General features: G+C 42.2%; 1 protein-coding gene across 2 annotated transcripts; it reads left to right on the plus strand.

Annotated features, from left to right (window-relative positions):
- Positions 1–7,988: 7,988 nt before the first annotated feature.
- On the plus strand, positions 7,989–31,108 carry GALR1 (galanin receptor 1). Of its 2 annotated transcripts, XM_043540001.1 has the most exons (4): positions 8,127–9,466; positions 18,783–18,848; positions 24,680–24,752; positions 25,547–25,776. In XM_043540001.1, the coding sequence occupies exons 1-4, from the start codon at positions 8,771–8,773 to the stop codon at positions 25,624–25,626; spliced, it is 915 nt and encodes a 304-aa protein (XP_043395936.1). In that variant the 5' UTR covers positions 8,127–8,770; the 3' UTR covers positions 25,627–25,776. The 2 variants fall into 2 exon arrangements, with proteins under 2 accessions (XP_007054645.1, XP_043395936.1); XM_007054583.3 differs by lacking the exon at positions 24,680–24,752 and having other exon boundaries at positions 7,989–9,466; positions 25,547–31,108.
- Positions 31,109–72,089: the final 40,981 nt, after the last annotated feature.

Genomic DNA, 72,089 nt, shown 5'->3' on the forward strand with positions numbered 1-72,089 from the left:
TGTGTGTGTGTGTGTCGGGGTGTGTGTGTGTGTTGTGGTACTGCTACCCTTCTGCGCTGCTGCTGGCAGCAGTGCTGCCTTCAGAGCTGGGCAGCTGGAGAGCGGTGGGTGCTGGCCTGGGTCCCTGCTCTGAAGACAGAGCTGCAGCCAGCAGCATGCAGAAGCATGGCATGGTGTGGTATTGGCACCCTTAGTTCTGCGCTGCTGCCTGCAGAGCTGGGCCCTCAGTCAGCAGTCGCCACTCTCTGGACGCCCAGCTCTGAAGGCAGCAGCGCAGAAGTAAGGGTGGCCTGGTATGGCATTGCCACTCTTACTTCTGTGCTGCCGCTGGTGGGGCGCCCAGCCAAAAGCCGCCGCTCTCTGGCCACCCAGCTCTTAAGGCAGCACAGAAGTAAAGGTGACAATACTATGACCCCCCCTAAAATAACCTTGCGACCCCCCCTGCAGCTCCCTTTTGGGTCAGGATGCCCAATTTGAGAAACGCTGGTCTCTCCTGTGAAATCTGTATAGGATAAGGTAAAAGCACACAAAAGACCAGATTTCACAGGGGGAGACCAGATTTCACAGTCCGTGACATGTTTTTCATGGCTGTGAATTTGGTAGGCCCTACCTATCCATCTTAGGGTTTTATACTGCTGCCCGACCACTGTAGTATCCAAGTGTCTGCCATGTAAAATTAATAGTAATAGCAGAATCTCTATCAGACTTCGTGGAGTTTTGGGCTTTCTTCATTTTCATGGTAAAAACTAACCTCTGCTTTTTTTTTTTTTGGTTGATTTTTTTTTATTCACTACATGTTTTTTATTTATTTTATCTTAGTCGACAGGGGGCGTTAGGGTAGACTGAGGTCAGTATTCCAGGAGCAATCATAACAGCAGCCATATGAAAAGAGATAATTATCCCACACTTTGGGTTGTGATGTCTCATCATGTGGAGGCCAAAATGGCTTTTGTTGTTGTTGAAGGTGGTAGTGGTGGTTTTTGCTACCATATCACCCTTCCAATTTATGTCTAGTTTGCTATCTGGTGTCGGTCTCTTTCAGCTACATTTCTGCTTTCCAGGTTTTTCCTTTCCACTGAATATCCATATTCCAGATTATTTTACTCCCAAATATAATAGCTGGGATTTTTCCAAATTTCCTCATGTATTATTTCTTGCTCATGTTTCTGTTCTCCCTTAGAAGCATAAAAAGGGGATAGAAGATAGGGAGCTCACTTCACATGAGCTTTCCTTTCTCTCTGCCTTCTCCAGCACCCCTCACTCCCTGGCATGTAGCTTTTATTATGCTCAAATAAATTGGTTAGTCTCTAAGGTGTCACAAGTTCTCCTTTGCTTTTTATTAGGATTCTAGGAGGTGGATTAGTCCTCTGGCTCTATAGCTGGATCATTCAGTGTCCATGGCCTCTGCAGTTTGCACACCTCCGAGGGTTTAAGTTGCGCTGTCCTGGTTTCTGTAGAGTGTGCTATATTATGCCCTTGCTCTATTGCTAGCATTCATTAAAAAAACCCCTCTTAATTCTGCCAATTTAAGGAATTTTTTTGCTTTCTTTTTTCTCTCTCTCGTTTTTGGGGGGAATGAAGTTGGGATGGGGAATGAAACACAGTTAGGTTTCTTCACCCAGGGAAAACTCTGTTGGATTCAACTCTGAAAAGCATACTGTAGTTTAATAGTGTCAAATATTTAAAAAAACTAATATTTTTAAACAACTACCAAACATTAGAATATATTACTAGAAAAGGTAATTTATTCACACAACTTTTATAATGAATAAATGCTGTGTGCTATATAACATCTGTGTAAATGTTCAGGTAATGAACATTCAATTTTGCATATTAAAATATTCTTTTGAAATACAACACAGATTATTTTCATATACTTCACTGGGAGGTACTTAGCCCAGAGTGCCTGGAACAAGAGAAACTACAGCACTGTAAACCATAACTTAAAAAAAGCAACAACCCTGCAGAGAGGAGCAAGCCAATGACTTCAGCTGGTACAAGCAGAAGCAGAGAAAGCAGGGGAGGGGGCAAAATAAGGCCCAGGCAAGGACACCTCCCCCCAGCACCCAGACTTATGCAGGAGAGACCACGCACATGCTTTGGGGACAGTAGGACCCAGGTGTCAAGTACCAGAAGGGTAGCCATGTTAGTCTGGATCTGTAAAAGCGGCAAAGAGTCTTGTGGCACCTTATAGACTAACAGACTTATTGGAGCATAAGCTTTTGTGGGTGAATATCCACTTCGTTGGATGCATGTGGTACCTCATCTCTCTCCTGCTATGTGCCTTGAGGGGAAAAATGCAGAGAGGAGTCAGACAGAGATTCCAGCTGGTAGGGGAAGAGGAAGCCAAAGCAGAGACCTCTGGACATTCAGAGAACTTTCTACAGTTTTGACTGGACTTTCTCTGACCTGTACTGGTATTACCCTTTTCTCCCCTGCCCTGTCCCTCTCATCACCTCTTCCCTTCCCTTTCTATTTAGCTTATCCCCTCTTAAGTTACTCCCCTTCGCTCCCCCACAAACTGTGGCACTATCATGCTATTTGCTACCATCCATTGTTCACTCTGGTTGTGTGTTCTACCCCTCCCCCCATCTCACGTCTGTCTTGTCTATTTAGACTGTAAGCTCCTTGGGGCAGGGACTGTCTATGACTCTGTCTGTACAGTGGCTAACACAATAAGGCTCCATTCTTGCCAGGTCCTTATGCACAACCATACTGAACATGTTTAACAATAAAGTCAGTCCTCTGCATTCAAGCTACGTTCAGCTTCTATTCCACAGTTGATATCTAGAAATCAGACTAAAGAGTTAGGCATTTAATCTGCAGCAAAATGGTAGTCTCTCTCAAGGGAATAGGGATGGATGTTTATTTCTTTTCTAAATGTTAGTAAAACTAGCAATAAACTCAGACAGTTTATTAGCAATATCTCTCAATCATGGAGTTAAAATGAAACTTTATTGCACTGACATCTATGACCACAGTGTTATAGTCTTCCTAAGAATACCAGCGGTAGGGTCGTTCACATCTCCAAATATGTGGATTTTCCCATGCTAATAATCTTCCAGCATGTGAGTTAAAAGTGGATTATACATTTTTGATTTAGCTTCTGAATGATAAATAGGGATTTCTACTTCAGGAAGTTAACGAAGTAAAAACAATTAACCATAGATTCTTTAATTGTTATCTACTATCTTGTATCACAGAATTAAAAGAAACAAGGTTAATCTTGAAAGTCAATCTATTTTCAACCTCCGTACACAAAATTCAACAACCTAGGGAATGCTTTTGTAATAATAAAAACCGTCATTTACTAAGACAAGCATAATGAACAAAGGGTTCATCCCTCAACGGTATGGGAAACCAATTGGACTACTCACATGCTTACAGTTAAACATGTTCTTAAGTTGTTGCTGGACTGGCGCAAGAGTTCACTTTACAGGACTGAGCCCTAAATCTGGTTTCATCCTTTCTATAGTAATGAAGTTATACATGAGGGGCAGGTTTTGCTGAAATGCCATCTTTGAGGGACTCTTCCATCCACCCTTTACCCATTTTATTCTTCATTCAATATAATGGTAAAAACTATACTTACCTACCTCATGTTTATTGCCATGTTTAATAAATTTGTCTCTAAAAAAACTCTGAGATGCTTGGATAAAAATCCTATAGAAGGAAAAAAGTATCTGAGGTGTGTATAAACACACACATATGTATAGTTATGGTTGCCTTGTTCTAAGTAGAAGAATTATTGCTAATTATAAATGTATTGCAATGGGGAAAAGTATTTTAGATTATACAATATTATACTTTTATTATATAATACTAAATCACCTCTAAAAAGTAACAGATGGGTATTTAAAAATTAATTTGTTGGGTAATTAACTTTAAACCATAATTGAATTCAGCCTCTTTCATAAGCTAGATTTTGACTGAAGTATCTGAAGTGTTTTATTACAGGCCTTGTATAAAAGAGTAATGGTGCACCCATCAGAGCCTCTTATGAGAAAACCTGAGTGAGTGTATGGAAGGGAAGAAAATCTCATTGAAGTTTTCATCTCAGATTTCTTCCTGATCATTCTGTCGTGGGGTGCACATTTATTTCATTTCACAGAACAGAATATGCTGTGGAGCGTGGCCACAAATTCTGCCGACTGAATTTCATTGTCATGATCTTGTACATGCACCTAGCTTTGTTCTCTCTGAATTTCTTCACAGACAGATAGTTTTGGCTCATCTGAAACGTTTGGAATCTTCTTTAAAATCCTGATTCAGAAAAGCATCCCTATTCAAGAAAGTTCCTACGTATGTGCTTAAGAGATATCCTCAAGTCCTTAAGGGATGAACTTTAGTATGTGCTTTAAGTGTTTTTTTTAAATCAGAGCCTGAATTTTGCCACCTCATTGTTCCCCTGCTTTTCCAGATCATTAATAAAATATATTAAATAACATAATTATTTGTATGGAATTCTTGGAATCTTTATTTAGGGGCTAAATTTTGCCATGCTTTTTCTGTGCACAAAAGTGAATCTTTCTGGAGTCTTTGAAGGAAGTAAACTAAACAGCTTACTGTGCATGTGAAAAAATGTTTTCCATTGTTTGAAATTGTTCAGTTTATTTATTGCACTTGGGCAACTATAATACAAAATTGTGAACTAAAATGCCAAACTTGGTGTGTAATCCTTCACAAGGATCACGAGCTTTATCAAATTTGGGGGAACAAAATGGTTCTAACCATCTGAAAATTACAAGTTGGTAATATCTGCTTTTCCTTCCTGATTTAAGAACCTAATCCTGTAAGTGAGTATTTTGGCAGCATTGGGTTTTTAAATGGAAAGAGTATGCACTTCTAGTCTACTAATGCACTACTAATCAAGATAGCAAAATTACAACATAATTATATTATCTGGTAGACATTTTGGGTACTGTTTTGCAGGCTGACAAATACTATGCATGTGCACATGAAAAGCAGTGTCTGAGTTGCAAATCTGGCTATACATCACCTAGGAAACTGTATTAGTGCCAACACTTCTATCCAATACCACAAATGAAATGTCCAGGTTGTCGTCACATAAAACCGATTTTGTTCCTGGATTTATTCTTCCTGGTTATTTCCGTCTGTTAAACAATATTGCATTATTTGGTCTGTGTCTATAATCCAGGCTATATTACTCAAAATATAACACCTATTAAGAGTAACGAGCCAAAAAGGAAAGAACAGTACAAATGAATTACATTTTCAGAAATATAGGGTGAAATCAACAGGAATGTTGCCATTGACTTCAATGGAGCCAGTATTTAATTAATAATATTTTAGAGAATGGTAACAGGCTGCAAGATATGATTTAAGTGCAAAATGTTAGTGCTAATCAAAAATACTTCTTGCATCACAGCATATGAAGGGATTCAGACTGATAAATATAGACATCAACAATGTTAAGAAAATCTATATTGGGCCCTATAACATTAATTTTGGATCCCACAATTTCTAATATTTCCAAAGTAATTGATATATAATGGACACTTTTCAAAATGTCTGCTCTGGAGTCTGTTACAGATGCACAAATGTATTCTACTGTGTTTTGATGGTCATTTAAAAACATGTCAATATGATGATAAATTATATACAAAAAATCAAACAAGTACACTATTGGAAGCTTTAAGTTAAAAAATTACTAACAAACAAATAATTTGTTTCTGTCATTTTTAACTAAGTTACAATAGCTACAGAAAAACAAACAGTTTTAATATAATTAAAACATTCTCTTAAATTTCTACTAGCTAGATCTAGCTCTTTCAGTGTTTATTTTGTTTTTGTACATAGACCAGATACTCAGCAGGTTTCTGTCAGTCTAGTTCTACTGAAGTCAATGAAGCTAGGCTGAGCTACACTAGCTGATGAACTGTATCAATATAAGCAGAGAAGGCAAACAGAAAAAAACCTTTCAAATTCTGGGTTGCAAAGCAAGCAAGAGCTCATTGCATTCAAAAATCACACCAGAATAGTTCAATTTATCCCTGCGGTTCAGGCACTAAAATTGCTGTGAAGTAGCTTTGAGCTCTTGGGAAATAATAATATGTAAATGAGGCTATGTAAAAAAGAAAAAATGTCAACCATATATCTAAAAAAATGTCAACCATATATCTACAAAAATTAAGAATGAACATTCAAGGATACAGATCTTATTCTTTCTTCTAAGAACATCGAATTTTCCCTTTAATCTTATTTTCTCCTACCTTTATCTCCACCTATCTCCTCAGCATTCATTCTCTATTCTAGACCAAAAGTGTTTTAAAAAGAGAAACAGGAGATAAAATAACAATACAGTCAGGCATGGCACCTACATTTATAATCTGAAAACAAGAGATGTTTAAGAACTATCAAGAAACCATGTTAAAACTCACATTTGAAGAATGGGGTGTGTGTGTGTGTGTGTAATTTATATGAACTTCTTACACGAAGTTTTCAGTTCCATCCAATTGTTTAGAAAATATGTTTATGTAACTTCTGTTTTGATAACCTCTTCTCTGAACAGTTCACTTCAATTTTCTGAGTCTCACTTTCTCATCTATAAAATGGGATAATATTATTTTCCTGCCAGGGATGCTGTGAAGTTTGTAAGATTATTTAAATAGTAAAAGTGCTACATTGTATTATTAACAACAAAGTATCCCTGTTTTATTTTTGTGAACTTATCTGTGTTACAAAACTTTAATAAAACTGTGAACAGATAAATGAAATTAATGCCATTTAAAATATATTTAGCCCAGACTTAGGATTGCAGCAAACTAAAGCCCCAATTCAGGAAAACAGTTATCATGGGGTTAAATCCATCCCGGTTCAAGAAAGCACTTAAACATGCATTTAGTTTTAACTAACACATTGACTTCACTGGAATGTAAGGATATGCTTCTGTATCCTTCCTGAAGAAAGATGTTGTCAGGAAATGGGGGCCAAGGCTGCAATCCTGCAAACACCTACACCTAGTGGCACAAATGAGTAGTGCTTTTAATGTCATTGGGACAATTTATATGCAGATTTCAGAGTAGCAGCGGTGTTAGTCTGTATTCGCAAAAAGAAAAGGAGTACTTGTGGCCCCTTAGAGACTAACAAATTTATTTGAGCATAAGTTGCGTGAGCTACAGCTCACTTCATCGGATGCTCAAATAACTTGTTAGTCTCTAAGGTGCCACAAGTACTCCTTTTCTTATATGCAGAGTTATTTGCATGCATGAGTTTTCAGGATCAGAGGGAAAGTTTTGATCCTGCATCTGATTTCAGTGGGACTACTCACACAGGTCCTTATTTCAGAAAGTATCTATCTTGAGCATGCGCTTCTTTGCTGTCATGAACAGGTATGGATTTAAACTTTGGTAAAGTGCTTTCCTGAAGAGGGTCCATAATTAGCATTACAAGATTGGGCTTTATGAACCCAGTCCTCGTGAGGGGCTGAGCATCCTCCAGGAAAGAAGGATGCTGGGGCACCTCAGAGGATGGAGCCCTCAGGCAGCATCAGTCACACATCTTCACACACCTGTTTAACTTTTGAAATTGTGCCTTGACTGATAAGGGCAAAACCTACACCAGGACAGGGCTCATGGCGTGTTTTTGTGAATCACTGTCTAGATGTACAGTGCTATTTATTGACTACAATCCCCTGTGTGTGGCAGCAAGAGCAGGAGCTGGCCCGATGTTTGGAGAAGTTGGCTGTGGTTCCAGTTAAACCACGCACACGCAACCCAGCGACAGGTCAGTCCCCGACCAGCCTTCCAGAGATGGGAAGGGATGCGAGCTGCGTGCGATGCAGCAGCGTTGACTCTGCTGACGGGGAAAGACGAGCCCCGGGGGCTGGGGCTCAGCAGCGCACGGGCTGGCACAGGCGGCGTGGGAGGGCTGAGGGGAGGTGTGAGGGTGGAGGAGGGTGAGTTGTCCTGGCTCTGGATTGGCAGGGGGGTTGCTGATAGGCAGCGGAGGGGTTGCTAGTGTATTGCCTGCGCATTAGCGGCGCGATTAGCTCGGCGGCCGTGGCGAGCTGGGGGCTGCGCCCAGGTGCAGCCCGGCGGGGCGGCACGTTCCCTTCGCGGAGGCAGCGCGCTAGAGCCGGGCGGCGGGAGAGCGCGCGGGAGGCCAGCCGGGGAGGAGCTGGCTGGAGAGGAGGTGGAGGAGCGGGGAGGGCCGAGGGAGGCTGCTGCGCTCCCAGGGACAGCTGAGGTCCCCGCACACTCGCCCAGCGCCGCTCTCCGGCTCTGCCCTTTGGTGGCACCGCGCTGGGGGGGGGGGGGAGCCCAAACCCCGCAGCCGTGGCGGAACTGCGAAGGGGACGGAGCTGGGCAGCGCCGCTGCGGGCGCATTTGACCACGAGGCTCCCCCAGGAGCTCCCCTGTCCACCCCGCTCCGCAAATCCCCGAGGCGGGTGCCTGCGGGGGTGAGCCAGCCCCGGCCGGCCGCAGCGCGGGAGCCCCCACCGCGCACGAGGCGCTGACCCGGGGAGCAGCAGAGGCGAGATGCCATCCAGCCTCCGGGCACCGGAAAGTTTCGCAGCTCCGTGAGCGCGGCGGCAAACTGCCCCCACCTCCGCCCCCTTCTTCTGGCTGGGCGCCTGGGGCCCGCAGCGCAGCGCAGCTCCCGCGGGGCCTCCGCAGCTGCACGGCCTGGGGGGGTCTCTGGGGGCGAGGTGCGGGACCCGTGTGCAGGACAAGGGCGCTGTTTGTTCTCCTCCACCCTCCCCGGCTGTCGCTGGGGGGAGTGTGGGGGGTGGGAAGCCGCAGCAGCCATGGAGCCCGAGGCGATTGCGATCCTCTTCCTGAACCAGAGCGAACCCCCCTGGGGGGAATTCAACCTCTCGGGGCTCTCGGAGGAGGAGCAGGACACCAAGCCCCTCTTCGGCATCGGCATCGAGAACTTCCTCACCCTGATCGTCTTCGGCGTGATCTTCGCCTTGGGGGTGCTGGGCAACTCGCTGGTGATCACGGTGCTGGCCAGGAGCAAGCCGGGCAAGCCCCGCAGCACCACCAACATCTTCATCCTCAACCTGAGCATCGCCGACCTGGCCTACCTGCTCTTCTGCATCCCCTTCCAGTCCACGGTCTACGTGCTGCCCACCTGGGTGCTGGGCGCCTTCATCTGCAAGTTCATCCACTACTTCTTCACCGTCTCCATGCTGGTCAGCATCTTCACCCTCTCCGCCATGTCGGTGGACCGCTATGTGGCCATCGTGCACTCCCGCCGCGCCTCCGTCCTGCGGGTCTCCCGCAACGCGCTGCTGGGCGTGGGGCTCATCTGGGCGCTCTCCATCGCCATGGCCTCGCCCGTCGCGCACCACCAGCGCCTCTTCCACCGGGACGCCAGCAACCAGACCTTCTGCTGGGAGCAGTGGCCCAACCCCCGGCACAAGAAGGTCTACGTGGTCTGCACCTTCGTCTTCGGCTACCTGCTGCCGCTGCTGCTCATCTCCTTCTGCTACGCCAAGGTGGGTGCGAGGGGGAGGGTGTCGAGGGTGCAGGGGATGGGTGTACGGGGTGCAGCTACAAGGGGTATAGCTATAGGGGGTGTGTATGTGGTAGTTACAGGGGCGTAGGTATAGGGCGGGTGAGTGTTTGGGGTACAGAGGTGGGGTGTAGCCAGGGGAGGGGCTGGGAGTTTGCGGTACAGTTACAGAGGTGGAGTGCAGCCTTAGGGGGTGTGTGAGAGTTTGGGGTACAGTTGCAGAAGTGGGGTGTAGCCTTAGGGGGTGTGTGAGAGTTTGGGGTACAGTTAGAGGGGTGGGGTTTAGCTATAGGATGTAGCTATAGGGGGTGTGTGTGTATGGGGGTATAGTACAGGGATGGGATGCTGGTATAAAGTGTGTAGGTGTATACGGGGTATAGTTACAGGGTGGGTTTAGGTATAGGGTTTGTGTGCATAGACGAAAAGGTACAACGATGATTGAATAGAGGAAGGGGTAGACGCATAGCTATAGGACAGGGTGGGGTATAGGGTGTTAGCATCTGCAAAAGTTAGATGGGTGGGCTACCTGGTCTGTGTGTGGGTGCAGTAGCAGGGGGCTAGGCTATGAGGGGTAGTTTTGGGCTGCGTGCATGGGAAGAGAGTACAGAGGTAAGAACATGGGAGGGGTTGAAGTTTCGGTGTGTGTAAGGGAGTGGGGGTACACTCAAAGCGAGTTAAGTGTGGCTGGAGTTGTACTGTGGATTTATAGGCTAGGAATGTCCAGTTGTAAGGTGTTTTGGGGAACCTCACACCTGTGTGGGTCCGAGGGTTCAGCAGTAAATGTGGGGAGGAGGTATAGTGTAGCCGATAGTGGGTGTATTGTCTGCTAGTTTTCATTTTTTTTAGAAAAAAACTTCTTTTTAAAATCTCCATTTCAGCTGCGATAAACACTTTCTGTGTTTTCCCGTACTGCTGGGTGATGAGCTCCGAACTGAGCAAAATGCAACAGTGTGCAAAGTTGTTAACATATTAAAAAAAATTGCAATAAGTTAAAACATGCTGCACTTCAATAAAACCCAGCCACACAGGGCCGGTGTAACCACTAGGCGAACTAGACTGCAGCCTGGGGCGCCAAGATTTGGGGGCGCCAAAAAGCAATGCCCCCCAATTTTTTTTTACACTATTGCTCAGGGGCAGGTACCTGTAAGTCTCTAGCATTCGGGCCGCGCCAGGGCCAGCAGCCTCTTCACCTCGGAGTCTTCCTCGCTTGCCCGGGGGCCACTCCTCCTCTTAGGCTCCCTGGCTGCTGCCATTGCGGCCGCCCGGGAGGACACGGGCTGGGGGCGCCACCGCGGAGGAGGCGCAAGGGGCCAAGCTCAGCTGGGGCCTTGCACCTGCCGGCCGAGAGCAGCAGGAACCAGGTGCCGCTTGGGGGGAGCCGGGTGGCCCGAGCCCAGGGTGGCGGCAGCCTCCGCAGCAGCAGGGGCAGGCGGGGAGCGTAGGAGGGGTGGCCCCCGGACAAGCGGAGGAGACTCCGAGGTGAAAAGGCTGCTGGCCCTGGCGCGGCTCAAGCGCTGGAGACTGACAGCTACCTGCCCCTGCCCCATCCTGGCACTGCCTGCCCCTCAGCCCAGTGACTGTTACCTGCTCCACCAGCCTCAGTGCCCTGCCCCATACTGTCAGCCATCCCAAGCTCACTGTGACACAAGCATCCCTTGGCAAAGGGCCCCCTGATCTTCACAAACAGCTGTCACCGCAGGCCTGACAAACTCACTGCACCCCACACGTGTCTTACAGGGCACTTACCCACAAAGAGGAACATGGAAGGGATCTACACAAGGCTGGTAACTTGTCAAGAGTGAGAATCTTTGTGAGGTGTGTGCATGGGTAATATTGAAGGAATAATGTATTTACCTTAAAAGTCTGCTTTATGGACTTGGAGTAGAAATGAGTCACCAGGGGATAATGGCCCTGTGGGGCAAGGGGGATTTGTCACCCTGCCTAACCTGGCTGGTGATGCAATGCCAGGCTCAATCGTTTAGCTTTGCACAATGGTAAGACTTTGAGTGGGACACCATCAGAGGCGATGGCAAACAATCGAAACGCCTTAAAGGTAAAAAAGAAACATTACAACAGCCGTTACCCGTTCGGACAGGCTGTTTATAATGCTAAGTTTACTAGTTTTCGGAGGTTGTCGGGGAGGTGGGGGCGCAAGGTGGAAGTTTCGCTTAGGGTGCAAAAATATCCTTGCACTGTCCCTGCAGCCACATTATTACTGGGGTCCTGATCCGTACGATGCCCGTTCTACCACTTACTTCTTAACGTCCAGTTAAAAGACACTAAGAGCAACAGGCACGCTACCCGCTTGTTAGGGAGCCTCATCCTGCATCAGCTGAAGTTAATGGGAGCTTTGCCTCTGACTTCAGGGGGCTCAGGATCATGCCTTTTGCTGCCAGAAAGCAATCACTTGATGATGAGCAAGTTTCTGATGAAAAGGGCTGAACTGTGACACACTCACTCTCCCCACTTCTTCGCTCAGGCAATGATCCTTTTCTGTACCATTGTTTTCTGCAGCTTTGAAGGAAGCACCAATTCAGACTGCTGTTCTCCAGAATCTAGAACAGGTTGAATTCTGTCAGACTAGACAGTTCTTTTACTGAGATCTTGCAAACCTTTACTTGCTTCCTTAGTTCTTACTCACTACAGTAAATTGCATTGAAGTTAATAGGTCTGCTCATGTGAGTAAAGTCTGCTCTCTTGCTGAGGGATCAGTTCCTCCAAAGCAAACATGTTTCCAAGGGGGTTGTAGTGTATAATTTATATAGTTTGTGTATAAATTCATTAATTGTGATGTGGAAAAAGGACCGATAGAGTGCAAACGTGCATTTTAAAACACTTTGAAATATGGTTATATTCAAAGGACAAAGTTTCTAAATTACAGAGGAAAAACAACATTTAAAGTGACAGAGGTGTCAAACTGGCAAAAAGGCAAAACATTAAAATTAGTATCAGCCCTTAAAGGTTTAGTTCTCTTTTCTCTGTGTGGTGGGTAGATTTCTCATTGTCTGTAATAGGAGTTACTGTGTGCACTGAGGGGAAGAAACCAATACTGTAGATTTGATCATCACCATATTTAAATAAAGATATTAACAGATATGGGGAAAATGTTAATGGACATGCTCAGAAGATGCCTTTTTTAAACATTAATTTTTAATGAATAAGTATTAATAATTTTTATAGCCAAAAGAGCATCATTCACAATATTGACTTATGGCCTCTAAACCCTTGTTTTTTACATGAAAGAAGTTTTGTAAGTTAAACAAGTGTGAATGTTTTTTAAAATTATAAATTTTTACTTGTAGAATTTAAAAACAAAATTAAAAGGGATTGTTTTTTAACAGACTTTATTGAAATATTAAAGTTAATATAAACACACCATTTTGATTACAAAAATAACTATTTATTATAAATATTAATATAAAGAATATGATTTTAAAAAAATCTTCAAATCTGAGTCCCAGAATGTCAAGTTTATGCCCAGAGAAAATCTTTTATGGTCAAGTTAAAATAGCCTGAAACAGGGGTTAACTAAACTAATTAAATGTATGTTAATTAACAGTAAAATGTTGTCACAGCCAGGAAATCAAGGCAATTCAAAGTTGCAGCTGAAACCTCATTTTTAACTTGCTACCAGGCTGTCCTTACTTCACCCTTGTTTTGGTTAGGAATTGAAGGGGTCTGAGATGACAGGCCTAATCCTGCTCCCGCTGAAGTCAGGATCCAGCCCTGAGGGACCAGTTCTGTGAGATGCTCACCACCCTCAATTCGTAGCAGTGAGAACTGAATAAACTCAGCTCTTTGCAGGAGGCACTTGGCATCTGTCTGCAACATAAGGGCTCACTCCTACTGTGACTGTAAAGTCATTAACTAAACTCCACCTGCAGTATTTTGGCACATCCGGATGAGCAGGGGGTGGGGTAGGTTAAGATTGGAATGGCAATAAATCAATGACAGAGTTTCAGTCTTAAATTTGTGAAGGCCAGAGCTGTGATAGTATATGTCCAGCAAAGGAGTCATCATGAAGCTCCATTTAGCAAATTACCATAGAATGCTATTGAAATAAACACAACCATGACATCTTGGCTTCCCAGTACACATAGTGTGAAAGGAAAGTTGCTGTGTAATATAACAGGTACATCAATGGCAACATTTAGTTATAAAGTAGAGCATATTACTAGGTCAGATCCTCAGCTGGTATAAATTGATGTAGCTTCATTGATTTCTATGGAGCTACATTTAATTACGCCAGCTGTGGATCTGTGAAATAGTAATAATAAGGAAGCTTCAGTCTACTCATAATGTAGTCTAAGACAAAGGGAATGCAGTTCTCTATTTGAATATATGGCATTTTCAGGACTGTTGTAAGGCAAGTTCTTGTTTTTTTATGTAAATTGTAATTTCCTTCATTTTTTATGCATTTAAATGGCAAGCTAGCTGCATTCCCTCTGTCTTAAATTACATTATCAGAGAATTCACATCCTACTGGGAAGTACTAGCAGAAGGAGAGCTCTTTCTGAGAGACAACAGCACCATTACAAATTACAGAAATACTGAAACAGTGATGGGTATTTCTAAAATCTGTCCTCCTGCAAACCCAGAGAAAACCAGAGCTGGCATTCACATGTAATGAGATTTATAAGCAGTGATTAACTATTTAATAGTTCAGTAGTGAGTATTAAGTTAAGTGCATATTATTTGATGGATAGCTTGAAATGGCTCTTTTCAGTAAGTGTGATTTGTCATGAGATTACGTATTTCTTTTATTATTTACATATCAATTTATTGTATATACTATTATGAGGTTACTATAGGATTGCACATTAAAAAGTGCCACTTAAGGACCAATGGCTCAAGCCTGCAAAGTGCCAAAGCTTGTTTTGGGAGGTCCTGAGCATCTTCAGTTCCCATTTACCAAGGAAGTCAAAAGTGACTAGTGATTTTGGGTGATTCAGTTTTTGGGTCCCAAGTTGAGAAAGCTTAAAGCTATCCTCTGAAAACCAGGGCTCATTCATGTTGGGACCCAAAAATCATGGCACCCAGAAACAAAGGTAACTACAATATTAGTCACTTTTAAAAATCTTGGTCATTGGCTTTGATGGGAGTACTCATGTGGCAGGATATACCCCAAAATGATTATTGTCCACTTATCCATTTCAAATATTAATAACTGCCCTATTTTTTACTTTTGCCTTTAGAAATACTAAGAGAAACCCGTCTCCATTATGTACTAATATCCTGAACATTCTGAACTGCGGAAATTCATTTTGATTTATAGACTCAGTTAAAAATATAAATCACACAGCGTAGGAGTCCTAACATAAAAATGAGCTTAAAAATGTTCCTGGACTGAAATCTTGTATCCCAAGTTTTAGCAGGAGGATGTTAATGGAAGAGGTATAACCCAGGCCCACCAAGAAAAATAAAAATAAATAAAATCTATAATAGTTATAGTGACACAGTACTAAGTAGAATGGAATGAAGGGCTCTGCTGTAGTAATTGAATTGGTCCCAGTACCATAACTATGGCACTGCTGACAATGACATTTGAATGTAAATAAGATTTATATGACAAATTGTGGTTCAGAATGCAATGTTTACATATATCAAGATACAGTCATTATTATTAGATAATTACCTTGTGTAATCTACTTGGGGGCATTATTTTAAATGGATCTTTCCAGGAGCTACTAATAATGAAAGTGTAACCAATGAAATGGCTGTAAGTAGCAAGAAATCAAATATGCTTTAAAACTGTACAGTGTTTATGCTTGTATGTTGTTTGGTGGAAATATATATGCCAAAAGCAGCAGGGTCTTTTAAACCATGTTCTCTCTCTCTCTCTCTCTTCCCCCTGCTCCATGCCCTCCCCCCCCCGTCCTCCAGTATGATTTTAGGAGGAGAGAGAGAGAGAAAGGGAGGAGTCTGTTGCAGCATAAAGGAGACATACACATGGGTTACATTCCAGCAATTTATATTATGCGCTTTTTTTGTAACGCATTCAGTGATGGCTTTAAGACTCTTCTACCGCCATGGTCATAAAAGACCCTGCAAAACCTCAGGTTAATCAGGAGAATTTATTCCCTTTTATCCTTTCCTGAGAGCAAAATATGATCTGTAAACAATAGGTACATGAAAGCTGGGAGCTTGAAAAGTTTTATGTAAGGAATTATTTTTCCAGATTTTAAGTCTTTTGACATATAAATTCTTGTTAGAAAAGAGTATGGAGTACATTTTCAGCTAAGTGAGTGGGGATTTAGTTGTATGAATCAGCTATGTTCTCCAGGCTGCTTAAAAAAATAAGAAGTGATCCTTCACTTCAGCTAGCTTTCTGAGCACAGATGGAGTACTAAATCTTGGTACCAAACTCACTTGGATGCATTTCTGCATGTTACAGGTTTTTTTTCCTACAAATCCTGCAGTGTTACCAGCTGCTACAAATGCAGAAGTAGATGTCTTCAAAACTACTTGGGGTCAAATCCTGACTGGCATCTGGAAAACAGCATAATAGACCCCACCAAACCCATATTCAGTGTATGCTGTAAAAAGAACATTCATGTGTTCCAGTGTTGTGGTTGACAATAGCCCACAAACCACTACTTCACTCAATCTGTTCCTAAAAAAGGATCAGACACTGCCACCCTTGCTCACAGTGAATAGTATCATATTTTTAAAGTGATCCGATTGAAATGAGTGTGAGTAATAGAGGAGCAAGGGATCATTCATTGGGAACATTCTGGTCCAAAGTAGGAATAGTGTGTATAGAGGCCATTGGTTGATCTTGGAGTATACGTACATAAACATATCACTCCTCCACAGCTTCTGTCATGTGTGGATTGTCTGCTTTGTTTCAGTGGTGTTGGAATAGGGGCATCCAACTTCTGCACGTGGACTGCAGATTATCTGGTGAACCCCCCATACAAAGCTAGAATTTGACTAGTCAGATGGGTGCATGTGGTGGGTTTGTGAAATTAGTACCTAATCCAAAAAGGAGAAAGTTCAAGGGGTTAACTACCTGGAGGAAATAGCCTATCAAGTAGCGTGGAGCTGGCAACTACTCCAGATCTTAGTCTAAAGCAGCAACCGGGGGAATGGTTTTCATTTCTTTCTCACTTGCTCTTACTCTCTTCCAAAGTCAGCCACACATTCACCACTCACTGTCCTCATCCTCCCCATCCAGCTCCTACTCATACCTTGCTAGAAACTGCTTATTCTGTATATTACTCTGGCAGAAGCAGCCAGGATTTTCTCTTCCCTCCCTTTGCCTAGGTGAGAGGAGGGAAGCAGGAGTCAGGAGAAGGAAGATCATTGCCCCAGGTTCTCTACAAGAACCCAGGAGTTCTTCTCATGGAATTCTGGGAAAAGGGCTGTTCTTGCCCTCTGGTCTCCTTACCATTGAGGTGGAGAGGTCTGGGGGTTCATCCAGATCACACTCAGTGAAGGCCAATCTATGTGTCCCTCTCATGCTGTTCGTGGGTCAAGCTTGTCTACTGACAGTTTGAGTCATGTCAGGAAGATGCAGAAGAATGGAGATTGAGATGTACAAAAAAAATGCAGGATCAAGCAGTTGGTATGTATATACTGCTGAACTAATACACTTCTAATGTATATAACAGTTATCATACCTTTAGCCTTGGATTTACATACAAATTGTCTTCAGTTGATGTTTTCAGGTATCCGGCAGTCTTTTACATCTTTTCTCTTCACCCACAAGTGACCATTGTCATTCAGAAATATATCCCTTTTCTTTTTAACTCATTAGATCAGTGGTTCTCAACTCTGGTCCACCGCTTGTTCAGGGAAAGCCGCTGGCGCACCAGGCTGGTTTGTTTACCTGCTACGTCCACAGGTTCGGCTGATCGCGGCTTCCACTGGCTGCACTTCGCCGCTCCAGGCCAATGGGGGCTGCGGGAAGGGCGGCCAGCACATCCCTCGGCCTGCGCCGCTTTCTGCAGCCCCCATTGGCCTGGAGCGGCGAACCGTGGCCAGTGGGAGAGGCGATCGGACGAACCTGCGGACGCGACAGGTAAACAAACCAGCTTGGCCTGCCAGGGGCTTTCTCTGAACAAGCGGTTGACCAGAGTTGAGAACTACTGCATTAGATACATTTTTCAGAACATATGATTAACACTGGATCAGATCTGTGATCCATCTTATCTAATATCCTTTCTCTGAAATTGGCCAGAACCAGATGGTACAGAGTAAGGGGCAAAAGACACCACAATAGGCAGATATGGGATAATCTGCCCCCAGGGAAGTCTCCGTCTAACCTCTAAATTGAGATTGGTTTATATAAACCCTGAAGCATGTGGTTTTCTGTCCCTTTTAAAACTCTGTAAAAGTATGTACTGTTATGACTCTGGATAGTCTTGTTATCCATATAAATACCCAATCCCTCCTTTGATTTTGCTAAATTCTTGGCTTTCATGGCATCCGGTGGCAATGAGTTCCATAGTCTAATTGCGTATTTGAATTTGCCACCTTTCCATTTTATTGAATGTTTCTTTTTTTTGTATACTTTTCCATAAACAATTGCATGGCACAATTTTTTTTCTTCAGATCCTGTCCTACAGATGCTCTTAATTTCAGAGTGAATGATGGTTGCAGCCAAAATATGTTCCTGCTACACTACCCAAAAATCTTGTGCGCGAACTATCAAGGTTCTGTTACAATTTCGAAGCTTCTCTTTAATGACAAGTCAATTCTGTTGCCAGAATAAAAAACTGACCTACTATAGATACATGACAAGTCATGGAAAATCTTGCATAAAGGTCATATTTCACTTGTGACACATTTTTGTATAAATTAATGAAAAAAACCTTTTTAGTTTCCTTCTTCAAAATCAGACAGCTCCAAGGCGTGATTATATTAACCAAATATCCAGCTGCTGAATGCAAATTATGCAGAAGACTAAGGAAAGCTATGGTTCAAAATATACATTTTTTATTTTATGTGCAAAGAAAGTCATCCTAAATTCACAAACATAGACGTTCTTATGGAAGAAAAATAATTGCCAGTTACAAATGACTGTAGAACAGGTTTATCTTTATTGGCAGATTGAGTTCACTGCCATGTATATTTTGTTATGTGATGCATCTGTTTTTTATATTAGAATTAAATAACTTATGTGCTTCATATTTGTTGATTCCCACGGGTGCATATTAGGTATTACAGCATGCACTTTTGAAATGTGTAGACTGGATACATCAACATTTGCAAGCAATATTGGACAGCATAATTTTGAAACATGTCCCTTAATTTTAAAAGTCGTTAAATGCAAGATGCAAATTAATCTTTTTCAGGTCCTTAATCATCTGCATAAAAAGTTGAGAAACATGTCAAAGAAGTCAGAAGCATCCAAGAAAAAGGTAGATTGCTTTCCTTACCAAGCATGCTAACTTCTCAATGTAATGTTGCTTGTTACCAAAGGTATAACATAGAGATGGACTTGAATCTAAATACACCTGAACATTGAGGGTTTAAAATCCAAACCTCAAACTAGATTTGAATTTTGCTTTTGGCCCCTAGTCTCTACAATGGGCTAAGCCACTATTCTAGATCTTTATACTTTGAACTTTTGAGGATGTGAAAACCAGATCCAGAACCAATCAGTGTGACTCAGACATATTTCTAGTAGAAATGTACTTTTCACTTCTCCTGTATGCTTTCCCTACCTTGTAAATTTTTTCTGCTAATGTAATTTTTGATGTAATACGAAGAATTTCTGGTTTTTAAGATGAACATTTTAAATAAGGTTTATTTTACTTCCTGATCCTCTTTTAAAATGTTGCCATGCATGAAAACTGTTTTTATTCTCTGCTGTTCAGGGCTTAAATTAAACACCCACTACTAATACTGCAAATAAAATTTTGAAAAGATCTTTAAATCACAAAGCTAATATTGTTCTTTAGGAATGTATAGAAGGGTCTGTATCATAGTGAATTTGTCTGGTAATACAGCATGTAGAGTTCTAATTTTGAGCAGACTTGGCCCCAGGAGCCATGTAGAGTTCTAATTCTGAGCAGACTTGAAATCGGGAGTTTCCTGCCTGACTTCTATATTTATGAACACAGGTCAAGATTTTTTTTTTTTTTTTTTTAGAGGCACAGTGTTAAGAGGATTAGGTATTAAATCTCTGTTTCAGCAGGGTACTTAAGTACTTTGTGGAATTGGGGCCTATGATATAACTACTAAAGATTCAGGAAATTGCCAACTTTTGTGATTTTATCCTATGTCTTGTGATTTTTGGTGTTTTTAAAGCTTCAGCTCTTGGAGTCATGTGGTTATATGAGAATCTGAGCTTTAATTTAAAAATAAAAAAGTACCTTAAGGGCTCAAAAACCAGAAGGCAAACAAAATTAACCAAAATATTATTGTTTGAAAAATATAATTGGTTTAAATCAATCTCATGAGTTTTTGGGACCCAACTAATGACAGTTGAATGCTTGGGGTTGGCAATACAATTTTACATAGCCATACTGAAAAAATATATACTATTTTAAATTATTATTTCTTCTAAATAACAAGAACTCTTGCTCATTTTCATTCTGCATTTAGGGCCTAATCCTATGTTTCTCACAGTATTCAAATGAATGGGTGTTGCCTGATTAAGGAGTTCATAAGTGGATTTTTAAATTAGACTTTCATATTTAAGAAAAAAGTTAAATGCAAAATAAATGTTTCCTAGAATACTATTTTTGTATATTTATTGATCACACACAAAACGTTAGCATTAACATATTAGAATTAGCATATTTCCTGAAATTATATTTCAGGTAGTTTTATTTACTTATATGTAATGTTAAGAGCCATCCCATTAAATAAATAGGAGCAGCCCTGTAGTGTTTCCTTGGTTGCAGATTATACTGATAATGTTGTAAAGGTAAACTTTGGAATTAGGCTTGAGAGGGATAATGGAATAAAACAGATGTTGCAAGGATTGTCAAACCATTATGCACAGTTAGGCATCCCACAGGTACCAAGTATCTTAAGCATGATAGATTTAAGAGACACAGGGACAAAATCTGCCCTAAATTCTTTGCCATCGAACTAAAATCACGGGGGTGGGGGATGGGGGGTAGGGGGTTGCTTGGGTGTAAATAAGGTCAGAGACAAATCTCTCTTAGTAAGTTGAGCAAATATACAATTATCCATATCATTCTGCTTTGTATCAAAATGTTAACATAGTGAAAGGGTTAGGGCACTGTGCTTTCTTTATGTCATATCTACAGGAAAAAAAGAAATTTCTGAAAAAAAATCTGTAGGTTTATTTACCTTTTTGTTTCCTACTGAAAATGTATGCGTGATAAAGACAATATTTCAGTTCCCAGTGGGAATTTTTCCTAAATTGAAGGGTCCTATTTGTAATCTTTTATTAAGACAGATCTTTTATTGGGCAGATTCTGTGCTGGTGTAAATTAGCACACTTTTATTGATATCAGCAGAGTTTTATTGATTTGCATCAGCTGAGGACCTGGCTCATTATTTGCAAATATTTCAAAATATTGCAAAAATTTCCTTGCTCCATTTTGTCCTTCCTATCCCCTACTACTGCCTCTAGAAACAGACTTGGGAGAGGTGTCCTCTTGTGTCCATTCCCCTTCACAAACATATTTTATTTTTTAAACAGAGGGACAGATCCTCAGCTGTGAAAATTGTTGGACACAGTGACATACTCTGAACCCCTGTTTAAGTTTGAATGTTGCAATGAAATTTAAGAACCCCTGCTCTACGACAGTTTACACCAGCTGAAGATCTGCCCCAGAGACTATAGGTTGCCTGAATCCTGTTAGTTTCCTACTCTAGGATCAAACACATGGGTTATTTCATGCTAGTTGCTAAATTTATCCATAACATAATCCCACTGTAGCCAGTGAAGTTACAGAAGAGATGGATCTGGCTTTAGGCTTGAAGGAACGCATTTAGGGCACAATGGGAGAGTGTGTGCAGAGGTCAGACAAGTCTAGGATAGAGTGCTGTGGACTATGACTGGTTGGATGATCACTAAATAGAATCGTAGAAGTGTAGGACTGGAAGGGACCTCAGTAGGTCAGCTAGCCCAGTCCCCTGCACTGAAGGCAGGACTAAGTAATAACTAGATGAGTGGTTTTCAACCTGTAGTCCGTGGACCCCTGCGGGTCTGCAGACTATGTTTAAGGGATCTCAGAAAGGTTGCCATTACCATAGAACAGTGGTTTTCAACGTGTGGTCTACAAATCTTGGGGGGGGGGGGGGCGGGGCGGGAGGGATGGGGGAGGGTCCGTAGACTATGTCTAAGGTTTCCAAAGAGGTCTGCATCTCCTTTTGAAATCTTTTAGGCATGCACAAATGAAAAAAGGTTGAAAACCACTGAACTAGACCATTTCTGACATATGTTTGTCTAATCTGTTCTTAAAAACCTCCAGTGATGGAGATTCTACAACCTTCCTAAATAGTTTGTTCCAGTGCTTAACTACCCTGACAGTTAGGAAGTTTTTCCTAATGTTCATCTAAACATCCCTTACTGCAATTTAAGCCCATTGCTTCTTGTCCTTTACTCAGAGGTTAAGGAGAACAATTTTTCACCCTCCTCTTTGTAACAACCTTTTAGGAAAACTTATTATGTTCCCCATCAATCTTCTTTTCCCTAGACTAACAAACCCAGTTTTTTCAATCTTTCCTCATAGGTCATGTTTTCTAAACGTTTAATCATATTTGTTGCTCTCCTCTGGACTTTCTCCAATTGTCCACATCTTTCCTGAAGCCTGATGCCCAGAACTGGATACAGTACTCCAGTTGAGGCCTTATCAGTGTGAAGTAGAGTAGAAGAATTACTCCTCGTGTCTTGCTTACAACACTCCTGCTGATAAATCCCACAATGGGATTTGATTTTTTTGCAACAGTGTTACACTATTGACTCATGTAGCTTGCAATCCACTGTAAACCCCAGATCCCTTTCCACAGTACTCCTTCCTAGGTAGTCATTTTCCATTTTGTATGTGTGCAATTAATTGTTCCTTCCTAAATGGAGTACTTTGCATCTGTCCTTATTGAATGTCATTCTGTTTACTTCAGGCCAGTTTTTCAGTTTGTCTTGATCACTTTGAATTTTAATCCTATTCTCTAAAGTACTTGCAACCCCTCCCAGTTTGGTATCATCTGAAAACTTTATAAGTGTACTCTCTATGCCATTCTCTAAATCATTTGAGAAGATATTGGACTGAACTGGACCCAAGACCTATCCCTGCGGGACCCTACTTGATATGCCCTTCCAGCTTGACTGTGAATCATTTATAACTACTCTCTGGGAACCAATTATGCACCCACCTTATAGTAGCTCCTTCGAGGCTATATTTCCCTAGTTGGTTTGTGAGGTGGTCATGTGAGACAGTATCAAAAGCCTTACTAAAGACAAGATATATCACTTCTCCCTATCCATAAGACTTGTTACCCTGTCAAAGAAAGTGATTAGGTTGATTATATGTGATTTGGCCTTGACAAATTCATGTTGGCTGTTACTTATCACCTTATTATCTTCTAGGTGTGTAAAAAATTAATTTCTGGATTATTTGCTGCATTATATTACTGGTCTGTAATTCCCCAGGATGTCCTTATTCCCCATTTTATAGATTGACATTATATTTGCCCTCTTCCAGACCTCTGGGATCTCTCCTGTCTTCCTTGAGTTTTCAAAGATAATCGCTAATGACTCAGATATCTCCTCAGTCAGCTCCTTGAGTATTCTAGAATGTATTTCATCAGGTGTTGCCAACTTGAAGATGTCTAACTTGTCTAAGTAATTTTTAATGTGTTCTTTCCCTAATTTAGCCTCATATCCTAACCCCATTTTCACAGGCATTCACTATGTCAGATGCCCAGTCATTACTAAACTTCTTGGTGAAAACTGAAACAAAAAAGGCATTTAGCACTTCTGCCATTTCCACATTTTCTATTATTGTCTTTCTCCCCTGATTGAGTAATGGGCCTACCCTGTCCTTGGTCTACCTCTTACTTCTAATGTATTTGTAGAATGTTTTCTTGTTACCCTTCATGTCTCTAGCTAGTTTAATCTCATTTTGTGCCTTGGCCATTCTAATTTTGTCCCTACATGCTTGTGTTGTTGTTATTTAATAGTCACCCTTCATAATTTGACCTTGTTTCCACTTTTTATAGGCCTCTTTTTTGAGTTTCAGATAATTGAAGATCTTCTGTTTCTTCTTATTTCCCCCAGCTACTCCATCATCACTTGTGGATGTGAAAGAGTTTTCCTTTTGGCATGGGAAGGTTCATCTTTAGCAGACCATCTGCTCTGTTGATTAGGTGACCCTGATGTGGAATCTACTGAATAGTTTCCTGGAGCTTTTGTATCTCCAAAGGCAATGGATATTATGTGATGGATTGGGCCCACTGAAATAAGAATCTAGGTGTGGATGATTGTGTTAGTGAGGTTAAGAGTGAAGGTGACTGAAGGACCCTGAAGTTCTACGGCTGCTCAGTGAAGTTACTCATAGGCAGAGCTGAATACGTTTCCTATACCAGCCAAATTCTGTTTCCAGCTAAAGGGAATTAAATCTAATGCTAACATTTCTGTTGAGTGAGAACTAATTAGCACAGTCTCCCATGCAGGAAATTTTTATTCATTGTCACTGAAATGGAAACAATTTTCATGAGCAGTCCAACCTTCTCTTGAGGAGATGAGATTGATTTCTTACCAGCTTGAGCTAAAAATCTATTGTTCAGAGTAAGTGGCTGGTTACTTACAGGTAAATAGAATCCAAATTCAAGAACCTAGCAAAATATCTAGGCCTCATGTACACTGATGTGTACCGTTTCTGTGTTATAACATAGTTTAGTGTTCGTTGAGTAGATGGGACTAAACTCTATGCCCAGGGATATAAGATAGCTCTGTAACATGGTTTGACTCCGTCTACACAGGCAAGACCAAACCATGTTGAAAAAGTGACAAGACCCTATTTATGTAATAACAGTGAATGACAAATTTGATAGTTAAGATGGAGCTTATGTCTCTCATCAATGAACTAATTGAAAGAGGTAATTGCTGGAAACTTAATAGATGTTAATTTGTCAAACAATTGCAAAACAATAAGTATTTTCCTAAAGAAGTATCTAAAAGTTAAAGAAAGCCCCGACAATGATTTTTCCAAGCCATGGTTGCATTCCATTATCCTAGAAGCCTAACATTTCTCTGTTTATATCCTAGTATTACCCATTGACAGAGTCTATCATTGGAGATGGATGGCATCTCCTTATGAAAATAAGGAAAATGAAGTCAGGTAGCCGTAGTGTGGTCTAGTCTGTTCTGCTCAATTTGTTAGTTTTGTCTAAAATACTGTTTTTGTTGGTGAGCTTGGGTTTCCAGGTTATCAAAAGCATATATTAGCCTCCTCTTCCCAATTCAGGTTTAATACATATATTGTGATCATTTTTCATTGCTGGGCACTACTCCCATGATTTCCACCAACATTAATGGGATTTGTATGGCTAATGGACAGATTTGCAAAAAACCCTGGTCCCCATTTAGGCACCTAAATTAAGTGGCCAGCTGGATGCTGAGCACTTTTGAAAATGTGGCAACTGAATTTAGGTGGAGGTCTTTTGAAAATCTGGCCCTAAATCTTTCTGCAATTCACAGAAAACATAGCCTATTAGATTTAAAGTTATGGCATTTCTCAAGGGCTTGCATCACCACTGCATGACACCAGTTTTGTGTCAATGGAACTCCATTGCAACTCAGTCGAGTTCCACTGACATAAAACTGGACTAACAAAGTAGTTAATCGGAGCCTTAATCTTTACATACTGCTCCCTACCATTTGAATCACACAGTCCATGCAATGGGAACCTCATGTTTATCAAGTGAAGTTTGAGGGCCTGTGTTCTTCTTGACCTAATCCAATTATATGAAATAAAATACATATGGCTGATAAACTAAAATAGTTTGCAAATACTTAGAAATGTGTTTTTTCCTAATATTTTTGTATCCCTATATAATGGTTTTGAAGCACGTTGTTTGAAACTGTTTGTTCAAGTGTTAATACATCATCCTTGTTTCTCTTTTCCTGCCTTAGACAGCTCAGACTGTGCTAGTGGTGGTGGTGGTTTTTGGCATATCTTGGCTGCCACATCATGTGATCCACCTCTGGGCTGAATTTGGAGTTTTCCCACTGACTCAAGCGTCATTTCTCTTCAGAGTAACAGCACACTGCCTGGCTTACAGCAATTCTTCTGTAAATCCTATTATATATGCATTTCTCTCTGAAAATTTTAGGAAGGCCTACAAACAAGTCTTCAAATGCCAGATAGGTAACGAATCACCTCTGAATGATGTTAAAGAAAGTAGAAGTCGGATAGATACAGCACCGTCTACAAATTGTACTCATGTGTGAGCAACAATTAAAAAAAAAATCCTGTCATGTTGGGTTTTCTAGACTTCTAGAAAAAGCACAATGAGCTCCCAAAAAGAGCTGCAGCTTCAGCTTTAGCTTAATAACTGGTAGAATTAAAAAAATCAATTTCCTTACATTTATCAGATAACTGTGGCCATTCTTAATATTAGACATCTTTGTCTAGCGTGGTTCAAATGAAGATCTGTCCTTTGAAAGATGTTCCAGAAAAAGTGGGTAATGGTTTGTCAGTACTAGCCCTCTTATTCATTTAGTAGGAAAGCTAATAACTTGCTATTTATAAATATTAAAGTACAGCATATTCCAATTGCACCTATAACACAAATATGTTAACATAGAATGCAAGTGTACAATTCCTAATTCAGTTCTATAACGTCATACTTTATTCTATAAATTGTGTGTATGTGTGTGTGTGTGGGGGGGAGAAATGAGCTCTCACTTCAAAGATAGGTAATTAATGGTGCAGTACTATGATTTCAAAAGAAGTGGTTAGATTCCAAAGATAATTAAAACTTCAGTCATCTCTTCAAGGTTGGTTCTGACAATGGTTTTGTTTGTTTTTAAGCAAATGTTGAGCAGAAATAATTTTCATATGCTGAAATAATTACTTAGAGAAGAAATGCTAAACTAACTATGTAACTGTAGAATTTACACCAGGTTATTGAGGCACTGAGGTTGTACTTTGTGTGCCTTGCCTGGCTGCATATACAAAACAATGGTTACACCTTTATAAAATTTTGCTTAAGGCACTCACATAGCAGTGGCATAACATAGGTTGATGTAGTTGAAGTGGGAAGGGTTTGTTTCAGGTCTCTCTATATATGCCGTTTCTAGTTATTGATATATATCTAAATACATTAGCTTAAACATTAAGTTATGGATATGTTCATACACACACACAGTGTTATTCTTTGAAGGAAGCTTTAAATGGGGGTTGAAATTGTTGACATTAGCATTCCAACAGTTCTATTAGTGTCTTAATATCAGACAGCTTAATAGTTTTCAGTTGGAAAAAATACAATTAGTATTTTTAAAACAAATTAAATGGTCCAATCCTGTGGACATTTAACTAACATGAGTAGTTCCACTGACTTTATTTGAGATTCTCAGCTAGTGTAAAGTGGTGTACCTCCATTGTCCTTAATACAGATACATCAGTGTATACCAGCTGACATTCTGACCTTCTAAGTTTAAACTTGATCCAGCTCTCACGGAAATCAATGAGGGTATTTCCATTGATGTTAGTAGGAGTTGGGTTGGATCCATATTACGTGCATGATTTTTTACATTTTTCTCCAGTTAATGATGTGCCACATTCCTCTTCTTCCTGAGGCTTAATGTTTACAACAGGGCAGGTGTAGTATCTTTTTGTGCGTAGTGGAAGATGGCTGTGACAAAGTCAGTGAAATTCCAAGCTAGAGGGTATGGCTTAATTCACACAAAAATGTCTGCATTTACACACTAATTCATGCACTCAGACATAGTAGAGAAATCATCTTCCCAGAAAATAGTACTGCATATATAGAACTTTTGTTTATTTATTCACTTTTTCCTGTATGTGAATGGCTTACTTTGTTACATATCCGAGTGAGTACACATGAAATGGCATAGAGTTATTGTCCCACATGCAAAGTGCATTATCAGAGTCAAATTAATTAGTAGGCAGCAGGTTTAAAACAAACAAAAGGAAGTATTTTTTCATACAATGCACAGTCAGCCTGTGGAACTCCTTGCCAGAGGATGTTATGAAGGCCAAGACTAAAACAGAATTCAAAAAAGAACTAGATAAATTAATGGAGGATAGGTCCATCAATGGCTGTTAGCCAGGATGGACAGGGATGGTGTCCCTAACCTCTGTTTGCCAGAAGCTGGGAATGGGCGACAAGAAATGGATCACTTGATGATTACCTGTTCTGTTCATTCCCTCTGGGGCACCTGGCATTGGCCACTGTCAGAAGGCAGGATACTGGGCTAGATGGACCTTTGGTCTGACCCAGTATGGCTGTTCTTATGTTCCTAAAATAGAAAATGCTGAATGTAGTTTGGGAGACAGCTCCTTCAGGGGCTAGTCTAAGACTGTGGACTGAATTTCCATAGGAACTAGGGGCAGCCGAAAACCTCACCACCTACTGCATGGCATGCATCGTTGACCTGCCTTCTCTAACATGGTATACACAGCAACATATATACATAAATGGAATATATATTTTTAAAAACCCACCAAAAGACTCCACCGCAAACATAATTCTTCCTCTGGGGAGAGTATGAGAGAGTGAACAAACATCATGTGACAGGTGTTAGTCACATACTACTGGAAGGGGCTTGCATACTATGGTGAAGAGGGGTGGTATAAGAACCCATAGAGAATAGAATGGAGAGATCTTGCAACATTTCTATAAAGATATAAAGTTATTTTGAGCAGTGGTTCTGAGAGTCTGTATTACAAATTCTGTGATTGGCACATTTTCACAGGACTGCACTGTAATTAAAAAATACAAAATCTGGCAAAAGAAGGGAATGTAAATTCATGCTATCTATGGGCACTCTTAATTTATATTTTTGCATAATTTATTTGCTTTTTTTCCCCACTGAAAAAATAAAATGACTGTTTAGACAGAACTACAGCTACATTTGTTAACAACCTACATCAAGATAAAGAACCCTTTATTGTATTCAGGCTTTGTCACACTCACTACCGTAATTATAGAGCACTTCCAGCATTTGGAGTGCTCTATACCTCCATACCTCTGCTTGGAAGTACCTGCTTTCAGTTTTTAAAGGCACTGCTTCTGGCATTTTTAATTTATGAGTTTAAAAGTAAAATAAATACATAAACTCAGTTAAGATATCTAATTTGATATTTTATTTGGAAAAAGCTTCCTTGTAATGTTAATCATTTTAAATTTTGTTGATTATTGGTCCATAGTGGATCAATGAGTTTGAGCATTTTGTGGAGGAAACCCTCCCTCACCTTCTTCCCAACAACAAATGAAACATCAATTAGGCCCTGTGGCATGGTACCTGGGCACTAAACTTCACTGCAGCTTCCCCTTCACCTTGCAAAAGCACTCAGGCCCACTGAAGTCAAGATCAGACCCTAGAAGAAAGCTGCTTCAGAAATGCAGGGTGGGGTGGGGTGGGGGTGGGAAGAATGCCTTTGGGAATGTGAAACTCCACCTCCAGAGTCACAGGGCTGGGCTGAACCCCAAGTTGTGGAGTATTTGTGTTTGACTTTCTAATTAGGCCAAAGTAGGGTTGCCAACTTTCTAATCACACAAAACCAAACACCCTGTTTAGGCTGTTTCACACTGACTGTCTCTCAAAAAGTTTAGAATTAAAGTGCCCATTTAATATATTCAAAACATAACTTTAATGTGATACATTGTTTTAGTACTAGGAGCTATTCAAGTCCCCTTTAAAATTGAATAAGGACAAGATCATGCTTTCCATATTTGTCTCTGCAGAGTGGATGGAAGGATAGGAAAGTCCACTTCACAGGCCTTTATTTTGTCAGTGAGAAAGAGGTTGAGGCAAAATGGCATATGGCGAGGTAAAAGCTGTGCAGCTTCTCCTGCTCACATGAGAGTGGGTCCTTCCTGCAGAATTCCAAAGTCTCTAGGAAGAGGCTCACTCTTGCAGATCTCACATGGAAGGGAGGCTGCTGATGGTTTCTTGCCAAATATTTTCACATTATGGAATTTCTTTTTTCTCTTTTTCTCTTTAAAAAATAACCTGAAATTTCATTAGAAAACTCTGCACTAAGAGAACTTTAATGTTGCACAAATAAGCATTCAATTTAATAATTTCTGATTGTTTTAGGGTTTCTCATTCAACCTTAGGTCTGCAAATTTGAGTGTATGCCTTATTAAACCAGGATTTATTTACGTGATCACATACTCTCTAAAGTAATACAATGCGTCATAAATTGTTCTACATGTTAGGTACACATCTGTAGCATCTTGTAAAACTACTACAGAAATGCCAAACAATCCATAAATCATTTATCTGAAAATCAGAAAGTAAACTATTCTTAAATAATCATACTACACAATAAGTGCAACTGCACTACATTATAATAAAATCTTGCTGGCATATCAGTGTCACCTACATATTCAGCTACATTAGCTTCACAGGCAATTGCTTCATCTCCTGAATTGCACCTGAGGAATGCAGTCACCTTTTGGTTAAGAAAGTGGATAATACATGGCTGCCGATAAATTATTAAAATACATACTTATATTAAAAGTCTAAGTCGATACAAACATACTGGACCATTGAGAGTGAAAATAGTGTAAATATTCAAGAAAGAAATATGAGAAAATGCTGTATCTGTTTATCTCAAGGAAGAGAAAAAATGGAAAATTATAATGGATTATTTGAGAAATAATGTGAGAAGGTAAACAGCAACTGCATTGGAATGCATATGCAAAAGAGGACAGAGTCAGGCTGGTGTGGGAGTCACCCTTAACATTGCTATTTCCTGACTTTTGAGTGCTTAACTGTGCCATTTCAACATTCTCTTAATATAGGGGTTTTTATTATGGAATATATTGTGGCTTTGGTAGATGAGTCATTTTCAACACATTAAAAGTGGTTTTCAAACTATAAACTAGCTTAATAAAACAGCTTACTTTTTTGGCAAGATAAAACATTTGAGTGAAGTGTTAAAACTCATGGTCCTTCAAATTTCGATAGTCAGTGATTTTGAACTTGTGCATGTCTTTCCTAACTTTTGAAGCTTATGGCACTCATTTTTGTAAAAGAACATTACTATCTCCAAGAGATAAGCACCAGGTGGACTGTGTTTTAAAATGTTACAAAAAAGCAATTTTGTTTTGAATGCATAAATTGTGTGGACAGTGGAGAAAATCTATGTACAGTGATAATGCTATGAATGTGATTATTTTAGACTGCATTATGTTCGTGGCTGCTACATACTTTGGTCTATTTATATTGTGCCTAACAATAGTTATACATTTTCAGATAAGAGCAAAGAACTTCTAGTTTAGAGTATTTGTACTAGTATTGTGAATTCATTACATACACAAATTGTGAAAGAGCAGATAATTTAATCTGTATTTGTGTCAGTGTATAGTTGACTTAAAGTACCATGCAGCTGTTCTAAATGATATCTGTATTCTGCCTTAATTTTAAATACATCTGTACGATTTATGTTTCTGCACATAATTGTAATATTAAAACAGTTTTAGTGTGTTTGTATAACAATCTAACAACCCAAAGGTAATCTTTCAGGGAGTTAAGGGGGATTAACTTTCAGTGCTATACCAATTATCAGATGGATGCCCTCATATCAGAATGCAGATGCCTTTATTGAAGTTTTGTTGTGCCATTTTACTGAATTTTAAAAGCCTTTGAAATGTAAATATTTTAAATGCAGCGGGTCTGAGTTTCCTTTCCCTTAGGCTGGTGTAAATAAACAATAACAAGGGAAGCCAAGTCAAGGGAGCCATACCAATAGAAAACTGGGATAAGATTACAAGTTTGTGCATTACTCATGAATTACACACACAGGGCCAGATTCTGATGTCACTTACATTAGCACTAGTCTACAAACACAGTTGAACCACAATAACCAAATGTGCGAATCATACCTTATTTAGTTATTTCAGTGCAAGTCTATGTGTGGCACCTCTGATTTTGGAATAATAATGACTAAGGTTGGTATTGGCCTTACGCGGTAACTCATTTGATTTAATTGGTGCAGGTTTGTGTGTAGACCACTCCTGGGAGAATTCTGTGCCAAAATTAAAAATTATGCATACAATATTTTAAAATTCTGCATATTTTATTTGTCAAAATAACACAATATAATCATACCAGTTTCAACTATTTTGGTAATTTATTTCAAAATACCAGTCAGCAAGTATGTGTGTAACAATACAGACAACAAAAAAGATTCAGGAAATGTTTTTTGATAAGTAGATTCCTTTCTAAGCATATTAATACAGAACTTTGAGTAATAATTCATTTAAACTACAGTACAAAATGGATTTCCCGCACCCCACAGAAGCAGTGCAAAAAAATTGTCATGTAGCGTCAACAAATTAAGCTAAAGACTTTCTAAAAGTTATTTAATTTTAAAAGACTGGTTTGAGAGCTGAATATTAATATAAAGAACAGGAGTGTTTGCACATTTTGAAAACAGAATTTCATTTCCTGTCAAACTCTAATAAAATGGAAAGAATATCTCAAAAAATTGACTGAATAAGAAGAGTTAAAACTAGCATTGAAAATAGTGTGCTACCTTCCTGCCATAAGAAGAAGACAATTAAAGACACGTTGGATATTCAGTTACTAAACTACATACTCAACCAAACTGGAGTATTGTGTCCAGTTCTGTGTGACACATTTCAGGAAAGATGCAAACCAATTGGAGAAAGTCCAGAGAAGAGAAAACAAAAATGATTAAAGGCCTAGAAGATATGACCTATGAGGGAAGTTTGAAAAAAAATGGGTTTGTTTCGTCTAGAGAAGAGAAGACTGAGAGGGGACGTGATAACAGTTTTCAAGTACATAAAAGGTTGTTACAAGAAGGGGGGAGGTAAATTGTTCTTGTTAACCTCTGAGGACAGGACAAGAAGCAATGGGCTTAAATTGAAGCAAGACAAGAAGCAATGGGCTTAAATTGAAGCAATGGGCTTAGGTTGTCATTAGGAAAAACTTCCTAACTGTTAGGCAATTTATTCCAGTGCTTAATACCCTAAGGGGAGGTTGTGGAATGTCTGTCATTGGAGATTTTTAAGAGCAGGTTAGACAAACACCTATCAGGGATGGTCTAGATAATATTTAGTCCTGCCATGATTACAGGGGACTGGACTAGATGACTTTGAGGTCCTTTCCAGTCCTATGATTCTATAATTCTATATTCATAAGATTAAGAGGTTCCTAAGGACTACCCATGAAGGCATCGAGCCAAAGAAAGAATGACACCAGCTTGAATCTATGCAAGCCTGAAAGAGATGTGTTTCCTATAATTTCATGGAAATAGGTAGGATATGGGTATACAAGACTCAAGTGAACAACCCCCCCTGCTAGATAGAAAACACATCACAACTTATCTTATCCATCTCTACAAGCAAGATGCCATAGACAGACAAGAAAAACAGAAAAGAGTCAAGAAGTCAACCAATGGGACCCCCGTCCCCAAATAAAAAAGAAAATTCAACACAAATTCGTGAGAGAAAACCAAGGGAATGGATTTAAACAGCTGAAAAGATTTTATTAGGTATGAAAATGCTTGTAACTTAAATTACTAACAGTTCTCCTGTTAACCACCAGATGGTTAGACCATGTATTCCTGTAGAGGAATCAGGGGCTAAACACTGGTAAACAGAGAAACAGTGGGATTTAATTGGATTTAAGATTCTTAACATTTACAACTGGCCTGTCTTAAGACAGCCCCTTAAATGGCTTCTTCTAAGTAACTATAACCCTTCTGGAAGGTGGAGCCAGCAGCAACAAGGGCTGGGTTCAGTATCTAGGGGTTACTTTTCAACAATACAACACAAAACTAGGTCAAGCCCCCAGCCAGTGACCTGGGACAATTACACACCACTCCATGGGTGCCTCTAGAAGGCAACACTTCCCCTCTCGCAAGCACAGAGTCTGAGTGTAACAAAAACTTTTAACAAAAGGAGGGATTTAACTCAGTCTTGATTTGGGAAAACACCACAACTAGGGTTCATAAACACAAGCCATGAGCAAAAGAACCACCCCCAAGTAAGTTGTGAAGTGTCCTTTTCCCCTCAGGGCCTTAAGTCCAGCAGCCGAAAAGTCCCTTTAATGTGACCGTCCCTTCTCTGTACCCCACTCAGAGTTGCTGTCCTTGGTCAGTGTAGCCCCAGAGTTCAGAGGTTCATCCACAAAGTTCACCTCCCACCCTGTGTGGAAGGTGGGGAGGGGGGCACCTTACACGCTGCATTGCTCGGGCACTCAGTCCTCACTCCAGCGGCCAATTACCACGCCTCTGTGGGGTTCTGCTCTGGCCTGCTCCACCAATGTTGCTGCTGACCACTTGCCACACCTCTCCACCAGCTGCCTGGCTGGCCACTCATCAAGATGTCTTCAGCCCTCTCCCCCCACAACACAGCTCTCATTGATTTCAGCTCTCAGTGCAGGAGCCTCACTGCCAGTGCACACTGGGCAGTCTCTTGCAATAGAGACACTGTCTCAAAGTAGGTCTAATACTTTGACCAAAGTATCAGTGATTTCAGCTTTGTAGCATGTAACAAGATGCTCAACTGAGTCTAAATTAGCTCTTTTATTATACTATGGAGAGAGAAAGGGTCAAATAGTGTCTAAAATCCTTAAACAGGAGTACAGATACCTATCCCCACCCTCTCTCCACTCACTGGGCTTTGGAACCCATGTCCCCTGCCTAGCGAGTGCCATTCAGTTGAGGGTGAGTTCCTCCATTGGGGTATGCCAGGTACAGTTCTGCTGCCCTCAGTTCACACAACAAGGATAATGACCCTTTATTACTCCTGCCCCAATAACTAGGAGACTGGGGATCCAACACCATCCATAAGTGATCATTTGGGCAAGCAAGCCCATCATGCTGAGCACCTATGCAGGGTGAGTGTGTCCATGCAAACGAGATCAGCTCTGAAATCTTTTTCCACAGCTCACCACTAGATGTCAGGGGAGAGCTCATTCAGACTCTACTTACATAACTAATCAAAATTTTTTTTTTATTTCGTAGGATTTGATTAAGATTGTTTACTTTGCCCACTTATAAACTCTTCATGGTATTATTAATAATTTGACAATGTCAGAAGATGCTTTACTCACCACCGGAGGGACTCCTTCTGGCCACATCTGGGCGGTACCGGGTTTACAATGGCAACAGTGGTGCCACCATGGAGCTGGGCCCATGCTCAGAAGGGGCCCTGGCCTGTTCTGCTTGCACTGTGTCCCGAGACCCCGCCAGCCCGCTGGCTTCTTCCTGCCCACCACTTGCTCCTCTCAGCCTCCCCACCGGTCTCAAACTCAGTCTCAAAGTGATAAATTTTTGCAGTATATACGTTACTATGCCAGATCAGGCCAACTGTCCTTCTGTTCTGGTGTTTCATATGTGACAGTGGCCATGTGTAGTGTAATGCCCTCATAATGATCAATGCAATATCATGCTTATGGGTAAGTTCTTTGTAACCTCAGGCAGTTAGTAATTGGTTTATGTCCTGAAGAATAGTCATTGATGCCTCTTATGGTCAGAAAACAATTCTTTTTGTCGTCTGCAGAAAATTTCAACTTTTTGGTAAAATAAAATAAAATAAAATAATAAAAAAAATCAAAATCCAACCATCTTCAGCCTAAAACCAAAAAAATTTGATTTGGAACTGATGCCTTGGGGCTTCATGGGAACTGTAGTTCAGGTACCTCATACTGCATTCCTCCTCCATGGGCTGGGCTGCCTGGCTGGCTACATTGCCCATGATGCACATATTCTCACCTCTTGCTGAGCCATTGTGGTACATCATGGGAGACCCTTGCCAAACTACGGTTTCCATGAGGCACGTGATCTACAACTCTCTTGATATGCCATGGAAGTATTTCCAAATTGAAATATTCTGCTTTTTGGACAAAAATATCTTTTTTTTAAATGAAAAGCAGAAACTTCTTGTGAAAAAATTTACTTTATCAAATACCCAATATTCCATTGAAAAATAATTTTGATGGAAATTTTCAACTATACCTAGTTTCTAATATATTTCTATGATAGATAATGTAACTGTGGCTGATGTTCTGATTTCATATAAATGCATAATTCTTTTTTTTAAACTTACTAAGGTCTTTATCAAAATAACTTGTGGCAATGAGTTTTATAGGTTAATAATGTATCATGTAAAGTAGTATTTCACTTCATCAATTTTAAATTTATTGCTTTTTAATGTATGTGCCTCCTTGTTCTTATGTTATGGGAATAACTATGTTTGCTAATTATAATACTTCACTCTTGAGTTCTCTTATTTATCTCCTTTCTAAATTAATCTTTTTAATCTTTCCATGCCTTTAGTTATTTTTGTTGGTTTTCACGGAAATGTCCATTTCTGCTATAGCTTAGCTAAAATGGGGTTAACAAAACTGAACACAGTATTTACTTGTGAGTTTATCACTGATTTATATAATAGCAATATAATTTTCAGTATTATTCTCAATTCTTTTCTTAATATAGCATTTTTTGCCACTCCCTTGCTCTGAGCAGAGGTTTTCAAAATTTGTCTAGGTCTCTCTCTTGAGTGTTTTTAGTTAATTTACAACTCACCAATGAGGTTCACATTTATTCCTTTAATGTGCATTACTTTGCAGTGGTCCACACTGAACTTCTGTTACAGCATTGTCAAATTGTCTAGCCTTGTCAGGTACCTTCTGAAGTGTCTCACAATCTTCCCTTCATTACACTAACATACATAACCCCCGCAATCCTACAAACACCTAAGCATGTCTGTAAGTTTACTCGTGTGAGTTGTCCCCTTGCAATGACTACATGTTGCACACACAGTGCATTGGGTAGAGTGCCTGAGCCACAGTACACCAGATCTTCAGCTGTATAAACTGGCACAGTTCCAATGACTTTACTGGAGCTATGCTGATTTATAACTGAGAATCTGGCTCAATGCTTTGAGGAGCTTCCACTGGGAAGTCTGCTTGTACTGTAATACAACAGCCAAGTCTTTTCTGATTGACCTCTGTACAACATTGCCATGAATTCTCTGCCAATGCCACCATTTTTTCTATATAAATATACAGACAATTTTCTGTTCCAACATGCAAAAGCAGGTGCTATAGTACAAGCATGTATTTGCTCAAGATGAAGAAAATCCCTCAAAGTAGTGTTATACTGGATTATATGTTCTAAAAGTGTTCTGCTAACTTTATTGCAATGGAGATTAAAAGTCTGTTTTTATATATTTGTCTGAAAATTGACACATTTTTGTTGTAGTGAGGACATCGCTATTATTTCATATTATAATGCTCACTATTAATCAGCATTTGACTTTTATTTCCTAAGACCAACAAATAATCTTTGCATTTGTCTTCATTTGTCTTTGACCACTGACTTTAAATGACCAGACGCAATAGTTTATCCTTTAGGGAAAACTATTTAATTTGCCTGAAAAAAACTTCCTTCTCAATTACAGAAAGAAAAGGAGTACTAGTGGCACCTTAGAGACTAACCAATTTATTTGAGCATAAGCTTTCGTGAGCTACAGCTCACTTCATCAGACGCATTAGCTCACGAAAGCTTATGCTCAAATAAATTGGTTAGTCTCTAAGGTGCCACTAGTACTCCTTTTCTTTCTGCGAATACAGACTAACACGGCTGCTACTCTGAAACTTCTCAATTACAATATACTTGGCAATGAAATAAGTGGTAAGGATGCTGTTTTCTTATCATATCTATTAATCTGGACACTAACCTGATTAAAAGAAAAGTGAACATTGGAAGTTACTGAAGGAACAATCCCAAACTAATATAAAAGATACCAGTAAAATTGCAGAGATCAAATGTCCAGAGAAGGAGAAATTGGAATTTCACTCATTTGTGAGGATCACTTTGGCCTTATGAAGGCCTGGACTGTGTCATTGGACAGTTGGTCAAATTATGTGATTTTCATTAAGAGCTCTGTTACATTCTGTTCCATTAAACTGGGAACAAGCTGATCATAGTTGGTTTCTAAAACATTATGTAGCTGGTATGCATCTGTGTATTGTACCTGATCGTGCTTAGTCCCCACTGCATCTAACAAGATTTTTAGTGAATAGTTAATTATAGGACTAGATTTGGCATCTAAGAGCTCTGTGATTGGATTAACAGGGCAGTTAAATTCTGTTAAATTTTTAAAAGCAAATGGCAAACTGCTGCTATCTGAAAGGTTGTCCTTTCTTAGACTTGTGTTCAGAAGGGTTTCCATGTAGAATTTCCTCTTTCTTCTTTTGATACAGAATAATGTTTTTAGAAGTGCTCAGTTTTGGTCTAACTTCGCTCCGACTTATGTCAGTGGTAAAATTCCCATTGATTTCAGTGAAAATACAGTTATGCCAATACCAAGTGCTTTTGAAAATCCCAAATATATTCTATATTGTCTTGTTTTAGCCTTACTGATCAGCATCTAAAATGTAAAAACAAAAGGAGGACTTGTGGCACCTTAGAGACTAACCAATTTATTTGAGCATAAGCTTTCGTGAGCTACAGCTCACTTCATCGGATGCATTCAGAGTGAGCTGTAGCTCACGAAAGCTTTTCTTTTTGCGGATACAGACTAACACGGCTGCTACTCTGAAACCCATCTAAAATGTGTGGTTGAAACAAAGTGTAAATATATGATAGGGCTACATAACACATTCCCTCCTTAAAAATTCACCTGCATAAATACATCCATTAGAACTGCAGCTAGGCCCAGAACTAGGATTTGTGACTAGCCACTGTAAGTACAAAGAGAAAACTGTTGTCTGCCACAGATACATCACAGCAGTTGACACTTCACATGAATCTACGTTGTATCAACTTTTCACTGCAAGCTGAGCGCAATAGAAATGTGCCCTTCTGGACTTGTCAAAGATACTAGATACCCAGCTGAAAAACAAACAAACAAAAAAACCCTTCTTCCAAAGCTGTTGCTGGGCAGGCACCTTTGTCATGTCCTGACAAATGGGGACTTTGCCACAATGATTGACCTTAAAGCTGTATTATTACACTCTGGTAGTTCCCTCTCAAGCCATCATGGTGGATACACAGAAGCTGCAGTTGTTCTCTAATTCCATGCCTTTCCCAGAGGCACAGGGTCACCTGTGCAAAGGTCCTTTTCTCATTTCAGCTCTCTGATAATGTGGCTCCATTGCAGCTATTCTGACAAAGACTCTCCAGCCTAGGCTGCGTTACTTTTTTGTGGATTCTCTGCTATTTGCTGTGGGTATTGTGAGTGTAGCATCATCCATCTGTTCCTCCTCCAGACATGAATCCCTGACCCTTTTGAGTTCTCTGTACATCTAGCGTAGGAGGGATGGTGCAATGGAAAATACTCACTTCCTTTCACACAGTTATCTCTGGGGGATAACTACCAGGGAACATGACCTGCTATGTGCAGACCCTGAGGGAACACTGTTCCTAGGGTTTGTAAAAACACACAAATAATCAAAACAAACAAGCCAAACAAACAAAATCCCCTTCAATTGTGCTGGAGGGAACCAAGGCAAGAACCTGAGACTGGATTACTTGTTAGGTTTATATACTTTGGTACAGTGCTCAGACACTCCATTTCAGCAAGTGAGACTGACCACAAAAATATTTAGGGTCTAAGGGGTTATTTTATTTTATTTTTTTAAAAGAGGGTAGAACTCTAAAATGAGACAATTTTGGTAGAGGGGTTTAATTCAAGGCACATTCTAAACAACGTGACTTGCTTTCTTTTATTTTTTTATTATTATTAATTATTATTGTTATTATTATTTATACTGCGGTCATGTCTAAGAGCTTCAATCATGGACCAGGACTCTGTTGTGCTAGGTGTTGCACAAACACAGAATAAAAAAGTGGTCCTTTCCCCAAAGACTTTATCTCCTTCCTAAATCTATGGTGGTGCTTGCACAGGTTAGAATACTGCAGGAAAGACAGATGGGAATGGTGTGGCAGCACAAACATCATTTCATATTGCAGGAGTTAAATTTTATGTTCTTCAGTGAATGCAGTCAAGGTTATTCATAAGTGTACTAGAGCTAGACGAACATTTTGCAATAGTTATGTCAGGGGCTTAGTGGTTGAGTCAGGAAGATGTGATAAAGACATGTTTTGGATGGCAAATTCTTTGAAATGTTCTGAAGAGAAAACTCAAAATGAGAAATGAATGAGAAAAGATATCAGGTTACTGACATTTAAATAAACACACTTTCTGCTTCCAGTTTATTTCAATAATAGCATGCTCTACTTTTCACTTTAGTTATACTGTGACCTTTCACGATCCATTCAGGCTACTTCAAAATAAAATTCGATTGCATCTGCAAATAGTGACTGACTGGAGTCTTCTTAGTTAAAGTCTTTACATAGTCTCAATGAATACGTTGATAGCAAAGGTGTTTTCTTAGGGCTCAGTAAGTTCATCTTATTTAAATACATGGAGGTAGACTCATAGACTTTAAGGTCAGAAGGGACCATCGTGATCATCTAGTCTGACCTCCTGCACATTTGCAGGCCACAGAACCTCACCCACTCACTCCTGAAATAGACACCTAACCTCTGGCTGAGTTACTGAAGTCCTCAAATCATGGTTTAAAGACTTCAAGTTACAGAAAACTCGCCATTTACGCTAATTTGAATCTGCAAGTGACCCATGCCCCATGCTGCAGAGGAAGGTGAAAAACCCCCATGGTCTCTGCCAATCTGCGCAGGGGAATTTTTCCTTCCTGACCCCAAATATGGTGATCAGCTAAACTCTGAGCATGTGGGCAAGACCACCAGGCAGATACCTGAGAAAGAATTATCTGTAGAAAGTCAGAGCCCTCCCCATCTAGTGTCCCATCTCTGGCCATTGCGGATTTTTGCTACTGGCAGTTGCTGATGAGCCACACACCATTGTAGGCAGTCCCATCATACCATCCCCTCCATAAATATATCAAACTCAGTTTTGAAGACAGTTAGATTTTCTGCTCCCACTGCTCCCCTTGGAAGGCTGTTCCAGAACTTCACGTCTCTGATGTTTAGAAACCTTCACCTCATTTTAAGTCTAAACTTGTTGATGGACAGTTTATATCCATTTGTTCTTGTGTCCACATGGGTGCTTAACTTAACTCCTCTGCTTCCCTGGTATTTAGCTCTCTGAGAGGCCCTATAGAGAGCAATCATATCTCCCCTCAGCCTTTTTTTGGTTAGGCTAGACAAGATAAGCTCTTTGAGTCTCCTCTTGTAAGGTAGATTTTCCATTCCTCTGATCATCCTAGTAGCCCTTTTCTGCACCTGTTCCAGTTTGAATTCATCTTTCTAAATAAGGGAGACCAGACCTGCACACAGTATTCCAGAAGAGGTCTCCCTAATCCTAATGGTGCTAACACTTCCCTTTCTACTACTGGAAATACTTCGCCTGATGCATCCTAGGACTGCACTAGCCTTCTTCATGGCCATATCATATTGATGGCTCATAGTCATCCTATGACCAACCAATAAATCCCAGGTCTTTCTCTTCCTGTGTCGCTTCCAACTGATAAGTCCCCATCTTATACCAACATTCTTGTTGTTAATCCCTAAATGTATGATCTTGCACTTTGCACTATTAAATTTCATCCCATTTCTATTACTCCAGTTTACAAGGTCATCCAGATTTTCTTGTATGATATTCTGGTCCTCCTCAGTATTGGCAATACCTCCCAGCTGATATAATGTGCTTGGAATTTCAGAAAGCCTTTGACAAGGTCCCATGCCAAAGGTTCTTAAGGAAAGTAAGCAGGCAGGGGATAAGAGGAAAGGTACTTTCATTAATCAGTAAATGGTTAAAAGATAGGAAGCAAAGGGTAGGAATAAAAGCCAGTTTTCACAATGGAAAGATGTAAATAGTGGGTTCCCTCAAGAATCTGTACTGGGGCATGTGTTCCATTCATAAATGATCTGGAAAGGTGGGGGCAAACAATGAGGTGGCAAAATTTGTAGGTGATACAAAATTACTCAAGACAATTAAGTCGAAAGCTGCCTGTGCTGATTTACAAAGGGATCTCACTAAACTAGGTGACTGGGCAAAAAAATGGCAGATGAAATTCAATGTTATAAGTACAAAGTAATGTACTTTGGAAAAAATAATCCGAAACTACACATAGAAAATGATGGGGTCTAAATTAGCTGTTCCCACCCAAGAAAGATCTTCATGTCATCATGGGTAGTTCTCTGAAAACATCAGCTCAATGTGCAGCGTCAGTCAAAAAAGCTATCAGAATGTTTGGAAACATTAGAAGATAGCAAGAGAAAATATCATAGTGCCTCTATATAAATCCATGGTACACTCACATCTTGAATACTGCGTGCAGTTCTGGTTGCTCCGTGTCGGAAAAGCTATATTAGAATGGGAAAAGGTACAGAGAAGGGCAACAAAAAATTATTACGGGTATGGAACAGCTTCCATATGAGGAGAGATTAAAAAGACTGGGACTGTTCAGATCAGAAAAGACTAAGGAGGGTTATAATAGAGGTCTATAAAATCATGAAGGGTGTGAAGAAAGTGAAAAGGGAAGTGTTATCTACCCCTTCACATAACACTAGAACCCGGGGACTCTCAACAAAATTAATGACAGGTTTCAGAGTAACAGCCGTGTTAGTCTGTATTCGCAAAAAGAAAAGGAGTACTTGTGGCACCTTAGAGACTAACCAATTTATTTGAGCATAAGCTTTTGTGAGCTACAGCTCACTTCATTGGATGCATACTGTGGAAAGTGTAGAAGATCTTTTTATATACACACAAAGCATGAAAAAATACCTCCTCCCACCCCACTCTCCTGCTGGTAATAGCTTATCTAAAGTGATCACTCTCCTTACAATGTGTATCCAATTTATTTGAGCATAAGCTTTCAAAATTAATGGGCATCACGATTAAAATAAACATAGGAAGTACTTTTACAAAAATGCACAGTCAACCTGTGGAAATTTTTGCCAGGAGATGTTGTAAAGAACAAAAATATAACTGGATTCAAACAAGAATTTGATAAGTTCACGGAGGAGAGGTCCATCAATGGTTATTATCCAAAATGGACAGAGATGCAACCCCGTGCTCTGGGTGTCCCTAAGCCTCTGATTGCCAGAAGCTGGGACTGAAAGACAGGGGATGGATCACTCAATAGTTGCCCTGTTGTTTCATTCCCTCTGAAGCATATGGCACTGGTCACTACCGGAAGAAAGGATACTGGGCTAGATGGACCATTGGTCTGACACAGTATGGCCATTCTTATGTTCTTACGTAATAGTTGCCAACAAACATGCTGATTTGCATGACTATTACATGAAAATTGACCTTTCTTTAGGAAACTAACTAAAAAAGTACAAATGTAAAAAAGTTGTTGATTTAAATCAGTTTCCTGCTTTCAGATTTAAATCATGATTAAAATCAGTTATTTAAATTAATCCATCCTTCCATTAATACACGAATAGTGTGGAAATATCACCTTCCCTCTGTAATGACGAATAAACTCTTGAGGGTTATTAGGAGACATGGCATGGTATTTTTATAAATTGAATCAGCATTCAGCTCATAGTGTTGCCAACTCGAGTGATTTTTATTTTGAGTTTCATGATATTTGTTGCTTTTCTTAAAGCTCCAGCTCTTGGATCCAGGGGGGGCATATGAGAGCCTCAGCTTTCATTTAAAAACTAAGTAATTCTCTGTTCATATGTTTGCAGAGGAAATCTTGTAAACATGATCCAAGTGTACCCTCAAGGCTCAAACCACAGAGGCAAATAAAAAAAGGAACCTAAATGTGGTTTTTCAAATCTCATAATTTTTCAGCCAATCTCATGATTTTTGAACCTTTGGAATTGGCAGTATTGGTTCAATATGATTCCTGGAAACATCTAGTGCAAAATCCTGCCACACTGAGGTCAATGAGAATTTTGCCACTTACTTCCATGGGGCCAGAATTTCACCCCTAGTTCATGCGAGTCATGTTCAGAGGCTTAACACAGCAATTAGTACAGTCAGTACAGTACTATTTCCTTTACATACTTACTCCCTTTTCAAAAGCTTAACATCTATTATTACCCTTCCCTTCAATGGCAGCCTGGGGGTGCATTTTAATCACCCCTAAACACACAATTGACCAAGCTAGCTCATGTAACTGTACTTTGCACCGGCTTGTGACATTGGGCAGATTCTGGCCCAGAGATTGAAATCTGGCTGAACGGTTAGAACAAAACAATTATAGATACACTAACCACCTAACTAACAAGTAAATACAATTTATTCCTTTCAGCATTTTACAATTTGAAAGAGAAGTACTGAGAAGTCAAGGGGAGCTGACCTTTGTAACTGAGAACTTGTCTTTCAATTCCTTGCTGGCCTGTTGGGTGACCTTAACAAGTCATTTCTCCTCTCTGTGCCTCAGTTTCTGCATCTGTAAAATGGAGCTAATTATACTGACCTATTTTGTAAGATCCACAGATAAAAAGCACTATATAAGTGCTATATATGATCACTATTCAACCAAAGGTGTTTTGCACTTCTGTAGCTACACAGGTGCAAACTTCTGTTGTAGATATGTTTTACATCAGTATAAAAAGGGATCCCAGTACAGATAAGTCCTGAGTGGGCAGTTCGTCTATGAATGTTGGAATCCACAACTGTTCCTGATTTGAAGAGACTCAGATGGTCCCTTTTTAATGGGAGCTACACCTAGGTAACTCATGACATGTAGGGACATGGTCTAACTTTTACACATGAACTTTCCATTCATTTCAATAGAATATTTTGATTTACATCGGTGTGAGAGGAGAATCATGTCCATACTGTGTTGCACACAGTTCAAGATGTGTGTGGACAAGCCAATAAATACTTCATGTGTTTTTGATACTTATCTCGATGTAACCCCTACTTGCTTGGTGTGGCATTCTGTCCCCCTCTGGTGATGGCTAGGCCAGCTAGAGATTGATGAGTCTTCTTCAGCCTTGGCTAAGAGACATGTGTCTTTCAGCTCAGGCAGTAAAAGCTCATGCAAAGTCCTAGGTCTGATCCCTGTCCCTGCTGCTGATGCCTCGGAGTGGATCAGCGTTACATCAGTTTGACTGTCCAATACTGCAGCTAACCAATGCCAATAAATATTCTACAAAATAAGAAAAAGGAAAACTCAAAATCCTGATGTCTTCTATTTTAATATAATAAATTAGAAGAATGAGTTCTTTAAATCACTTTATATGGTGCCATCATCATCGTCTATGAACTGCAGAGTCTTTTTACACAGTGTAAAATTCACTGCTGCAGGAAGCCTTCAAGGCATAGAGCGTGGCTTGATTTTTAAAGAGGAATGTTTAGTTATGGCAAATCAGTATGAAGTTATCAATATTTCAAAGGTAAGAGATTTATAACAAAATCTGAGCCCTATTTTTTCAAAGGCAAACAGTGATATAGATTCTGCTTAGCACCTCCAACCAGGGACAATTGACATGCAAACCAGAACCTAATCACCTAATATCTAATGGATACTTAGGTGGACTAAATTGTCGGCAAGATTAAAGGGGCCTTGCTTTTGAGAGAAGAACCTGGGAAATAAATCCATAACTAGATTAAGGTGGCAATCTGGCAGGGAGCGGGAAAGAGGAAAATAGCTATTGTACAAGGACAAAGACTATTTTACATCACCATAGATGCAAAATGCTGATGTGATAATGAACACTGTCACACCTTCAGAAAAGATTACAGAGGAATTGGATATCAGGGAGCAGGGAAGAATGGAGATGGTATCTGTTGAGAGATTAGAGGCTGTCTCTCTGGCCAACTACCAAAAGGTCCGAAGGAAAAGGAAATAACAGGCAAGCTGAGGAGATGACCTATCTTATGTGGCCCCCCTCACCTGACCATCTAGGATGGATATGCTCAGGAAATGTACAATATAGCTTATTCACTGTAACAACATAGATACTACTAGGTGGATTGTTTTTTGAAGAATTTAGACACCATATGTTATACGAACCATTTCTTTAGCATTAATGTGATTTTTCCCCTTTATATCTAATAAATCTAGTATTACTTCGGTCTTAGAATGCTTGAGAATTTCATGCAGGATGTCCTGGAGAGGTAGAAAGATCCCTAAGAGAAGGTAGTTGAAGGAAGTGTGTCTGGAAACTTCTCTGCTTCAAATTTTCAGACAAGAGGGCATAGCATAAGGCTCCTCTGCTATAAAGTACTTTGCTGTCAGTGCTGTGGGCCTTCAGATGTACAGGAAATACTTAATGACCACATATGAGAACCAGGGATGTAAGCTAACAGTTAGTAAATTTAGACAATTATGGGAAAAATCAATTGTTGCATTTCAGGCCATTATCCAATCACCAGTGAAAAGCAGGCAAACCAGTCTAGATTAAAAGCAATAGGCAGTTCACCTGTCTGTGAACCTCAGAGGAATGTCGAGTGGCATTGATATGTGCAAACTAATCCACTCATAAAATGCAACTGGATTGTTAAATTTGGCTATATCCTGTTGCTTTATTTACTATTATTCATGCCCTATGGTAAATAACTCTAGATCAGAAGAAATATGAATGTTATTGTATCCACTTTTCTATGAACCAGTTGGTTGCTAATGGTATTGTATTCACTTGTTAGAACAGAACAAAGGAAGATGTTGTCACACAGAGTTTTCATGGCACATGCCCGGTAATTACATATACACTAAGGCCCTGTCTACACTGTCACTTTACAGTGCTGAAATTTTCTCACTCAGGGACTCCCCTTTTGGGGAGAGCCACAACCACACAGCCACTTTAAAGCTCTGCTGCTTACCTGTGATTGCTGTCTGTATACTTAATTAATCCTGGAAGAATGAAGTGTGTTAGTGTTTAGTTGTGAATTCACTTGATGTGTAAAACTGCATGAAAACTAAATGTTTTTGGCTATCACATTGTTTAGCTACACTTTGTCTAAAGTTGCTGAGCAGGGAGGAACACTGACTTCAAAGCGTGGGGCGTTGTGTGCGCAACAAAGGGAAACCTATGAACACATACTGTGCTAAAGACACTTGGCCGGCTGTTTTCAACTTTAAATACTGGACGTTGGGAAGGATCCTGATGTCTCTGATCTCTTTGGAGGCTGTCAGGGGGCTTTCCAGATACAAGACAGAGTTCCCCAAATCCACTTTGGGAAAACCCTGAAAGAATTTATGAAAAGACTCTATGAGACTGGCAGATTATTACATCACTGCTTTTATTTTGAACCTACAAATTAATTCATCTGTAATGTATTTTATCTGCTTTAACCTTGCTATAACTCTCATTACTTTTTCCTAATTGATAAATCTGTAGTTTAGTTTACTAAAGGATTGGCTACAACGTTGTCTTTGGTGAGATCTGGAGCATATTTTGACCTGGGGTAAGTGACTGGCCCTTTGTGGCCAGAAGTAATATAATGTGGGGGTACATTTTGGTTTTAATAACCAAAGTCCAGTCTCTTTGGGTGGTAAAGTAGGGGCTGGAGAGTTTAAAGAGGACTGTCTGTGGCTCCATGGTAAAACTAATATAGTGATCCAGGAGTACACTTTCATTACTAGCCTGGTGCAAATGAAGATAGAATATACCACCAGTCTGGGGTGCCCTGATTTCTGACAGTCTGACCTGAGTTTGACACTGTGGTCAGCTGTGAGCCATTCCAGGCACCGTGACTGAGGAAAGAGTTTTTCCATCACATATAATATTGCTTGGTTGATTCATCCCTAATTCAACTTCCATGGACTTCAGCGGTAGTTGAATGGAGCTGCTGAGGTGTGATTCTACATCCTAATCCCCATGCCTGGACTCCCAGTTCCATTCCTGCTCCTGGCTTGGCTTCTTCCTCTCTTCCTGGGCCTAGCTCCTTCTCTCAGCCCTGCTTTCCAGATCCTTGCCTGTCTCCTTACTCTCCGTTATGACTGCTCCCTGGATCCTTAACCTTGCTTAACTCCTTTTCACTGTCCAACTGTTTATCTATCCTGGTTTACAGCTCTTTTCCCCACGCCAGAGCTGTCTCCTTTTGTTTACCCGGTTGCTACTTCAAGAGCCTTTCCTCTCTTTGTGGGGCCTAGATCTCTTTTCTGGAGTGCACAACCTTCAGCTAAACACTTTCCTTAGCTGCCAGACCCCATTTCTTGGTCAAATAGGCCCCTTCATTACAGACCTGCAACCACGAAGTGGGGCCTTCAAGGGTGAGGAAAAATAAAGGGTAAAATGGCATATTCCTCTCTCAAACAGAAACATAAGTTTTAAAATATATCATGAAACAAGCTTTAATTATCTTTTCTAAAACTTTGATCCTTTAGCTTTCCAACTTATTGGGCCAGCCTCAGGTGGTGTAAAATGGTGTCACTCCATCGAAGTAAATGGAACTACACTGGTTTACCCTAGTTTAGGATCCCGTCCTTTGCTTTCATCTTGTGAATTATAATTTGGTTCATACCATAAATGGAGCAATAATATGTTGTTTGGAGGCTCATTCCTTTGTAACTGATATTCTTCAACAGTTTTCTTTGGTCTTTTCCCATACAATTCTTGTGTGTATACAGGAAAAGTAGGGTGAATTTTTGACACTGTTCCCAAGTACTGTAAATTTAACTTGTTTGCACTTTATCAATCACTTAGCAAAACAAAAATCTAAAAAGGAACAGTGTCAAGTGAAGACATAACAGTACCTAATTCTTATGAAAATAATACATTGTACCAAGGGAGGAACATACCCAGCCCATTTTGGAATAAAATTTTAAATTGCTGTATATCTCCAAGATGCAAATCACTTATGTCTTGACAACATGTTTCTGAATCAATAAATAAATCTATGATTAATGACAGCATTAAAGTTTTCTCTGCTGTCACTGAGTTACTGAAAGTTTTCCTTAAAAAATGGCTCATTTCAATAATAATCAATCAATCTGTATTGAGGTATGGAAATGGGTAGCAACTTGTTTTTTGACCCACTTTTTGACCCACTTTTGGCCCTATTTGTGGTATCTTGTTATCCAGCTAGTACACTTTCTTATTGTACAATGAAATGTTCCACAGTTATAAGATACTGTCAAGTCCTATCCATCAGAAGTAAAACTCTTTGGCAGCTAGCCCACAGAAACTGTCAGCTCCTTTAGCTGTTTAGTTGTAAGGGCCAAAGACATCTTCCTGATAGACAGCTACCTAGTTTGAGGGGTTATGTCTCCCTCATTAGCTGCTATGTATTGCCAATTTTGGCATTATCGTAGAATCACTGAAATGTAGGGCTGGAAGGGACCTCAAGAAATCATCCTGTCTAGCCCCCTGCACTGTGCAGGACTAAGTAAACAACACCATTCCCGACAGGTGTTTGTCCAACCTGTTTTTAAAAACCTCCAATGATGGGGATTCCAAAATCTCCCTATTTCAGAGCTTAATCCCCTTGTAATTAGAAAGTTTTTCCTAATATCTAACCTAAATCTCCCTTGCTGCAAATTAAGCCCATTACTGCTAGTCCTACCTTCAATGGACATGGAGACCAATTGATCACCATCCTCTTTACAACTGCCCTTAACATATTTGAAGACTTATCAGATGTCTCTTCTCAGTCTTCTTTCCTCAAGACTAAACCTGCCCAGATTTTTTAACCTTTCCTCATCAGCATTTTTGTTGCTCTCCTCTGGACTCTTTCCAATTTGTCCACATTTTTCTCCTACAGCATGGTGCCCAGAACTGAGGCCTTACCAGTGCTGAGTACAGCAGGACAGTTACCTCCTGTGTCTTACATATGACACCTCAGAATGATATTAGCTTTTCACAGCTACATCACATTGTTGACTTGTATTCAATTTGTGATCCACAATAATCCCCACATTCTTTTCAGCAGTACTATCACCTGGCCAGTTTTCCCCCATTTTGTAGTTTTTCGTTTGATTTTTCCTTCCTAAGTGAAGTATTTTTCACTTGTCTTTACTGAATTTTATCTTGTTGAATTCAGACAAATTCTTCCATTTGTGAAGGTCATTTTGAATTCTAATCCTCTCCTCCTAAGTGCTTGCAACTTCTCCCAGTTGGTGCCATCTGGAACTTTTATAAGCATACTCTTTAGTTCATTATCCAAGTCATTTCTGAAAATCTTGAATAGTGCAAGACCCAGGACTGACCCCTGCAGGGCCACACTACACACGCCCACCCAGTTTGACAGCAAACCATTGATAACAACTCTTTGAGTATGGTCTTTCATCTAGTTGTGCACTCACCTTATAGTAATTCCATCAAAACCACATTTCTCTAGTTTGTATATGATAATGTCACATGGGACTGTGTTAAAAGTCGTACCAAAATCAAGATATACCACATCTACTGCTTTCCCTCTATCCTCTAGGTAAGTAACCCTGTCAAAGAAGAAAAATTTGTTCTTGAAAAATCCATGCTGGCTAGCCCTTATAACCAGTTGCTTACAAACTGATTGTTGAATAATTTGTTCCAGTATCTTTCCATGTATCGAAGTTAGGCTGACTGGTCTATAATTCCCTGGGTCCTCTTTGTTCCCCTTTTTAAAGATAGGTACTATTTTTGCCCTTCTCCAGTCTTCTGGGACCTCACCCATCCTCCCAGAGTTTTGAAAGATCATTGCTAATGATTGCAAAATTGCTTCAGCTAGAGCCTTAAGTACCCGACGGGTGAATTTCATCAAGCCCTGCTGACTTGAATACATCTAAATATTGTTTAACCAGATCTTTACCTATCTTGATTTACATTCCTTCCCACTGTTGTTAATATTACTTGTGTTGAGTATCTAGTCACCATTAACCTTTTTATGTGATGGTTTAAGGTTGCCCTTTTCAAAGGCTGCCTGCAAGTGCCATATATGGAAATTTGGTTCAAGGGGTTGGCATTAGGGAATGCACTGAGCATGGTTAGTGAGTTCCATAATGTCCTCACATGGAGGTAGGATACTTTTCTAGTTGACATTCAGTTAGTCAGAAAATAATTTTAAAAGGTAATCCACAGTCTGAAAATGACGCTTTGGCAAACATATTTGTCAGAAAGATCATACAGGGAGGAAGAGAGTCCCAATTAGCTGAAGAATGAAGATTTTCCTTTCCCACTTCAGGATTCTCCACTAATTAAATACTAATCAAGATTGATATTCTTCAGTGATCAAGGAGACCCCTTCTACAACTGTGATCACCCCCCAGTGATTGAGATAGGAAAAGTGTGTTCTCTCTCTCTCTCTCTCTCTCTCTCTCTCATACACCCCCACCCCCATCCCTCTGTTTTATAGATTATCCAAAGGTAATCTTTAAAATTCTCCAAACTAGTGTGCACCCCACCGAGCTGTGGGTTGTGCAGCTTTAAGAGGCAGAAGCAGGACATGTTCACCATAAGGACTTCCAAAGCAGAGTGGGTATGAAGCACCTCATCTTCCCATCATGCCTGGTTGAGAGGGGCTTTGTGCACAGCAAGGAAGGCTGGCTTTTCTCCTGAAAAGGTCAGCTTGGTGTGGAGACAATATCCATGGTCTTCCTAGCATTCTAAAAGGTTGAGGATATTTCTTGATGGGTTGGTGTATTCATGTGAAATTTGCAATCTGTTAAACAAAGTGCTAACCAGATCCCTTGCCTTTTAAATCTAAAACATGATGTATCTTCATTTGCGCAGAATACTTTTAATCTTTCCATTTAAAAAAATGCAATCATTCAAGTGCTTATATATCCCTAATTACATTTATTCTAAAATAAGAGATGACAGCTTGACAATAAATATTTAATTTCATTTTCTTGTTGTCAAATCAGAAACACGTAATCTTGAGGTCCGATGCATTTTATTTCATTCACCAAGATCTGGCATTTTGCTTTAAATGGATAACATCACTGCTTCCGCCTGACAAAGGGTTCTAGGTTGTAACTGAAAAGTTTTAAAGATGAAATCTTTCAATGTTATGAGCAGGAAAATCTTGTCAGTTTGTCATCTGAAAAAAAAAGGGCTAATTTTCAAATAAAATCTTCGTCAGAGAGAGCCTTAAAGCATTATCACACAGAAAAGACTGCACTGAGGTGATGATAAATTGATATATACCACTCATCACTGTAGCATCTGAGAACTTCTCATTTTAATTAAAATGACAAAATCAGATCTTTAATGGACTCAATGGAATTTTCTGCTCTTCTCCGTTCAAGGTCTCTTGGTGTTTTCCTTGTCTTTCTGGTTTTCTTCTGTGGTCTTAACTATGACAGCTGAGGAAACTAATTAAATCCACAAAAAGGTCTAACGTTAATGTTAAGGCTGAGATTCTAAAACTGAACAAAGAAAGGAACTGTTGATTAGAGCTGGTCAGCGTGTTTCATGGAGAAGTATTGCTTTGGGCAAAGTTTTTGACAGAAAGTTTTCTGAGGTCTAGGGTGCACTCTCTAGTCAGAGAGAGACCTACATCAAAAGCCTGACCTTTCTGATCTGAAAATGGATGTTTTGACCCAAATTTGCTTCATGACAAAGTTTGAAAGGTTTTGGTTTTGTTTCAGTGTGAAACAAATACAAATTTTGGAACTTTAAAAGTTGTAGTGAAACAGAATTGTCATCCTCTGCCAGCTCTAATTCTGAAGTGATGCTGTTACATACCCCTAGGCCTTGATACAGCTTAACTGTATGCACAAAGACATTACAGCATGCATCCACTTTTGTATCGGCTTGGACTATTACTTACAGATTCATCATTACCATAGAACAAAAAGATGCCAAACCATTATATCCGTTCACATGCATAGGACGGCTCCAATAATTAGTTCACATGGATGAAATATCCTAGCAGCCCCGCCATGAAACAGAAGTAGATAAAAGCACTGTAGCAAACTGTGAGTGCACATCAGCAGGCTCCACATAGACAGTGAGTGGCAGATTCACACCCCAGCTTGCTGCCAAATAAATGATCATTTAGACAGGCCCTTAGAAAATTGAACTGATTGCATTTAATTGAAAGGAGCTCTACATTGAATGAAGTTACTCGTTGCAATTTCTGCACCAGCATGGCACATAATTTGTATAGCTGAGAGTGGGTCTGTAATTGCACACACCTGTCCCACTGTCACAGTCCAGTAACAATGCAGGTGATTCAGCAATGCAACCCTGAATAGCGTTTGCTGAATCCTCGTATGTTGACATCGAGGTGAGGCTCTATCATCATCACGGATGATGTCCTGCATTGTGGTGACAGAGGGGATAACTGCTATGACTTGCTCAGCTGTTTTAAATAGAGTTAGGCACTTTATATTTTTCCATATGAAAGGTCTAAATATTAATTGGGGCTTGGATGAAACAAATTTTATAAAAATAGATGCATGATGGCAGAAAGGATCTCTCATCTTAGCAATTTATACAGATACAGTAAAAGACGATGATATATGGTAAAAGACAGTAAATGTTTGGTGTGTCCTCTGTATATGCCAAGCGCTCTGTAAAGAGAATGCTGTTTTTGTGAGATATACCAGCCTAGATAAAAAATATCCGTTAGATCAGCCCAGGGGCAGGATATGAAGGAAAGCATTTGCCTAATCGTTCTGCAACTGCTTTTTTCTCTGGTTCTAACAGGGACATAGGAAGTAATAAAAGTTAATTAAGACTAATATGCAAGGGATATAGATGACCCAAGTTTTATCAGTTTAGGTGACAAATAAACCGGAATATTAGTAGGCTAGAGCTCTATTAAGCCACGATGTTGCTATGCTTATGGTTTACTTTTTTGCTGCATGGGTGACCGTAGGTTTTGGGTTGCTAACGTCTATAATATTTATGTACAATGCTCATTTAATTATGTACTTTCAATTACTATAGAAAAAGCCTTTTTCATATCACTGTTCCAAGTTTCTGTCCCTTTGCACATTTATATCTTGTCTCATGTATCTCTACTGCATCTGGAATGATAGACTTGGGGTACTGTATATTACTGTAAGCATATAAAAGAAAAAAATCTTATATGAAAAAGAAACGATACAAAAAGTCAAGGCCACCTGATGTGGAAAATTTTAACTAGACAAGTGTTGAAATTATGACCATACAAGAGACTGACAGTTAAGCATTTGAGCAGGATATGGCTATTTAGTTAGGCTGCTAAAACTTTGGACCTGATTCTACATTGTCTTGTACCTTTTGCAGTCATTTACAGCAGTTCAAAAGTAGGGGTAAAACACTACCAGTTCAGAATGATAACATTTTATTTCCACAGATCCAACTCTCATGATTTTATCATGAGTCTCATGATATTTGGTGTTTTTCTTAAAGCCCCAGCTCCTGGAGTCATGTGAGAACCTTAACTCTGATTCTCTTTAAACAAATTAAAGTTTCTAACCCTCATGATTGTGGGTGAGAGCTTCAAAATGTCATCTGAGTGCAACATAAAGGTTCAAAAAACAGCAGGTAAATAAAAAGAAATCAAATTATATATATTTAAAAATATGATTTATAAGCCAAATGTCCTGATTGCATTGCTTGTGATTTCAGAACACTTGAGGTTGTCAATACCATATTCACTATAAATCTGGGAGAATCTGCCAGATTAACTGTCACACATTTGGGGTGGATAGAGAGAGTTAAAAAATCAGAAGACAGACAAAAGACAATATTTATTTAAATCATGATTTCTTGGCCCAGCTCATGATTTTTTGCATCTTGATTCATTATTTTGGGGTAGACGATACTGCTCATGCTTTGCAAATGACTATGCCAGAGGCAGGACAATGGAGAATCAAGCCATCTGGATTGTTGTTCGTATATGTTTACAGCTTTTTAACTTCATTGCCAATGAACACTTGGGAAAAAGCTTGCAAAACCCCTTGATTCCTTCAATTAAATTATAAGAGTCACGTTACACATTTCTGAGACCTACAAAGAATCCTTCAGCAACACCAGGGAAGAACATACATGACACTCCTGGTATTTCTAATGTTTAAAAAACAAAATCAGCAAAGCAAGTGAAAAAGGTCACAGCCCCAATTCTTATTTGTAAAAAAACCCAAACAACTTTATAGGTACATTTAAGAAATGTTACGATACTAATTTCTTCAAATAACTTAGGTCATTATTTCTACATTCTCTACCTCTTTATGGACCTTTATATGCTCCCCCTTCCCGTTTAGATAACTATGACCAAAGTCCTTACTTACTCAAAACTGCCATTGACTTTAATGATTTGTTAGATTTGTCGACTAGTACATCCTTAAAATTTGGTGAAAGGTGGGAGATTGAAAGAGGCCCTGGAGGTTTTTCACCTTCCCCTGTAGCCTGGGGCACGAGTTACTTGCTGGAGGATTCTTTGCTCCTTGAAGTCTTTAAACCACGGTTTGAGGACTTCAATAGCTCAGACATAGGTGAGAGGTTTTTCGCAGGAGTGGGTGGGTGAGATTCTGTGGCCTGCGTTGTGCAAGAGGTCGGACTAGATGATCATAATGGTCCCTTCTGACCTTAATATCTATGAATTTATGAATCTAGGTGGATTAAGGCTAAAAATTGGCCCAGTTCCACCAAAGTTCCAGGACCTCACAAACAGGCTCTTCTTCCCTGCATTCTTCCTCCAAATTCTTCCTCTCAGTCCTCACAGTAGATTGTCTTTCTTCCACTCTGGAGTCCTTAAATCTTCTTCCAAAAGGAAGGAGTCCATCCAACCCAATCCCATTCCATAAGTACAAGTGCCCTTAGCATCCAGCTTCCAGATCAGGAGCAAAAAAATCTGGCAACAAATTTTAGGTTCCTAATTTTCAGGAAGAAATATGAGGAAAAGGAAGTAATAACATGCTTTTCTTTCTTGATTTTCCAGCTTAGTCACAGTTGATGCCAGATGCTCTCTCTGAGTGGGTGGTTTGTTTTCTAATAGCGGAGATTTTGCATTTTCCTCATTATTTATTCTTCTGTGGGAGAACTCTTTAATCTTTGCTCCTTGTTGTCTGGTATCCAATTGTGCTTTGTACAACAAAGTGACCTCGCTGCTGAGTGACTTCTGGACTGAATTGCCTGCCTAACGGAAGGTTTAGCTTTAATAGATGCAGGGTTGTTGGGTTTTTTTGAAAGATAAGGTCATTATATTAAATACTGAGCGTACTGTTGACACAGTTATCTTGAAGATGTTTGCTATGTATAGCTGATTCTCCAAGAAAGAGCTTAACTTTCTTTTCACAATGTCTTTCAGTAGAGTGCACCAGGATTATTCAGCATCTTTGTCACACCATACAAAGACCATGTTAGTAATTTTCTTTCTCTTACAAATTCGCATTTCACTTGGATCTTTGCACAGGCCAAAATTATAACATCACAGCAAAATTTACCTGCGGTCTCAGAGATTGTTTGAGATGCTCTTCAGAAGTATCAATCTCATAGTTCCATTACAAAACAACAAATAAAATAAACAAATAGGGGTTTACTTGTCCACATCTCACAGGAAAGACCATCAGAAAGATCTGGCTCACTCTGGGTTTTTTCTCCATCTTGAGGAAAGGGTTCTGTTTATATAACTCCCATTGTTTGTCATCATGCCTTGCCAGAAACTAAGACTATTAATATGGTTGCCATGGGTGGACATTTCCCAGATTGTGACAATCAGGAAAGTGTGACAAAGAAAAGAACTACAACCATCATACCTTGAGAAGAAACTGTAGTTCCAGCTTATCTACTTATGGAACTCTGGGGTCCAGCCCTAAAGCCAGAGTCAGCAGCAGGATCTTCTCTATACACCCTATGTAGAACATTTCCATGAGACCATGTCCTTCTATCAGGGTCAGTGTCCTTTGTCAGAAAGGAGCCTAAAATGAAGTAGTACTGGACCAAAAGTGTTCTCTTCATAAATGTCAAAGTGCCTGTGCACCCACCAAATATCTCAAAAACAACCCTACTCCCCTCTGAACAAGTTATACTACACAGTGTAATGGTGTCTCTGGAGATTCGCATTATAGTGGATAATTACGGTTGTGTTCCCTCAAAGCTTTAAATGGCAAGAATGTTAATAGTTTAATCTAGTGTGACTAATAGCTATATCTGAAGTACAAAGGGATATTTCATTCATTGTTTTACGATGCTAAAATCAATTAATGAGTAACAGAAACCAATGATTAACATAGCTGGAGAAATAAAGACTAGCATGACAAGCATTTTAACGTTTACAATTTAAACTTTTTTTAAAAACAAAAACAAACAAACAAATGGAAATGGAAGATTAGGAGGTTACCAAGATGTGTAGAAAGTAGTACAAAAAACAACCAGAAGAGCAGAAAGGATGGTTTACTCACCTTGTAGTAACGAGTGCTTTGAGAGGTGTTGTCCCTATATGCAGCACACTGCTTCCTTGCTGCCTCATTTCCTTCTAGGAACTAAGATGGCAGCAGTCCAGCAGCCCCCTTCATGCCCTTGGTGCAGTGAATGAAGAGAGCGAGGCACATTTGTGAACGAAACGGACATTGCTAGGGATAAATCTTCAGTCCTGGGCACATGCACATCCTGAAGTGCACAACACATAGTGACAACTGCTCAAAGAACAAGAAATAGTTACAGTTCCATGAAGATCTCATTTAACTAAAAGGCTTCTCCTTCCTCAAATATGTTTTATACTCATTAGCCAAAAGACACAGAAAACCATTATTCACGTATATGGGAATTAGGAACAAGGGATAAGGAAAGAGCACAATTGTGAAATAGTAACTTTGAATCTTTATTTTCTTTGCCTTTTTCTAAAATGGATGAAGTGAGCAGAGAGCTACCCAAACCAAGCTTATGTACCAAAGTTTGTTACCACAGAACTGTTAAGCATACAGCTCTGGTTGCCTAGGATCAGTTTAGAATCATAGAATATCAGGGTTGAAGGGACCTCAGGAGGTCATCTAGTCCAACCCTCTGCTCATAGCAGGACCAATCCCCAACTAAATCATCCCAGCCAGGGCTTTGTCAAGCCTGACCTTGAAAACCTCTAAGGAAGGAGACTCCACCACCTCCCTAGGTAACCCATTCCAGTGCTTCACCACCCTCCTAGTGAAAAAGTTTTTCCTAACATCCAACCTAAACCTCCTCCACTGCAACTTGAGACCATTACTCCTGTTACCACTGAGAACAGTTTAGATCCATCCTCTTTGGAACCCCCCCTTCAGGTAGTTGAAAGCAGCTATCAAATCCCCCCTCATTCTTCTCTTCTGCAGACTAAACAGTCCCAGTTCCCTCAGCCTCGCCTCATAAGTCATGTACTCCAGCCCCCTAATCATTTTTGTTGCCCTCCTCTGGACTCTTTCCAATTTTTCCACATCCTTCTTGTAGTTTGGGGCCCAAAACTGGACACAGTACTCCAGATGAGGCCTCACCAATGTTGAATAGAAGGAAATGATCACGTCCCTCAATCTGCTGGCAATGCCGCATCTTATACAGCCCAAAATGCCGTTAGTCTTCTTGGCAAAAAGGGCACACTGTTGACTCATATCCAGCTTCTTGTCCACTGTATCCCCTACGTCCTTTTCTGCAGAACGGCTGCCTAGCCATTCAGTTCCTAGTCTGTAGCAGTGCATGGGATTCTTCCGTCCTAAGTGTAGGACTCTGCACTTGTCCTTGTTGAACCTCATCAGATTTCTTTTGGCCCAATCCTCTAATTTGTCTAGGTCCCCTGTATCCATCCCTACCCTCCAGTGTATCTACCACTCCTCCCAGTTTAGCCTAGTCCAGGCTGCAGTCAGAAATTTGTTAAGATTCTTTGGTTGTGAAAGTCTAGCCCAGAAGAGCTGCACAATGGCCTACCTTGACTGTTTTTACACACCTGTCAAGTAAAGCACTTTGGCACATGCTTGACTTTAACCATGTAACTAATACCACTATCATCTTAATGTTAAACACATACTTAAATGCTTAGTCGGATCGGGCTTTTAGAAAAAATACCAGGCATATACATTTTGATCTCTTTTTTGAGTCTCCTCCTTTGTTCTCATTTTCCCAACCTAACTGCTTTATTATTTTATGTGTCATCTGGAAATGGTTTCTTTTTTGTTTTTTTGGGATGGCTTTCCTTGAAGGTCCTCCCTTTGCTTCCAAATGATATTCTGTTTGGGCTGGTTAGATGATTACTTTTTATTCTAGTATTTGTCTTGATTATATTGTATGGTTTCCTGATGCTAACTAATAATTCAGGCACATTATACATTGTGATACAGCACGGCCAGAGGGCAGCAGGAGAGTACTTTTTTTTTTTGAAGCAAAAAAGGTGTTTTTATTTGCATAACACACTTACAAAACTAAACCAACAGCATATGCAATGTGTAACACAGCAGCCAAACACAATTGTTTTCTCATTAGCTTCAGGGGAGGGAAGTGTTCAAGCTTGCCTGGGCCCAGAGCGGGGGGCTTCCTCGACTCTCGTGGTCTTCCACCCTTCCGAGTTACCTGGTGGCCCAGAGCGAGGGGGCTTCATTGACTCTCAAGGTCTGCCACCCCCTCGAGTTACCTGGTGCCATGCCCAGTGTCACCAACAATTCCCTCCTTTGAAAGCACCCAACAAGAGGGGCAGGCTGTGGGGTGGACAACCTGGGGGGGGGCACGTGCACCCACGTGTGAAAGGACCCCTCTAACGTGGTGGTGTCCGTAGCAGCAAAGGCTGGGGCTGGGATCCCTTACTCTCTCCCCCAATCAAAGGGTCAAACAAAGGGAACCGGACGGGGACACCAAGCAGAGAACCTCGGACAGCGCCCACCGCTCCTCAAAAGCATCAAGGGAGTCGGTGGATGCCGCCCAGAGGAACTCTGCCCGGATATGTGAATGGACCGAGGATCGGAAAATGGCCCCACAGTCACAGGAAACTCCATCGGCCAACCTCCTCTCTCTAGTTTTATAGATAGCCATTTTAGCCAGGGCCAGGAGGAGGTTAACTAGGAGATCCCGCAACTTTGTGAGGCCACGGATGGGAAGTGCATAAATAAAAAGGTGAGGGGAAAAATCCAACCAAAAACATAATAGAAGATTTGTGAGGAGCTGGAACAGGGGCTGCAGCCTGGCGCACTCCAAATATACGTGCGCCAGGGTTTCCCTCACACTGCAAAAGGGACAAGTATCTGGGATGGGGTTGAACCGCGCCAAGTACATGCCCGTGCTCACAGCTCCGACGGGCCTCGGAACCAAGGTGGAATAAAGGCTGACCCACCGGGGCTGCTCACCATCCAAAGGTGGCAGAAGGTCTCACCACTTTGTGACGGGGCGGGACACTAGGGTGAGGGCGTGGAGGGAGTGGAGCACGAGCGTGTATAGATATTTCTTTGGTGAGGTTTGGAAGCATACTGGCTGCAGTTCATGCAGCTGGCTCGCAGTAAAGGGGTGAGGGGGTCGATTGGGTCTACGGGGCAGGGGTCCAATTAAAAGGTCCGGCGGGCCTGGGGTAGAGGGTGGGCGGGGCGTGCCCTCGGTCAGGACCCGGTCGAGGTAAGCTCGAGCAGCGGGCGTCAAGGCGGCCTTCACCTCCTGAAGTATGCGCCGGGGGGTACGAGGTCTGGAGAGCCCCATGTGCCAGGCGAGCATCAGGGGATCCAGCCAGTCTCCTCGGTCGTAGTCCAGGAGGTCTCCGACTCTTGTGACTTCTGCCAGGATCAAGCTCTGGCGCACTGAGCGGGACTCCACCACCTGCACACGGAGCTGGGGGTTGTGTAGCAGGGGCTCCGCAAGGAGATCTGCCCCCTCGGTGGCCGCCATGGACCTGGTCGTTAAAAACAGTTTCCAAGTCCGGAGGAGGTCCTGGTAGAAGACCGGCAGCCTGGAGAGGTCTCGCGGAAGACCTCCCGGATGGAGATAAAAGAGCTGCTGGTCATATCGGAGCCCTTGGAAGCGGCGCAGGAAGGCGTGCGCCACTATGCTCCACTCCGAACTGCCTGCACCATAGAGGAGCCTCTGTAGGGCCTGGAGGCGGAAGACGCGGACCTGAGCTTGCAGACATTTCAGGCCCTGTCCTCCTTCCTTCAGGGGTAGATGAAGAACCCCTGCAGGGGCCCAGTGCATTCCTGACCAAAAGAACCCCAGAATCGATGTCCGGAGGTTGGTCAGGAAACCCGGGGCCGGGACCAAGGTGTTGAGCCGGTACCAGAGCATGGACAGGACTAGTTGGTTAAGCACCAGCGCTCTCCCTCGGAGGGAGAGACATCGGAGTAGTCCCGTCCATTTCCGGAGCCGCTCTATCACCCCGCCCTCTAAAGTTTCCCAGTTCTCCGGTGGAGAGGGATGCGTGGCAGAAAGGTAAACGCCGAGGTAGAGTAGCGGACCCGCGCTCCACCGGATGGTCTGAAGCGCGGGTGGGAGGGAACTCGCCTGCTGCCAGTCTCCTACCGCCAAGCCAGAGCTCTTGACCCAGTTGACCTGGGCGGAGGAGGCTGCCGAATAGATGGCCTGGCAAGCCTCCACCCGCGCCAAGTCACCAGGGTTCTGGATCACAAGGAGCACGTCATCAGCGTACGCCGACAGGACCAGCCGCAGCTCCGGCTCCCGCAGCACCAACCCTGTCAACCTCCTGCGGAGGAGATAGAGGAAGGGCTCGATTGCCAGAGCGTACAGCTGGCCCGAGAGGGGGCACCCCTGCCCTACTCCTCGCCCGAAGCTGACTGGTTCAGTCAGGGTCCAGTTGAACTTAACCAGACAGTCTGCGGAAGCATACAGCACCCGGAGAAAACCCACAAACTGGGGTCCAAAGCCAAACGCCTGCAGAGTGCTCAGGAGATACCCGTGGTCCACCCTATCAAATGCCTTCTCCTGATCTAGGGACAGGAGGGCGAACGACAGACTGTCTCTACTCCCGAGTTCCAAAAGGTCCCGAACCAGAAATAGGTTATCAAAGATACTGCGGTCTGGGACGGTGTAGATCTGGTCTGGGTGGATCACGTCCGCCAGCACAGACCCTAGCCACAGCGAGATTGCTTTCGCTACGATTTTGTAGTCCGTGCTGAGGAGTGAGACAGGATGCCAATTTTGTAAATCGCGGAAGTCCCCCTTCTTCGGCAATAAGGCGAGCACAGCTCGCCTGCACGAAAGAGGGAGGACCCTGCTCTGCAGAGACTCGGCCCAGACGGTGACTAGGTCTAGGCCGAGGATGTCCCAAAACTCGTGGTAGAACTCCACGGTCAGCCCATCCATGCCTGGACACTTATTAGTGGGCATACGACGGAGGGCTTCCGAGAACTTGGCCAGAGTGAGAGGCAACTCTAGCAGTCTTGGTCACTCATGCTGACCGTAGGGAGCTCCTCCCAAAGCACTCTGCAAGTGCTAGGGTCGGTTGGATCTAGGGAGAAAAGACTTGTGTAGAAGGCTCGGGCCCTCCCGCACATCTCCACCGGTTCCGTGAGGGGGGTGCCGTCTTCTGCCAGGGGGCAGGTGACGTGTTTCTTGGCCTCCCTCGTTTTCTCCAGGGCATAGAAGAAGCGGGAGCCGTGATCCATCTCCCGAAGGAGGCGGATGCGGGATCAAACAAAGGCGCCCCGGGCCTGATGGTCCTCGAGGGCCTGGAGCTCCTCCCGCTTCTCCCGACACGCTCCGCAGAGGAGCGGGTCCTCGGAGCTGGCGGCCAGACGCCTCTCCAGCTCTAAGACCTCCTGTTCCAGCTGCTCTATCGCCGCATTTCTTCGTCGGCTGGTGCCCCGGGTGTAGTCGCGGCAGAAAAGTCGGGCGCGCACCTTCCCCAGGTCCCACCATCGCCGTGCTGAGGGAAAGGCATGCCGCTGCCCTTGCCAGGCCAGCCAGAATTCCCGGAAGGACATCACGAAGCCCTCATCCTCCAACAGGCTGTTGTTAAAATGCCAATAGGTTGGCCCCGGTCTCTCCACACAGAGGGAGGCTGTCACGGTGGCTATGTGATGGTCAGAAAATGGGGCCAGCCGGATGCTGGAGGAGTGGACTCGTGAGAGATGGAAGCATGATAAATGAATGCGGTCCAACCGGGAGTGGCTCGACTGATGGGCTTCCACCCGGACAAAGGTGAACATGGAAGTGTCATCCGGGTGGTGGTCACGCCAGATGTCCACTAGGGAGTGATGTTCGACTATCTCTCGGAGGGTGTCCGAGGCGGCCGGGCTCTGCTCAGTCCCCGAGCGGTCCTGCTCCTTGAGGGTGGTATTAAAATCCTCTCCCAGGACCAGGCACTCGTGAGAATCTAAGGTGCCGAGGAAGGCAGACGCCCGCTGATAGAATTGCAGTCGCTCCGGGCCCGATGTCGGGGCATAGACGTTAACAAGGTTAACCACGAGCCCCTCTATACGGACCCGGAGATGCAGCAAGCAACCCGGCACAGCCTCGGTGACCCCTAGCATCTTGGGCCGTAGGTCGGGGGAGAACAGGGTCGCCACTCCAGCCTGTCGAATCGTGGCATGGCTAAAGTAGACCCTGTTCCCCGACTCCAGCTGCCAACTGTCTTCGGCGGTCGGATCTGTATGGGTCTCCTGCAGGAAAACCACAGAGTACCCTCCCTCCCGAAGGAAGGAGAGCACCTGGGACCTGTGGAAAGCCATCCTACAACCCTGGGTTTTCAACGTTGCGATGGTGAGAGGTGTCATGGCGAGGGCCGGAGGGGATCCTCACTGGTAGGGACGCTCGCATCCCCCAGCGGGCCGCGAAACAGTCCGTGACCCATCCCGTAGGTGAGTAATTGGTCACAGAAGACGCGGACCCGCAAGTAGGCCGTGGCATCCTACTTCCCCGTCCCTTTACGTTCCCCCATGAGGGCCCTTGTGGCCCGAAGGATTCGAGAAAAGTCCCCCCATCGCTGGAGAGCAAGCTGTACCTTGTTGCGGGAGCCACGGACATCTTCAAAAAACTTCTGTAGCTCTCCTCGCAGCTCATCGGGGGGGGTGGGGTTACAGTTTCCCGGTTGTTCCCAGGCGGGGCCCTTGGTGCAGCCCCGTGTCCCACTAAAACGGGCAAGCAGGGTATGGATCCCCGACGGGGTGCCTGATGGGCTGGAGCTTCTAGGCCTGCCTCAAGCCCTGACCGATAGGGGGTGGTGGAGGGAAAATAGCAGCCCCTAATGTGTTGGGGCAGGAGAATGCAAAGGCCGCTCCCTGGGGATCATCAATTGGAAAAGGGAAGGAGACAGCCCCGGGTGTGGCGACAACATTACAGGAGGTAAACTGGATAGGAGTAGGGGCGGGGGCAGGGTCAGAGGCAAAATTCTGGGTTTCGGGAGGCAAGCAGCTGGATGGTGGCGCCTCCCGATGAGGCTCGAGGGTTAAGGGGGTGGGAAGGGAGCTCTCAGTGATACCGGGCGCGGGCTCTATGGTGGATTTAGCGGCCACAGCATGAGGAGGTGGATTATCTTCCTTAGGGCCCCCGCCCGGGGAAGGAAATCAATTGCTCCGCACCAACGGGGGATGCCCCTGGCGACTCGTGTCCCTGCCGCGTGGCGCCAGCTGTCACCTGAGCAGGCTCGGTGGTCGTCAGCGGGGCGTCATCAGTGGCCGGGTCGATGGAGGAGTGAAGGGGCTCCTCGGAAGTGGGAGCAGAAGCAGCAGTTGGGAGAGGGAGAATGGGGAAAAGAGGGGTGGAGTGAGGTCGCCCAAATCGAGGTTTGCTGGCAAAAGGTCATCCTCCCCCTGGGCGACTGGCGTCAGATCTAGGGCCTCGATCTCCTCGAACATGGAGGCGAGGACACTTTCCGTCGCCCCGGGGTTCTCCCCGCTGGCACCCGCCACGACGGTTGCCTCGGGGTTCATGGGGCCTTCGGGTAGTGTCAGGACAGAAGGGGCTTCCTCGAGGGTCTTGGAGGGGAGGGTCTTCTGTGGAGGGGAGACACTACTTTCCGGTGCTGCCACATCTTTCCTGGTGACACCAGTGGATGGGACGCATTCGTGGGCAAAGAGGAAGGTTCAGCATCGGTGCCCCCCTTCCTGGTCTTCCGGGGGGCCTCTGCTTCGGGTAGATGAGGCGGAGCTCAAGCCTTCTGCTTGCCTTGCTTCCCCTGGACTAGGGCCCAGCCCTCCATGGTATCATCTGGGGGCTGGTTAGTAGGGGTCGTGTCAGGGGGTAAAGGCGATGGCTCAGGGACTTGGGGGGGGAACGGTGGGGCAGCATAAGGGAGGGAGGATTCTCCCTGGGGCAGGCTCTCTCCCATGCTTGGTGGTATCTCTGCCACACCCTCCTCCATAGGCCCCGCCAGATTGTCAGCAGCGAGGGCGGGGCCCTCCCGCTCGTCTGGGCATTGTATGGGAGGTGCACCTTGGGCCTGAGTGGGAGTAATGGTGGTCCAAAGAGGAGGGGGGGCGGGTTTGGGTACCGGGTGGCTAAGGGCGTCGGCAATGATGGGGCCGATGTCTTGCTGGGTCTTGGGGATCCCAGGTGCCCCTCCTTGCTGGGCTAAGGGGCAGTCCCTCTGGACATGCCCTGATGCCCGGCAGAGGTAGCACCGGGCTTCCCCCGTGGAAAAGTACACCCGGTAACAGGCCCCCTGGTAGGGGACTAGGAAGGATCCCTCGAGCGCCTCTCCGCCACATGCCACCGACAGCAGTAGAAGCTGCACTTGCCGGTGGAAGGAAAAGATATGATGGAGGGTGGAGTCCTTGCAGCCCAACGGGAGAGGGCTAATAACAGAAACAGGTTTCCCCAGGGTGGAAAGGGCAGGTAACAGGGCAGCATTGGGGAGAAAAGGAGGGACAGAGATCAGGACCAGGTGGACGCCCAGGTCCTCTAGAGGCTCTAGGGGGACAAACACTCCCCCCACCGCCAAGCCCCTCTCCACTGCTTCCTGGGCGGCAGCCTCCGATGCTAAGAAGAAGACGACCTTCCTGTACATTTTGGAGGCTGCCACAATAGCCGAGGGCCCCACCACCCTCGCCAATGCCCGCACGTAGGTCTCCACGTGGGGCGAGGCGGGCACCAGGAGGCATTGGACACCGTGCTTCCTTGTCATGGTGGGAAAGGGGCCCCAGCCACTGTTGATGGTGGCGGAGGGCGGGAGAGATGACGAGGCAGCAGGCGGGGGTGCTGCCGCCGCCCGGGCATACATCCTGGGGGGTGAGGGAGGGACACCTGCAGAGCTGGTGGAGGGGGCAGCGGGGGAGGATGCCGTGGTCGGTGGCGGGACTGCAGCAGTGGGGGTGGCCCCTGCCACGGAGGGCCTGGTGGTTTTAGTGGGGCACTTCCCCTTCTTCTTGCCCTGGCCTTTCACGCCAACTGGGGGGGCTCCCTTAGAGTCTGGGGAGGCGATGGGCATGGCAGTGGCGGAGGTCACCCTGGTGCCCTCCATTGCTGATGCCCCAGTCGGGGCGGTGGCAGGTGGTTAACAGGAGTTGGGGTCAGATAAAAAGGGACAAGCTGGGGGATATGCAGTTCGGGGGGGGGGGGCGGCACATGAACCACCGTACGCTTGTCCAGAGAGTCCTGTTTGGTTGGCTGGTGCTTCTGGCCCACACGGTGGAATCAGGGCGAGCAGCTGAGTCCAGAGGCAGATGTTAGACAGCCAGCAAAGACGGTGGTGGTGGGGGGGGGTGAAGATAGTAGCGTGGGGGTTGGGAGGACACAGATGGATCTGGGGGCAGCTCTGTGCCACAGCCCCCGTGTCCCTACAAACACAGTCACGACACAGTCAAGGCCTCCCCCCACATGAGAGCACAGTTCGAAAGTTACTCAGTCTTGGGCCCCCTCCACGGTGATTTGTAGATTCCCCAGGCGGTGTTCCTCCGGTAGACGGCTTTTTCTCTGTCTGCTCTGGGCCTTCTTTTTTGCAGCTGCAACATTCCAGGGATGCCGGAGCAGATGATAAGAGTTCCTCTCGGCCGAATACGGGTCCACAAACAAACAGCAAGCGGCTGGGTCTGGGGGCTGGGTACCTCCACTTCCCTCCCCCCGGGAGCGGGCCAGCAGGCCCTCCCTCTCTCGGGGGGGGGGTTCAGCTGGAGCAGCAGCAGCATCTGAGGGTGGGGGAGAGGGGGCTAACAGCCAGCCGGCGCTGGCCAGCACTCTAGCAACAGCAGAAAAACAAAACAAAAAAAAGAAAGAAGGGGGGAGAGCATCTGGCCCGGTCGGGGGGGAAGCTGAAAGCAGGGGCAAAAAGCAATGAAAGCCCAGGCCAGAGGGCAGCAGTAGGAGAGTGCCAGAAGGGAGCCTTATTCCCTGTAGAGGGAAGAAAGTTTGCTATAGACTAATTAAAGCACCTGAAGCCAATTAGGGCACCTGAAGCCAATTAGAGCACCTGAAGCCAGTCACATGATAACCCCCCGCTGCTTCAATCAGACCAGGAGGAGTTGGAGCAGAGTGCAGTTAGGAGGAGTTGAAGTAAAGGAGAGTTTGGAGAAGTGCCCTGGCTGGCTAGAAGACCAAGACTCTAGGTAAAGAGATACCTGGCTTGTGCAGAGAGAGAGGGCAGGAAGCCCCACAAGCTGAAGTGCAGGAGAGGGAAGTAGTCCAGGGGAAGGAAGCATTAGTTCAAGTGGTTTACCACTATCCCTAGGGCCCCTGGGCTGGGACCTGGAGTAGAGGGTGGGCCCAGGTCTTTACCCTTCTCTAGGGACAGTAGATACCCTAGTTCAGGGGCAGGAAACTGGGCCCTGAACTCTCCCAAGAAGAGGAAGTGTGGGACCCATCATAATCGTACTGGCAATTTGCCACAACATGGATTAAACAAAGGAATAGAGATACGTTATAAATGCATTGAATAAATAGATATAAGCTCATTACACATGTATTGAATAAATATAATTAAGTCAGTAGGCTTTTTTAAAATTAAAAGTCATTTTAACTTGAAATGTCAGGATACCTGAAGTGCTGAAGCAGTTATGGAAGCAGTAAAATAAGCACAGGGATTCTTAATGTCACTTCTGAACAACCAATGCCAATCCCTCATAATGATCACGCTTTGACTTTCTCTGAGCTTCAAAAATAACCGGGGCTAAATAAATTACAAAATTTTATTCAGGAGCACAAATCCTCTGGAATAAATGTCAAAGCAATTGTAAATCACAGTACTTTCAAAATTACCAGCCAGTGCAAAAAAGCATGAGCCTGACTCTTGGAAGAGAAGGCATCCACAAACGTAAGACCAATCAATACTTTTCAAGCACAGATTTTAGAAAAGTAAACTCCTTAAAATGTTTCTTGGGGGAAAAATCCAGAGGGGAGGGCAGTGGGGAAAAAAAAACACACGTGAAGCACAGCCCAGATCTACACAGATTTTGAGATGCTGACAGATGTACAGTATGATACCTATAAATGTGTTCCCCCATTTAGCTGTGAAAAATACAGAAATACCATTGTCTCACTTTGATAAAATATCAATAATAATCAAATTTTTGTTTTCCTTATGGACTTTTTGCTTGCTTTAGTCAATTATTTCCTTTCTTTCTTCTATTTACAGGATTTCCCCTGATCAGTTCAGACTGGACTTTACCTTAGTTCCTGGGTTTGTCTGTGCTAGCATCTCAGGGAGAGGCATGTTGTTCCTGGGAGGCAGAGGGACCTAGGGCAACTGAGAGGGAGAGAGGAGAGACACCATTTTGAATGACGGGACCCCAGTTGGCTCGGGGTGTTATAGCAGGTGCATCTGGATGGCCATGGAAAATTGCCGAAAAGTAATAATGGACCTTTATTAATTGGGATAATTTGGAAAAGCCACAATAGACCTATTTGTTTAAGAAAAATGTGCTGGAATGATATAAACACTCACCTATCTGTCTCTTAATTTTGTTGATAACCAGAAAATTTGGTGCAACTATATTACATTCATTAAAAAAAAGTGACTTGTACATTATAAAATTCAGAAGCTTAAAAGTCTTAACACAACTGTTGTAGAAATCCAGTCCAGTCACTTTAGCCATATACATTTTACATTGAATGTTAGTGGTCAGTGGTCAGTGGTCTCCTTCATGCCGTGTTTGCTTTGTGAAGACTTGTCTGTACCGAGATACAACACGCTCGGCTTCCACAACATTAGGCAAGATCAACAGTGATCACTTTGCTGTCTCAGATAACTCTGGAAAATGCTATAGAACTGCAGGTGAATCCCCAAACTCTCCAATGTCATTTAATGTACTAATGGGGGAAAAAAGTGTGTGTTACAAACCTCAAAATGTATGCAAAATTGTGGACTGTGAAACGTAAGCTAATGTATAACAAAATTGCAGTGGAAGCCTAGTATTGCAGAATCTGCAGTTTCCACAATATCGCAAATAAAGTACGACCTGAATTATAAAGTGTTTATAATTATAAATATTCGAGTGTTCACATTGTGAGCCTCTATAACTGTGAATCACCAGACCAGAGAGAGACAATAACTAGCATAAAGTACTGATCTCCAGCAGAGGTATTAAATCTTGGCTGTCAAGGAAGGCCCATTCACATCAGATGGACTAGAGTGGATTACTGAAAAGGACTAAAAGGCATTGTTGTTTACTTTCCCCCAACCCCATGAAGATGAGTCTTACCACAGAATTCCTCCCATCAGCTGAGTTTTCAGCTCAAAGGAGGGTGTGTGTGTGTGGGAAATAAAAACCCCTAACAAGGAGGAACTGGTTTCAGAGTAGCAGCCGTGTTAGTCTGTATTCGCAAAAAGAAAAGGAGTACTTGTGGCACCTTAGAGACTAACCAATTTATCTGAGCATAAGCTTTCGTGAGCTACAGCTCACTTCATCAGATGCATAAAGTGGAAAATACAGTGAGGAGATTTAAATACACACAGACCATGAAAAAATACACATTGTAAGGAGAGTGATCACTTAAGATGAGCTATTACCAGCAGGAGAGTGGGGTGGGGGGAGAGAAAACCTTTTGAAATGATAATCAAGGTGGGCCATTTCCAGCACATTTCCAGGAGTTAACAAGAAGGTCTGAGGAACAGTGGCGGGGGGGGGGGGGGGAAGGAATAAACAAGGGGAAATAGTTTTACTTAGTATAATGACTCAACCACACTCAGTCTCTATTCAAGCCTAAGTTAATTGTATCCAATTTGCAAATTAATTCCAATTCAGCAGTCTCTCGTTGGAGTCTGTTTTTGAAGTTTTTTTGTTGAAGAATAGTCACTTTTAGATCAGAAATCGAGTGACCAGAGAGATTGAAGTGTTCTCCAACTGGTTTATGAATGTTATAATTCTTGACATCTGATTTATGTCTATTTATTCTTTTACGTAGAGACTGTCCAGTTTGACCAATGTACATGGCAGAGGGTCATTGCTGGCACATGATAGCATATATCACATTGGAAAATGTGCAGGTGAACGAGCCTCTGATAGTGTGGCTGATGTGATTAGGCCCTATGATGGTGTCCCCTGAATAGATATGTGGGCACAGTTGGCAACGGGCTTTGTTGCAAGGATAGGTTCCTGGGTTAGTGGTTCTGTTGTGTGGTGTGTGGTTGCTGGTGAGTATTTGCTTCAGGTTGGGGGGCTGTCTGTAGGCAAGGACTGGCCTGTCTCCCAAGATTTGTGAGAGTGATGGGTCATCCTTCAGGATAGGTTGTAGATCCTTGATAATGCATTGGAGAGGTTTTAGTTGGGGGCCGAAGGGGGCAGCTAGTGGCTTTCTGTTATTTTCTTTGTTGGGCCTGTCCTGTAGTAGGTGACTTCTGGGTACTCTTCTGGCTCTGTCAATCTGTTTCTTCACTTCCGCAGGTGGGTATTGTAGTTGTAAGAATGCTTGATAGAGATCTTGTAGGTGTTTGTCTCTGTCTGAGGGGTTGGAGCAAACTGTATCTCATTGCTGCTTGGACCCTGGGGGCAAGGGATCGATCTCCAGATGCTTAACCTGGGTTAGCTCTAAAGGCCATATAGAGCTTGCTGATTGTAGAAGTTTCGATTATCTTTTGCAATTTAAGATTGTTACTCATTTGTGTGTGTACGTTTACCTGCTTTAACCTTGTAAATAACTCTTATTTTCTTTTGCTATTAATAAATCTGTATATAGTGTATTATAAGATTGGCTATAAGCATTGTCTTTGATATGCAATCTAAGGTGCAATTGACCTGTGTGAGTGACTCATGCTTTTGGACTGGAAGTAAACTGAATATTGGTGTGATTCATGATGTTATGGACCATCTATCACAAAGGTAGCCTTGCCTGAGTGACAAAACAGATGGGAGTACCTACGGGGATTGTATGTGACTCCATGTTTAGGCTGTTATAGTGCAGGAGGAGTTTACACTTGATAATTGCTTGGTGAAATCTAAGTATAGAACTTACATCCAATTTGGGGTTTGTGCCCTGGTTCTCAACAGTCTACCCTGTTGGTCGTACTCATGCTCTTGAGTCACTACAGGATAGCTTGATTATTTCTGTGGAGTGGTTCCTCTACCCCATGGGGAAAACTCCTCCCCCTTTGATTCCCACACATCATCCAAGTACGTGGCTCAGCACTGAGTGGTGGGCTTGGCATTAAGTATTTATAGGTTTTGTTGAGCTACATCAGTGTCGAAAAATAGTGTAATCAACTGGTAATTTTAGTTTCTCTTAAGTGTCCAAAACAAGACAAAAGAATTGTTCTGTGACTCTTTATTTCTCTAAACAAGCTTGGTATAGATGACATTTTCACCACTCAGCCACACAAAACCCCGTAAAATTAGGGTTTTATAATGAAAGCACTGACACAATCTTAATAATAGTGCTGAGAGTTGAACACTTTCACTTTTTAATACATTTTTTAGTAAAGGCAACAATAGTACTGTACAAGGTGTCTGTACAGAGGAGCAATCCAGTGAAAAAGACATAATCTTAAGAACCAGAGTTTTCCCCTATCATTTCAAGCTCAACAAATAAATATTGCAGCCTGTAAAGATCATTTGCATTATTACTATTTAAAGTGTATTTCATTTTAATAATTGCTACATTAAAAAGTTCCAGTTGATACATATACATTCTATGTCCAAGTATATTCCAGAGTAGGCATCTAATGGAAAAAATAATTTTAATATTTTCTTCATTGTTTTATAGATATCTTATGCTGGATAATCTGAAGCATCTCCACTTGGAAAGGCAAAAACACCTTTTTTTTACAACTATCTGGAATGACATGTATCATATGTAAAATATTATAGGTATGCAGAGAAATAAAACATCTATGAGTTGTAAAATTTTGGGTGTAGTCTGTCTTTAAAAGAATTAATTACTGAAGAATCCTGCTCTGTGCTGACTGCTTGCATCTGCTGTTTCACTGATCTAGTCATATCTTTTGTCTACAGAGACTATTTAGTGGCAGGATTTATTTAGAGAAAGTCTCATTTCTCAGCATTTGTTTGCCAGATGAATTCAAGTCTTTTTGCGAATCTCCTATTAAAAGCAATGTTTTTAATAGGTGGCCAATCATGGTTTTGTTTATCTGTTTGTTTTCTAATCAGGTATTCAAAAGGGATGATCATATATGAATTTAATAAAATATTTTCTCTCCTGTGGCTCTATAAACCACTAACAGGTACCATTACATTGCAAGTCCTTACATTTATAAACATATTTCCTCCTCCACGTCTTATAAACGGGAAAATGAGGCATTTTTCTCAAAGAAACACCAGAGGGAATTTCATACTTTTTATTTTGGGTCATATTTTTATGGGATTAGATTTTATTTTCTTGGGGATTTGTTCAATGCTTGAATAGAAAATAATTTATTAG

Source organism: Chelonia mydas, chromosome 2 (assembly GCF_015237465.2).
Source record: "Chelonia mydas isolate rCheMyd1 chromosome 2, rCheMyd1.pri.v2, whole genome shotgun sequence".
Taxonomy (NCBI): domain Eukaryota; kingdom Metazoa; phylum Chordata; order Testudines; family Cheloniidae; genus Chelonia; species Chelonia mydas.

Coding starts and splice junctions, on each gene's coding strand:
- GALR1 (XM_007054583.3), top strand. CDS start 8,771: ATGGAGCCCGAGGCGATTGCGATCCTCTTCCTGAACCAGAGCGAACCC. Junction 9,467..18,782: donor TCTCCTTCTGCTACGCCAAG/GTGGGTGCGAGG, acceptor AATCTTTTTCAG/GTCCTTAATCATCTGCATAA. Junction 18,849..25,546: donor CAGAAGCATCCAAGAAAAAG/GTAGATTGCTTT, acceptor TTCCTGCCTTAG/ACAGCTCAGACTGTGCTAGT.